This window comes from Zea mays, chromosome 2 (assembly GCF_902167145.1).
Source record: "Zea mays cultivar B73 chromosome 2, Zm-B73-REFERENCE-NAM-5.0, whole genome shotgun sequence".
In the NCBI taxonomy this organism is placed as follows: Eukaryota; Viridiplantae; Streptophyta; class Magnoliopsida; order Poales; family Poaceae; genus Zea; species Zea mays.
Genome location: NC_050097.1, coordinates 209,044,275 through 209,116,363, shown reverse-complemented (window position 1 = coordinate 209,116,363; position 72,089 = coordinate 209,044,275). Strand labels below are relative to the sequence as shown.

Below are 72,089 nucleotides of genomic sequence, written 5' to 3'. Positions count from 1 at the left end.
ATTTGTAGAAGCTCAGAAATCTCTTGCTCTAGAAATTAAGAGGAATGAAATGCTCTCTAGTGAATTATCTTCTTGTCATGAAACTATTGCTAAGTTAAAAAGTTTTAATGATGATTTAAAACTAGAAGTAGCTAGTAAATCAACATCTTGTGTGGAAATTGTTGAAACTTGTAATAGGTGTAAAGATTTTGACATTGATGCTTGTAGTGAACACCTAGTTTCAATTTCCAAACTTAATGATGAATTGGCTAGTCTTAATGCTCAACTTAAGACTAGCAAAAGTGATTTTGATAAACTAAAATTTGCTAGGGATGCCTACACAATTGGTAGACACCCCTCAATTAAGGATGGGCTTGGCTTCAAGAGGGAAGCCAAGAACTTAACAAGCCATAAGGCTCCCATCTCCGCAAAGGAGAAAGGGAAGGCCCCTATGACAAGTAGTGCTAAAAAGAACCATGCTTTTATGTACCATGATAGGAGACAATCTAGAAATGCTTATAGGAGTTATAATGATGATTTTGATTCTCATGCCATGTTTGCTTCTAGTTCTTCCTATATGCATGATAGAAATGTTGGTAGGAGAAATGTTGTTCATAATATGCATAGAAGAAAGGTTGCTAATGTTCCTAGGAAAGTTAATGAACCTTCTACAATATATCATGCTTTGAATGCTTCCTTTGCAATTTGTAGAAAGGATAGAAAGGTGATTGCTAGGAAATTAGGGGCAAAATGCAAGGGTGATAAAACTTGCATTTGGGTCCCTAAGACAATTATGACTAACCTTGTAGGACCCAACAAGAGTTGGGTACCTAAGTCCCAAGCCTAAATTTGCCTTGCAGGTTTATGCATCCGGGGGTTCAAGCTAGATTATTGACAGCGGATGCACAAACCATATGACGGGGGAGAAGAAGATGTTCACCTCCTACGTCAAGAATAAGGATTCCCAAGATTCAATTATATTCGGTGATGGGAATCAAGGCAAGGTAAAAGGGTTAGGTAAAATTGCAATTTCTAATGAGCACTCCATCTCTAATGTGTTTTTAGTTGAGTCTCTTGGTTACAATTTGCTATCCGTTAGTCAACTATGCAATATGGGATATAATTGCCTTTTTACAAATGTAGATGTGTCTGTCTTTAGAAGAAGTGATGGTTCACTAGCTTTTAAGGGTGTATTAGACGACAAACTTTATTTAGTTGATTTTGCAAAAGAGGAGGCCGGTCTAGATGCATGCTTAATAGCTAAGACTAGCATGGGCTGGCTGTGGCATCGCCGCTTAGCACATGTAGGGATGAAGAACCTTCACAAGCTTCTAAAGGGAGAACACGTGGTAGGTTTGTCTAACGTGCAATTCGAAAAAGATAGACCTTGTTGAAAGGGAAATGTGCCCTTGGACCATTTCTAAGTATTTTGGTGATTAAGTGTCAACACAAGTGCTTAAATGTGAATCAATGCCCATGGATGAACAAAGTGCAAATCTAGAGCAAAGGTATGTTTCTAAGCCTTAGTACATTGGTTTTGTGTACTAATATATTTGTCTAAGTATTAGAAACAGAAAGAAGAAGAGAATAGAAGACTTGGCTGTGTACAGCCAAGAGACTGTTTCGGTCTGGGGCACCGGACTGTCCGGTGGTGCACCGGACAGTGTCCGGTGCGCCAGGCTGCCTCGGCCGAAGAGGCCGCTCTCGGGAATTGGCTGACGGCGTACGGCTAAAATTCACCGGACTGTCCGGTGTGCACCGGACTGTCCGGTGAGCCAACGGTCGGCAGGGCCAACGGTCGGCCGCGCGATCTGCGCGAGACACGTGGCCAAGCCAACGGTCGGAAGGGGGCACCGGACGTGTCCGGTGCGCCAACGGCTCCCGCATCTGCAACGGTCGACTGCGCTGTTTAAGGAAAGAAATCGGGCACCGGACAGTGTCCGGTGTGCACCGGACTGTCCGGTGCGCCCGACGACAGAAGGCAAAGATGGCCTTCCAGATTTGTTTTCAACGGCTCCTAGCTGCCTTGGGGCTATAAAAGGGACCCCTAGGCGCATGGAGGAGAACACCAAGCAACCTTTGAGCATTCTTGATCATCCACACTCAGTCTTTGCGCATCCGTTTGTGATTCTAAGTGATTCGAGCTCTGTTCTTGTGAGAAACTGTGAGATAGTCTTTGAGCTCGATTCTTGGCCGTGTGTGTGCGCATTTTGCTGTGGATTTGTGTGTGTTGCTTCCCTCCCTTACTCCGTGCTTCTCTGTGAATCTTAAGTGTAAGGGCGAGAGACTCCAATTTGTGGAGATTCCTCGCGAGTGGGATAAAGATAAGCAAGGCAAAACACCGTGGTATTCAAGTGGGTCTTTGGACCGCTTGAGAGGGGTTGATTGCAACCCTCGTCCGTTGGGACGCCACAACGTGGAGTAGGCAAGTTTTGTACTTGGCCGAACCACGGGATAAATCACCGTGTCTCCTCTGTGTTGAATTCTCTGTGATTGTCGTATTGTGCAAGATCTCCTCTTTAGCCACTTGGCAATTATTGTGCTAACCCCTAACAAGTTTTTGTGGCTATAAGTTAAGTTTTTACAGGATCACCTATTCACCCCCCCCCCCCCCTCTAGGTGCTCTCAATTGGTATCAGAGCCGTTCTCTTCAAGAAAGGGACTAGCCGCCCGAAGAGATGGATCCTAAGGGGAAGGGAATCGTGATCAACGATAAGGAGAAGGAGTCCTTCGTCAATGAGCTCAAAGATGACAAGCCTACCGACTCCGGCTCGGGTCATAGACGAAAGGAAGGGAAGAAGAAGAAGACGAGGCGCATCAAGGAGATCGTCTACTACGACGACAGTGATGAGTCTACTTCTTCCCAAAAGGATGACGACCACAACGACTACGAGCAAAGGAAACCGGTTAATTCTAACTTTTCCTTTGACTACTCTCGTATTCCGCAAAGCTCAAATTCACATTTGCTTTCCATTCCACTCGGCAAGCCCCCACACTTTGATGGGGAGGACTACGGATTTTGGAGCCACAAAATGCGTAGTCACCTATTTTCTCTCCATCCTAGTATATGGGAGATTGTAGATAGTGGAATGCACTTTAATAGTTCAGATAGTCCTATATTCATTAATGAGCAAATCCATAAGAATGCACAAGCTACTACTGTTCTTCTAGCTTCATTGTGCAGGGATGAATATAACAAAGTGAGTGGCTTGGATAACGCCAAGCAAATCTGGGATACCCTCAAGATCTCTCATGAGGGAAATGACGCTACCTTGCTCACCAAAATGGAGTTGGTGGAGGGCGAGCTTGGACGGTTCGCGATGATAAGGGGCGAGGAGCCAACTCAAACATACAACCGGCTCAAGACCCTTATCAACAAAATAAGGAGCTACGGAAGCACGCGATGGACGGACCACGACGTCGTCCGACTAATGCTAAGGTCCTTTACCGTTCTTGATCCTCATTTGGTGAATAATATTCGTGAGAATCCCAGGTACACCAAAATGTCGCCCGAAGAAGTCTTAGGAAAATTCGTCAGCGGGCGAATGATGATCAAGGAGGCAAGATACGTGGACGACGCCTTGAATGGACCGATCAACGAACCACAACCTTTTGCTCTCAAAGCATCAAGAAGTAAGGAGGCGCTACCTAGCAAGGTGGCACAAATTGAGGCGGTCGGACTTAATGATGAAGAGATGGCTCTCATCATCAAACGCTTCAAGACGGTGCTAAAGGGTCACAAGGGGCAGCCAAGCAAGACCAAGACGAAGGGAAAGCGCTCATGCTTCAAGTGCGGTAAGATTGGTCATTTTATCGCTAACTGCCCCGATAATGATAGTGATCAGGAAAAGGGAAACAAGAGGGAAAAGAAGAAGCATTACAAGAAGGCAAAGGGCGAGGCGCATCTAGGCAAGGAGTGGGACTCGGATTGCTCCTCTTCCGACTCCGACAATGAAGGACTCGCCGCCACCGCCTTCAACAAATCAACCCTCTTCCCCAACGAGCGTCACACATGCCTTATGGCAAAGGAGAAGAAGGTATGTACTCGCAACTCTACCTATGCTTCTTCAAGTGAGGACGAATCTAGTGATGAGGATGAAGTAGATTATTCATGTTTGTTCAAGGGCTTAGATAGATCTAAGATAGACAAAATTAATGAATTAATTGATGCCTTGAATGAAAAGAATATACTTTTAGAAAAGCAAGAGGATTTGTTGTATGAAGAACATGATAAGTTTGTAGAGGCTCAAAAATCCCTTGCATTAGAAATTAAGAGGAATGAAATGTTTGCCTGTGAAGTGTCAACATGCCATGATTCTGTTTCTAACTTAAAGAGCATAAACGATGATTTAAATGCTAAACTAGTAAAAGCACAAAAATCCAACTCTTGTGTTGAACATGTTGAAATTTGCACTAGGTGTAAGGATGTTGATATTAATGCCTGTAGTGAACACTTAGTTTCCATTTCAAAATTGAGTGATGAAGTGGCTAGTCTTAATGCTCAACTTAAGACTAGCAAAAGTGATTTTGAAAAACTAAAATTTGCTAGGGATGCCTACACGGTTGGTAGACACCCCTCAATTAAGGATGGACTTGGCTTCAAGAGGGAAGCCAAGAACTTAACAAGCCATAAGGCTCCCATTCCCGCCAAGGAGAAAGGGAAGGCCCCTATGGCTACTAGTGCTAAAAGGAACCATGCCTTTTTGTATCATGATAAAAGACAAACTAGAAATAGAAGTTATGATGCTTTTGATTCATATGTTTATGATTCTCATGCCATGTTTGCTCCTAGTTCTTCTTATGTGTATGATAGAAATGTTACTAGGAGAAATGTTGTTCCTAAAAGAGATGTTGCAAATGTTCATAGAAAAGTAGTGAATGAACCCTCTACAATTTATTGTGCTTTGAATACTTCATTTGCAATTTGTAGAAAGGATAGAAAAGTAATTGCTAGGAAGTTAGGGGCAAAATGCAAAGGTGATAAAACTTGCATTTGGGTCCCTAAGGAAATTGTGACTAACCTTGTAGGACCCAACAAGAGTTGGGTACCTAAGTCCCAAGCCTAAATTTGCCTTGCAGGTTTATGCATCCGGGGGTTCAAGCTGGATTATTGATAGCGGATGCACAAACCATATGACGGGGGAGAAGAAGATGTTCACCTCCTACGTCAAGAATAAGGATTCCCAAGATTCAATTATATTCGCTGATGGGAATCAAGGCAAGGTAAAAGGGTTAGGTAAAATTGCGATTTCTAATGAGCATTCTATCTCTAATGTATTTTTAGTAGAGAGTCTTGGATATAATTTGCTATCTGTTAGTCAATTATGTCATATGGGGTATAACTGTCTATTTACAAATGTAGATGTGTCTGTCTTTAGAAGAAGTGATGGTTCACTAGCTTTTAAGGGTGTATTAGACGGCAAACTTTATTTAGTTGATTTTGCAAAAGAAGAGGCCGGTCTAGATGCATGCTTAATAGCTAAGACTAGCATGGGCTGGCTGTGGCATCGCCGCTTAGCACATGTGGGGATGAAGAACCTTCACAAGCTTCTAAAGGGAGAACACGTGATAGGTTTGACTAACGTGCATTTCGAAAAAGATAGACCTTGTGCAGCTTGTCAAGCAGGTAAACAAGTGGGAGGAGCACATCACAGCAAGAACGTGATGACCACTTCAAGACCCCTGGAGCTGCTGCATATGGACCTCTTCGGACCTGTCGCCTATCTGAGCATAGGAGGGAGTAAGTATGGTTTAGTTATTGTTGATGATTTTTCCCGCTTCACTTGGGTGTTCTTTTTGCAGGATAAGTCTGAAACCCAAGGGACCCTCAAGCGCTTCCTCAGGAGAGCTCAAAATGAGTTTGAGCTCAAGGTGAAGAAGATAAGGAGCGACAACGGGTCCGAATTCAAGAACCTTCAAGTGGAGGAATTCCTTGAGGAGGAAGGGATCAAGCACGAGTTCTCCGCTCCCTACACACCACAGCAAAATGGTGTGGTAGAGAGGAAGAACAGGACGCTAATCGATATGGCGAGGACAATGCTTGGAGAATTCAAGACCCCCGAGTGTTTCTGGTCGGAAGCCGTGAACACGGCTTGTCACGCCATCAACAGGGTCTACCTCCATCGCCTCCTCAAGAAGACTTCGTATGAGCTTCTAACCGGTAACAAAGCCAATGTATCTTACTTTCGTGTATTTGGGAGCAAGTGCTACATTCTAGTGAAGAAAGGTAGAAATTCTAAGTTTGCTCCCAAAGCTGTAGAAGGGTTTTTGTTAGGTTATGACTCAAATACAAAGGCGTATAGAGTCTTCAACAAATCATCGGGTTTGGTTGAAGTCTCTAGCGACGTTGTATTTGATGAGACTAATGGCTCTCCAAGAGAGCAAGTTGTTGATTGTGATGATGTAGATGAAGAAGATGTTCCGACGGCCGCTATACGGACCATGGCGATTGGAGAAGTACGGCCACAGGAACAAGATGAACGAGATCAACCTTCTTCCTCAACTATGGTGCATCCCCCAACCAAAGATGACGAACAGGTACCTCAAGTGGAGGCGCTTGATCAAGGGGGAGCACAAGATGATCAAGTGATGGAGGAAGAAGCGCAACCGGCACCTCCAACCCAAGTTCGAGCGATGATTCAAAGGGATCATCCCGTCGATCAAATTCTGGGTGACATTAGCAAGGGAGTAACTACTCGATCTCGATTAGTTAATTTTTGTGAGCATTACTCCTTTGTCTCTTCTATTGAGCCTTTCAGGGTAGAGGAGGCCTTGCTAGATCCGGATTGGGTATTGGCCATGCAGGAGGAGCTCAACAACTTCAAGCGCAATGAAGTTTGGACACTGGTGCCTCGTCCGAAGCAAAATGTTGTGGGAACCAAGTGGGTGTTCCGCAACAAACAGGACGAGCACGGGGTGGTGACGAGGAACAAGGCTCGACTTGTGGCAAAAGGTTATGCCCAAGTCGCAGGTTTGGACTTTGAGGAGACTTTCGCTCCTGTGGCTAGGCTAGAGTCCATTCGTATCTTGCTAGCATATGCCGCTCACCATTCTTTCAGGTTGTACCAAATGGATGTGAAGAGCGCCTTTCTCAACGGGCCAATCAAGGAGGAAGTGTACGTGGAGCAACCCCCTGGCTTCGAGGATGAACGGTACCCCGACCATGTGTGTAAGCTCTCTAAGGCGCTCTATGGACTTAAGCAAGCCCCAAGAGCATGGTATGAATGCCTTAGAGACTTTTTACTTGCTAATGCTTTCAAGGTTGGGAAGGCCGATCCTACTCTTTTTACAAAGACATGTGATGGTGATTTGTTTGTGTGCCAAATTTATGTCGATGACATAATATTTGGTTCTACTAACCAAAAGTCTTGTGAAGAGTTTAGCAGGGTGATGACGCAGAAATTCGAGATGTCGATGATGGGCGAGTTGAACTACTTCCTTGGGTTCCAAGTGAAGCAACTCAAGGACGGCACCTTCATCTCCCAAACGAAGTACACGCAAGATCTGCTAAAGCGGTTTGGGATGAAGGACGCCAAGCCCGCCAAGACTCCGATGGGGACCGACGGACACACCGACCTCAACAAAGGAGGTAAGTCCGTTGATCAAAAAGCATACCGGTCAATGATAGGTTCTTTGCTTTACTTATGTGCTAGTAGACCGGATATTATGCTTAGCGTATGCATGTGTGCTAGATTTCAATCCGATCCTAAGGAGTGTCACTTAGTGGCGGTGAAGCGAATTCTTAGATATTTGGTTGCTACGCCTTGCTTCGGGCTCTGGTATCCAAAGGGGTCTACCTTTGACTTAGTTGGATACTCAGACTCCGACTATGCTGGATGTAAGGTCGATAGGAAGAGTACATCGGGGACGTGCCAATTCTTAGGAAGGTCCCTGGTGTCATGGAACTCTAAGAAACAAACATCCGTTGCCCTATCCACCGCTGAGGCCGAGTACGTTGCCGCAGGTCAGTGTTGCGCGCAACTACTTTGGATGAGGCAAACCCTCCGGGACTTTGGCTACAATCTGAGCAAAGTCCCACTCCTATGTGACAATGAGAGTGCTATCCGCATGGCGGAGAATCCTGTTGAGCACAGCCGCACAAAGCACATAGACATCCGGCATCACTTTTTGAGAGACCACCAGCAAAAGGGAGATATCGAAGTGTTTCATGTTAGCACCGAGAACCAGCTAGCCGATATCTTCACTAAGCCTCTAGATGAGAAGACCTTTTGCAAGTTGCGTAGTGAGCTAAATGTCTTAGATTCGCGGAACCTGGATTGAATTGTAGCATACATGTATTTATGCTTTTGATCATGTTCCTTTTTGCATTTTGTTGCTTATTGTGGTGCTCAAGTTGTACAAACACTCCCTGGACCTCACAAGTCCGTTGCAAAGTGATGCACATGTTTAGGGGGAGATGTGTTACAACTTGACCCTTTGAGACTAACCATGTGCTTGAGTTTGATGATTTAGTCTCGAAGGAGGATTGAAAGGGATAAGGTGGACTTGGACCATGAAAGACTTCCACTGCACTCCGATGAGAGGGTAACTTATTCCAAGTTCATCTTTAGACTCTTATTGCCTTTGTATTCTTACTGAAGATTTTAGTGAGGCAATGGGGTTAAAGGGCCAAGATTGATCCCGTTTTGGTGCTTGATGCCAAAGGGGGAGAAAATAAAGGCCAAAGCGATAAATGGATCAGCTACCACTTGAGAGATTTTGAAAATAGTAGAATAGAGTTTTTGTTTTGTCAAAAGCTTTTATTGTCTCTTATTGTCTCTATTGTCAAAAGTTGGTTTCTTGTGGGGAGAAGTGTTGATTATGGGAAATAGGGGGAGTTTTTGAAATCTTTGATCAATCTCTTTTGGAATGACTCTCTTTATGCCTCAACATGTGTGTTTGACATAGAAATAGAGATTTGAGTTTGATTTGCAAAAACAAACCAAGTGGTGGCAAAGGATGATCCATATATGCCAAAATTGAGTCAAAATCAATTTGAATTTTATTTGAAGTGATTTTGCACTTGTTCTATCTGCTTTATGTTGTGTTGGCATAAATCACCAAAAAGGGGGAGATTGAAAGGGAAATGTGCCCTTGGACCATTTCTAAGTATTTTGGTGATTAAGTGTCAACACAAGTGCTTAAATGTGAATCAATGCCCATGGATGAACAAAGTGCAAATCTAGAGCAAAGGTATGTTTCTAAGCCTTAGTACATTGGTTTTGTGTACTAATATATTTGTCTAAGTATTAGAAACAGAAAGAAGAAGAGAATAGAAGACTTGGCTGTGTACAGCCAAGAGACTGTTTCGGTCTGGGGCACCGGACTGTCCGGTGGTGCACCGGACACTGTCCGGTGCGCCAGGCTGCCTCGGCCGAAGAGGCCGCTCTCGGGAATTGGCTGACGGCGTACGGCTAAAATTCACCGGACTGTCCGGTGTGCACCGGACTGTCCGGTGAGCCAACGGTCGGCAGGGCCAACGGTCGGCCGCGCGATCTGCGCGAGACACGTGGCCAAGCCAACGGTCGGAAGGGGGCACCGGACTGTCCGGTGTGCACCGGACGTGTCCGGTGCGCCAACGGCTCCCGCATCTGCAACGGTCGACTGCGCTGTTTAAGGAAAGAAATCGGGCACCGGACAGTGTCCGGTGTGCACCGGACTGTCCGGTGCGCCCGACGACAGAAGGCAAAGATGGCCTTCCAGATTTGTTTTCAACGGCTCCTAGCTGCCTTGGGGCTATAAAAGGGACCCCTAGGCGCATGGAGGAGAACACCAAGCAACCTTTGAGCATTCTTGATCATCCACACTCAGTCTTTGCGCATCCGTTTGTGATTCTAAGTGATTCGAGCTCTGTTCTTGTGAGAAACTGTGAGATAGTCTTTGAGCTCGATTCTTGGCCGTGTGTGTGCGCATTTTGCTGTGGATTTGTGTGTGTTGCTTCCCTCCCTTACTCCGTGCTTCTCTGTGAATCTTAAGTGTAAGGGCGAGAGACTCCAATTTGTGGAGATTCCTCGCGAGTGGGATAAAGATAAGCAAGGCAAAACACCGTGGTATTCAAGTGGGTCTTTGGACCGCTTGAGAGGGGTTGATTGCAACCCTCGTCCGTTGGGACGCCACAACGTGGAGTAGGCAAGTTTTGTACTTGGCCGAACCACGGGATAAATCACCGTGTCTCCTCTGTGTTGAATTCTCTGTGATTGTCGTATTGTGCAAGATCTCCTCTTTAGCCACTTGGCAATTATTGTGCTAACCCCTTACAAGTTTTTGTGGCTATAAGTTAAGTTTTTACAGGATCACCTATTCACCCCCCCCCTCTAGGTGCTCTCACTTGTGCAGCTTGTCAAACAGGTAAACAAGTGGGAGGAGCGCATCACAGCAAGAATGTGATGACCACTTCAAGACCTCTGGAGCTGCTGCACATGGACCTCTTCGGACCCGTCGCCTATCTGAGCATTGGAGGAAGTAAGTATGGTCTAGTTATTGTTGATGACTTTTCCCGCTTCACTTGGGTGTTCTTTTTGCAGGATAAGTCTGAAACCCAAGGGACCCTCAAGCGCTTCCTAAGGAGAGCTCAAAATGAGTTTGAGCTCAAGGTAAAGAAGATAAGGAGCGACAACGGGTCCGAGTTCAAGAACCTTCAAGTGGAGGAGTTCCTTGAGGAGGAAGGGATCAAGCACGAGTTCTCCGCTCCCTACACACCACAGCAAAATGGTGTGGTAGAGAGGAAGAACAGGACGTTAATCGATATGGCGAGGACGATGCTTGGAGAATTCAAGACCCCCGAGCGTTTTTGGTCGGAAGCCGTGAACACGGCTTGCCACGCCATCAACCGGGTCTACCTTCATCGTCTCCTCAAGAAGACTTCGTATGAGCTACTAACCGGTAACAAACCCAATGTATCTTACTTTCGTGTATTTGGGAGCAGGTGCTACATTCTAGTGAAGAAGGGTAGAAATTCTAAATTTGCTCCCAAAGCTGTAGAAGGGTTTTTGTTAGGTTATGACTCAAATACAAAGGCGTATAGAGTCTTCAACAAATCATCGGGTTTGGTTGAAGTCTCTAGCGACGTTGTATTTGATGAGACTAATGGCTCTCCAAGAGAGCAAGTTGTTGATTGTGATGATGTAGATGAAGAAGATGTTCCGACGGCCGCTATACGAACCATGGCGATTGGAGAAGTGCGGCCACAGGAACAAGATGAACGAGATCAACCTTCTTCCTCAACAATGGTGCATCCCCCACCTCAAGACAATGAACAGGTTCATCAAAAGGAGGCGTGTGATCAAGGGGGAGCACAAGATGATCACGTGATGGAGGACGAAGCGCAACTGGCACCTCCAACCCAAGTTCGAGCGGTGATTCAAAGGGATCATCCCGTCGACCAAATTTTGGGTGACATTAGCAAGGGAGTAACTACTCGATCTCGATTAGTTAATTTTTGTGAGCATTACTCCTTTGTCTCTTCTATTGAGCCTTTCAGGGTAGAGGAGGCCTTGCTAGATCCGGATTGGGTATTGGCCATGCAGGAGGAACTCAACAACTTCAAGCGCAATGAAGTTTGGACACTGGTGCCTCGTCCCAAGCAAAATGTTGTGGGAACCAAGTGGGTGTTCCGCAACAAACAGGACGAGCACGGGGTGGTGACGAGGAACAAGGCTCGACTTGTGGCAAAAGGTTATGCCCAAGTCGCAGGTTTGGACTTTGAGGAGACGTTTGCTCCTGTGGCTAGGCTAGAATCAATTCATATCTTGCTAGCATATGCCGCTCACCATTCTTTCAGGTTGTTCCAAATGGATGTGAAGAGCGCTTTCCTCAACGGGCCAATCAAGGAGGAGGTGTACGTGGAGCAACCCCCTGGCTTCGAGGATGAACGGTACCCCGACCACGTGTGTAAGCTCTCTAAGGCGCTCTATGGACTTAAGCAAGCCCCAAGAGCATGGTATGAATGTCTTAGAGACTTTCTAATTGTTAATGCTTTCAAGGTTGGGAAAGCCGATCCAACTCTTTTTACTAAGACATGTGATGGTGATTTGTTTGTGTGCCAAATTTATGTCGATGACATAATATTTGGTTCTACTAACCAAAAGTCTTGTGAAGAGTTTAGCAGGGTGATGACGCAGAAATTCGAGATGTCAATGATGGGCGAGTTGAACTACTTCCTTGGGTTCCAAGTGAAGCAACTCAAGGACGGCACCTTCATCTCCCAAACGAAGTACACGCAAGATCTGCTAAAGCGGTTTGGGATGAAGGACGCCAAGCCCGCAAAGACTCCGATGGGGACCGACGGACACACCGACCTCAACAAAGGAGGTAAGTCCGTTGATCAAAAAGCATACCGGTCAATGATAGGGTCTTTACTTTATTTATGTGCTAGTAGACCGGATATTATGCTTAGCGTATGCATGTGTGCTAGATTTCAATCCGATCCTAAGGAGTGTCACTTAGTGGCGGTGAAGCGAATTCTTAGATATTTGGTTGCTACGCCTTGCTTCGGGCTCTGGTATCCAAAGGGGTCTACCTTTGACTTGGTTGGATACTCAGACTCCGACTATGCTGGATGTAAGGTCGATAGGAAGAGTACATCAGGGACGTGCCAATTCTTAGGAAGGTCCCTGGTGTCATGGAACTCTAAGAAACAAACCTCCGTTGCCCTATCCACCGCTGAGGCCGAGTACGTTGCCGCAGGACAGTGTTGCGCGCAACTGCTTTGGATGAGGCAAACCCTCCGGGACTTTGGCTACAATCTGAGCAAAATCCCACTCCTATGTGATAATGAGAGTGCTATCCGCATGGCGGAAAATCCTGTTGAGCACAGCCGCACAAAGCACATAGACATCCGGCATCACTTTTTGAGAGACCACCAGCAAAAGGGAGATATCGAAGTGTTCCATGTTAGCACCGAGAACCAGCTAGCCGATATCTTTACCAAGCCTCTAGATGAGAAGACCTTTTGCAGGTTGCGTAGTGAGCTAAATGTCTTAGATTCGCGGAACTTGGATTGAATTGTAGCATACATGTATTTATGCTTTTGATCATGTTCCTTTTTGCATTTTGTTGCTTATTATGGTGCTCAAGTTGTACAAACACTCCCTGGACCTCACAAGTCCGTTGCAAAGTGATGCACATGTTTAGGGGGAGATGTGTTACAACTTGACCCTTTGAGACTAACCATGTGCTTGAGTTTGATGATTTAGTCTCAAAGGAGGATTGAAAGGGAAAAGGTGGACTTGGACCATGCAAGACTTCCACTGCACTCCGATGAAGAGAGTAACTTTTCCAAGTTCATCTTTAAACACTTATTGCCTATTTTGCTCTTAATTGAAGAATTTGGTGAGGCAATGGGGTTAAAGGGCCAAGATTAATCCCGTTTTGGTGCTTGATGCCAAAGGGGGAGAAAATAAAGGCCAAAGCGATAAATGGATCAGCTACCACTTGAGAAATTTTGAAAATATAGAATAGAGCTCTTTGTTTTATTAGAACTCTTTTATTGTCTCTCTTGTCAAAAGTTGGCTTCTTGTGGGGAGAAGTGTTGAGTATGGGAAATAGGGGGAGTTTTTGAAATCTTTGATCAATCTCTTTTGGAATGACTCTCTTTATGCTTCAACATGTGTGTTTGACTTAGAGATAGAGATTTGAGTTTTATTTGCAAAAGCAAACCAAGTGGTGGCAAAGGATGATCCATATATGCCAAAAATGAATCAAAATAAATTTGAGTTTTATTTGAAGTGATATTGCACTTGTTCTAGTTGCTTTATGTTGTGTTGGCATAAATCACCAAAAAGGGGGAGATTGAAAGGGAAATGTGCCCTTGGGCCATTTCTAAGTATTTTGGTGATTGAGTGCCAACACAAGTGCTTAAATGTGAATCTATGCTAATGGATGGACAAAGTGCAAATCAAGAGTAAAGGTATGTTTCTAAGCCTTAGTACATTGGTTTTGTGTACTAATCTACTTGTCTAAGTGTTAGAAACAGAAAGAAGAAGAAAAGAAAAGAGGTGAAAAAGGCTTGGCTGTGTACAGCCAAGACTTAGCTCAGTCTGGCACACCGGACTGTTCGGTGGTGCACCGGACAGTGTCCGGTGGTGCACCGGACAGTGTCCGGTGCGCCAGGCTAACTCGGCGCGAAGTGGTCGCTCTCGGGAATTCGCCGACGGCGTACGGCTAAAATTCACCGGACTGTCCGGTGTGCACCGGACTGTCCGGTGAGCCAACGGTCGGCAGCGCGATCTGCGCGGGACACGTGGCCGAGCCAACGGCTAGAAGGGGGCACCGGACTGTCCGGTGTGCACCGGACATGTCCGGTGTGCCAACGGCTCCAAGTCTGCCAACGGTCGGCTTCGCTATTTAAGGAAGGAAATCGGGCACCGGACAGTGTCCGGTGTGCACCGGACTGTCCGGTGCGCCCGACGACAGAAGGCAAGGATGGCCTTCCAGATTTGTTCTCAACGGCTCCTAGCTGCCTTGGGGCTATAAAAGGGACCCCTAGGCGCATGGAGGAGGACACCAAGCAACCTTAGAGCATTCTTGATCATCCACACTCAGTCTTTGCGCATTCGTTTGTCATTCTCAGTGATTCGAGCTCCGTTCTAGTGAGAACTTTGAGATAGTCTTTTGAGCTCGATTCTTGGCCGTGTGTGTGCGCATTTTGCTGTGGATTTGTGTGTGTTGCTTCCCTTCCTTACTCTGTGATTCTTTGTGAACATCAAAAGTGTAAGGGCGAGAGGCTCCAAGTTGTGGAGATTCCTCGCGAACGGGATAAGAAAAGAAAAGCATAACACTGTGGTATTCAAGTTGATCATTGGATCACTTGAGAGGAGTTGAGTGCAACTCTCGTCCGTTGGGACGCCACAACGTGGAGTAGGCAAGTTTTGTACTTGGCCGAACCACGGGATAAATCACTGTGTCTTCTCTGTGTTGAATTCTTTGTGATTATCGTATTGTGCAAGACCTTCTCTCTAGCCACTTGGTGATTATTGTGCTAACACTTAATAAGTTTTTGTGGCTATAAGTTTAAGTTTCACAGGATCACCTATTCACCCCCCCCCTCTAGGTGCTCTCAGCGCCTCCTGTTGACGTGGTCGGTCCGTGCCCTAGGTTGGGCGAGGTGGAGGCTCCTCCGAGGTCGAGGTCGAGTCTGTCTTCCAAGGTCGAGGTCGAGTCCGAGCCCCCAGGTCGGACGAGGCGGAGACCGTCGGCTAATGCCAGGGCTGAGTCCGAGCCCTGGGGTCGGGCGAAGCGGAGTTCGTCGTCCTTCGGGGCTGAGCCCGAGTCCGAGCTCTGGGGTCGGGCGGAGCGGAGTTCGTCGTCTTCCGGGGCTGAGCCCAAGTCCGAGCCCTAGGGTCGGGCGGAGCGGAGTTCGCCGTCTTCCGGGACCGAGCCCGAGTCCGAGCCCTGGGGTCGGGCGGAGCGGAGTTCGCCGTCTTCCAGGGCTGAGCCCGAGTCCGAGCCCTGGGGTCGGGCGAAGCGGAGTCCGTCGTCTTCCGGGGCCGAGCCCGAGTCCGAGCCCTGGTGTCGGGCGGAGCGGAGTTCGTCGTCTTCCGGGGCTGAGCCCGAATCCGAGCCCTGGGGTCGGGCGAAGCGGAGTTTCCTATGGCGCCTGAGGCCGGACTTGGCTGCTGCCAGCCTCACTCTATCGAGTGGCACAGCAGTCGGAGCGGCGCAGGCGGCATTGTCCTCTTGACAGACCGGTTAGTGGAGCGGTGAAGTGACTGCGGTCACTTCGGCTCTGTCGACTGGAGGGCGTGCGTCAAGATAAAGGTGGCAGGCCACCTTTGCATTAAATGCCCCTGCGATTTGGTCGGTTGGCGTGGCGAGTTGGCCAAGGTTGCTTCTCGGTGAAGACTGGGTCTCGGGCGAGCCGAGGGTATGCCCGTTGCTGGAGGGGGTCTTCGGGCGAGACGTAGATCCTCCGGGGTCGGCTGCCCTTGCCCGAGGCTGGGCTCGGGCGAGGCGTGATCGCGTCCCTCGAATGGACCGACCTTTGACTTAATCGCACCCATCAGGCCTTTGCAGCTTTGTGCTGATGGGGGTTACCAGCTGAAATTTAGGAGTCTTGAGGGTACCCCTAATTATGGTCCCCGACAATTCTTGATTCTAGGAATTTCTTTTGATGTTTTGCACACATAGCGCTTTAATATACCTTCGATCATATCCCTCTCATGTGCTATGACTAATGAGTTTTCAAGTGTATTCAAACCAAGTCATAGATTGAAAGGGAATTGGAGTCTTCGGCGAAGACAAAGGCTTCCACTCCACTCCATCAAATTACTCATCCTTCGCCGTCGCTCTGAGCAACTCTCCAACTTTGGTATAATCTTCACTCATATATTGTTCACCAAAGGGGGAGAAAATAGTTATAAGGGCTTATATTTCACTCAAGTATCCGTTTTTGGCGATTCATGCCAAAGGGGGAGAAAAATATTAGCCCAAAGCAAAAGGACTGCACCACCACCACCACTAATTTTCAAAAGTTTAAAAGAAAAGGTTTTCAAAATGATGATTTTTCAAATTGGTATCTTAAAAACTTCTTGAACACTAAGAGGAGGATTTTATTAAGGGGGAGTTTTGTTTAGTCAAAGGAAAAGCATTTGAAACAGGGGGAGAAAATTTCAAATCTTGAAAATGCTTCTCAAAATATTATTCATTTACCTTTGACTATTTGCAAAAGGACTTTGAAAAGAATTTACAAAAGAATTTGCAAAAACAAAACATGTGGTGCAAGCGTGGTCCAAAATATTAAAAATAAAAAGAAACAATCCATGCATATCTTGTGAGCATTAATATTGGCTCAATTCTAAGCAACCTTTGCACTCACAATTATGCAAACTAGTTCAATTATGCACTTCTATTTTTGCTTTGGTTTGTGTTGGCATCAATCATCAAAAAGGGGGAGATTGAAAGGGAAATAGACTTACACCTTTTTCCTAAATTGATTTTGGTGGTTGAATTGCCCAACACAAATAATTGGACTAACTAGTTTGCTCTAGTCTATAAGTTTTACAGGTGCCAAAGGTTCACAACAAGCCAATAAAAAGATCAAAGATGGGTTCAAATAAAGAGAGCTAAAGACATCACAAAAGGCACCCTGGTCTGGCGCACCAGACTGTCCGGTGCACCAGGGAACTCGAAGTTGAACTTGCCACCTTCGGGAAAATGGGAGACCGCTCAGCTATAATTCACCGGACTGTCCAATGAAGCATCGGACAGTGTTCGGTGTCACACCAGACTGTCCGGTGTGCCAGCGCAGCAACGACTACTTCGCGCACAACGGTCGACTGCAACGCATTTAATGCGCGCCTGCGCGCGCAGAGGACAGAGCACGCGCAGAAGGCGCACCGGACAGTCTACATGACCTTTCCGGTGCACCACCGGACAGCCCAGAGGCCCCACCTATCAGAGCTCCAACTGCCAGAACCCAACGGCCGGCTGACGTGGCTGGCGCACCGGACAGTGTCCGATGCGCCATGCGACAGCAGCCTTCCAACGACCACTTTTGGTGGTTGGGGCTATAAATACCCAACCACCCCACATTCAATAGCATCCAAGTTTTCCACCTTCAACACATTACAAGAGCTATAACATTCAATTCTAGACACAACCAAAGAGATCAAATCCTCTCCTAAGTCCGGAATTACTCCAAATCAAATAGTGACTAGAGAGAGAGAGTGGCATTTGTGTTCATTTGAGCTCTTGCGTTTGGATTGCTTCTTTTCTTTCTCATTCTTCTTGTGATCAACTCAATTATAACCGAGGCAAGAGACACCAATTGTGTGGTGGTCCTTGCGGGAACTTTGTGTTCCGTTTGATTGAGAAGAGAAGCTCACTCGGTCTAAGTGACCGTTTGAGAGAGGGAAAGGGTTGAAAGAGACTCGGTCTTTGTGATCACCTCAACGGGGAGTAGGTTTGCAAGAACCGAACCTCGGTAAAATAAATCATCGTGTCTCACTCTTTATTTGCCCACGATTTGTTTTCCGCCCTCTCTCGGACTCGTTCATATTTCTAACGCTAACCCGGCTTGTAGTTGTGCTTAAGTTCATAAATTTTAGATTCGCCCTATTCATCCCCCTCTAGGTGATTTTCACAACTCGAAATAAAAACAAAAGTGGCCTGGTTTGAAGTTTCCCCTTCCTCCACGGCCCGGTAGAAATCCCGATCCCTTACCATCTAGACCAAATCTTGGACTGAATTGAGTGGTCCACTGTTTCCTTGGCCGGAACCAACCGAATTATTTTTTTGGAACTGTTCGAGCTGAAATAGTAGGTTTATCTGTAATTTCTGTATTAGCATGGAGAAGGTGAATAGTTCCGGCTCTCCTTCCGATCTAAATGAACGGCCCCTAACGCGCATCCAATAGGTGGATAAACCCCCACGTGGCCTTCTTGACGCCATCATATTAACCCCGTTACGGCCTTGCGTGCCCGACGCCCTCTTCTTCCCAGCCTCAAATTACCCAGCAAAATCCATTCCCACCCACAAATTAAACATTACCAATACCGGCAAAGTCAGAATGCTTCGCCGGCCCTGGTAATTACCTATCAGAACGGCAAAAGCTGCCTGAAAGCCAAGCGAACATTTCCTGCCTAGGCCGCGGGGGAAGCGAGGAAAAAGATCCCATCCAATTCCAATGGCTATCCTCCCCCAAATCCTCCACTCTCCTCACCCCCGCCTCACCGCCGCCGCCGCCTCCCCCTCTCGCGCATTCTGCCGAGCACCACGCCACCTCCATGCCTCCGCCTCCCGTACCCGGGGGCAGGGACGGGGCCGCCTCGCCACGGCGGCGGGCGCGTCCGGGCCCGGGCCGTCGTCGCCGGAGCCGTACCCCTCTGAGTCCGACGACGGGCTGGTGGAGCTCCCGCTGTTCCCGCTCCCGCTCGTGCTCTTCCCGGACGCTACGCACGCGCTGCACATCTTCGAGTTGCGCTACCGCATCATGATGCACACGGTGCTGCAGACGGACCTCCGCTTCGGGATCGTCTTCGCCGGCAACTCCGGGTCCGCCGCCGAGGTGGGCTGCGTGGGGGAGGTCGTCAAGCACGAGCGCCTCGCCGATGACCGGTTCTTCCTCATCTGCAAGGGCCAGCAGAGGTTCCGCGTCGCCCGCGTCGTGCGCACCAAGCCCTACCTCGTCGCCGCCGTGCACTGGCTCGAGGACCGCCCGCCCGCCGAGCCCCCGGCACACGGGGAGGACGCCGAGGCGCTGGCCACCGACGTCGAGGCCCTCATGCGGGACGTCATACGCATCGCCAACCGCCTCAACGGCAAGCCCGAGAAGGAGGTCGGGGACTTGCGCAGGGGCCTGTTCCCCACCCCCTTCTCCTTCTACGTCGGCAACACCTTCGAGGGCGCGCCCCGCGAGCAGCAGGCGCTCCTCGAGCTCGAGGACACCGCCGCTAGGCTGCGCAGGGAGCGGGACACGCTGCGCAACACGCTCAACTACCTCACCGCCGCCTCCGCCGTCAAGGACGCATTCCCATCCTCGCCGTCTTCGGGGTGAGGTGAGGTCGTCACTTGTCAGCTAGGAATGGATGACGATAAGGGGTCTGTGGTCGAGGCTATAGGATAAAACTTTGTTATCATTCTTCGAAGCCCTTTTTTTCTTGGCATTTTTTCTTATTATATTTTCTATGGCTAGGTTCTATCTGCATATGGTTAGCATTCTAGCGTGTAAAATTGTATAACATGGTGTGTGTCAACTCAAGAAAATTTGGAGCTGTGATATATAGGTCCTTGATAAGGACGAGAATTTTGCTCTCAGAGAATGACTCATGCTTCTGCCCCTAAATTGGAGCTGAATCGAAATTAGTACTTTTAACTCGGTGGTCAACTGTTGACTCTTGGTTTAAACAATTTCCAGTAATCCAGTACTTGTAGAATGTTCTAATGGAGTTTTATTGTTTAAGAAAGTTTGTATGTGAACTGAAGTAGTGATAGTTGCTACTGACCTGCCTTCATCATAATACCTGCAAATGGTGCAAATGGTTCGGGGATAACAATTCATCTGGCTTTATATTGAGGAGGCATGAAACGATATGAAAGCATTCTGAGGTTCTGAAAGTTTGCTTTCTGTCTGAACCTTTGCTTTCAACCTTTTTCAGATGCTTTTTAGAACTGTATGTTTTCCCCTAACACCGTCAAAGTAAAGTTATGCTTTGCTCCAGTGAAGAAGTTGTAGCTAAGAAATCCTTGATGTTATGACTTGGCATCAATCTATCCACCCATCATCTACTACTAGTTGTGTGCCCGTGCGTTGCCACGGAAGTTCATAGAGGACTAATATGTATCAGTGGACTAATATGTATCAGTAAAAATAGGTTTATGTACAAAATGATGATCCCAATATGTTTTAATTAGCAAATTCATAGAGGACTCCCATTCTGCTTATCTAACTTTTCAAAGCAGTGAAACCCCATCTTCAATGGTATGTTGGAGGTGACAGCAATTAGAGCATATTATTATACATTCAAAATATATCAAAAGGATGCTAAACTGTAAAGGTTGGAGTGAAGAAGGGATGAGAGACCTGAAATCTGTAGATGAAGCTTTCCGTTGCCATCTCATCTACTTCCAATGGTCTGATACTAATCCTAGAAGTTCAGTTCCAGGAAAAGAAGCACGCCAAAGGGCTTTCCGGTGCTTTCTAATAGATATATGTGTCAGTAAATAACCCAACATAGATAGAACTCAAGAAAGGGAGATGGAAACACATGCTCTAGATTCCCATACGAAGCTTAAATTATTCACATATTTTTAGTGTTTAGCGCCCAGCAGCACCAGACCATATTACTACTTTTTAAAAAATAGATCTCTGGATTTACCCACAATGTGACATCAGATACACAATAAAAATCATCATAAGAACTTTACGGAATACAAAAATATTCGATAAAATGTTAGTGCACAACGATTAAAAAACAAACACCACCTATATTATCAACTTAAATATCTCACAAATTATGGTCTCACTGATCGAGAAGCAAACTCAGGCATTGTTTGGACGACCAAACATCAAAGTATTAGACGATGGTTCAGTCAATGGAAAAGATGATAGAATTGTAAAAATCACATTTACGGAGCTGAATCACATCTGGTCTTGGAGGCATTTTCTTTTGGTTCCTTACCAAACTTCATCACATGACAAAGAAAATACATCAATCAAAATTTTAATCCTCTAACGGTGTCTTTGGAAAACAAATGAACTATGCTGGCTCTAGCAAGAAGATGAACAAGTCTTCCTGAGAAAAGCCCCTTTCAATCTTCCACTTTGCATTCTTGTAGACATTCCCAGTTTTCATATTCTCAACATGAAGCCCAAGAAAGCAAATTAGTAAGAAAACACTTTAGCAGTTCATATATGATATGAGTATGCACAATCTGGACACACATTTGAGATGATTCCCTGCTTAGCACTTCATTATTTCTTTGACATGGATAACATGAACACGATATAGGCTTCTTGTTAATTTTATCTCTGCATAATACAAACACCGATATGCCAAAAGAAACCCTTCACCATACCATGATTCTGCTATCTCACTGAAAATGCTCATGTGTGTCCAACAATCATCTAAGGAAGGTATGGAGGTCAGATACCCAATCAATTTGAAAATATACAATGTGCAAATGAAACAAAAAGTAAATGACAATGACAATGGACCAATATATATTGTTTGCATAATTGCAGGAGCAAATCATCAATCTTGCAAATGAAAAAAATATGAAACAAGAGATCCAACATGAGTAGCAGACATACACAAGCAGTAGACAGACAGACACACCATTATTAACATTTAGGTCTTCAAACAAGAGCTGCAACATGATTATAATGTCCCAGAGAAAGTTACGACTTATTACATTCAACAAGCAATGAGGTCAGTTACCTGAGCTGAGGCCTTGGTGGCCAATCTCCAAGCACAAATCCTACAATCCTCATGACAATAACAAAGTAAGAACATGCTGCTAGTTGAAAACAAACTATGACATACGACACACCCTGCATAATCGAAACTGATATGCACAAAAAATAGGATCGTATCTCGCACAACAGGATTGAAACAATTTTGGGACAATCAACGACGGCTCAGATCTCTCACCGGTCGACCGCTTCCTCGAATGGCAGGGCTACAGATGACCCCCACGGTCCCCAGTCCCAGCCCTCGTCGACGCAGCACTGTAACCGGCGCAAGTGTACTTGCTCCAATGCGGTGGGGCGGCAAGGGTTAGGGTGGCACCATCGAGGTGTGGATCCAAGAATGGCCACCGCTCAGGAGGCAGCCCGACGTGAACCACAGTGGTGTTCCTCATTGTCGTTGTCTCTCGAGGGTCGTGGATTCAAGTGGGGTCGAGAGGGGTGGGGAGGAGCCCTACAGCCACACGCAAGGTGAGGATGATCCCGGCGGCGGTGCCACTGGCTCTCTAGCGACCGGAGCGCGGTGGTGTTCCCACTGGCTGTGTACTGACCAGAGGGGTGAGTCACTTGACCAAGCTCGGCGATACGCACGGGCACTCACATATACCCACCCTACTATAAAAAAGCAATATAAATAAACGCAATACATTGCTAGCATGGATAACATGAAGATCAGCTATGAGTTCAGCCTAAAACAAACCTTTAGATCTTTATTGTTCAACTTCTGGATGGCTTTTGAAGCTAGCTCTTTAGTTCTAAAATTGACAAAAGCATACATGCATTTGCACCTATAGAAAAGAAAAGAAAAATCTCTGAATTTAGAAGAAAGAAAAAACAAAAGCTAGCACAAAGAAATCTAGGAGTAGTCACTTCCACTACTTGTCCAAAAGACTGGCAGAGTTTTTGAGATCACCATAAGAGACATCAGAGGAGATGCCCCAACATAAACTTCGGATCCATGAGGAGGAAGAGCAAGAAGTTAACCATGACTATCTTTTCCATCCTCATCCCTGTCATGTTTAGCATCAACTTGGCATACACTTCAGTTTTTTCATACTTGCCATCTAGCTCTTTATACTCAACTTCCTCTTTCTCATACTCAACTTGTTCCTCTTCGTCTACCTCATCAGGATCATCAAACTCCAAACAGCCTTGTTGTTTCACCAATTCAGTTGATTTGGTGGAAGCAACATTCTCTGTCCACCTCAGCATCTTTCTCAAAGTACCAAGGAAACTTTGGAAAGAGCACAGGAACCAGCAATACTGTGGGAGCAAATTGATGATGTATGGACAGGAAGAAAAACAACAGAAACAGCTAGAAAAAATGATACGTAATGTTCTGAAATTGGGTTCAACCATTGACATCCAAGTAAGAAATGGGACGTCAAAGTATGCGACTGTTAAAGATTTAGCCGTAGTTTCTAAATAGATTTAGCATAAGTCTTAACTCTTAAGATACTTTGTCTCTTGCTTGAAGCAAGAGGGCTGTTTGAAAAAGTACGCCAGGATATCCCAACCTAACATGTCATCCTGAAAAGGAAACCAAGCATAAAGTTAGGATAGTAAACATAGATTAAAGAACTCATTATAAGTTTCCAATGTTACGTTCCATGGACAAATAAACAACAAGATATAAAAATACAATGTTTTGAAAGATCTAATTTCATGGGGTGCTCAATAAAACATATGCATTTCAGTTTTAAAAATGATGCTTGCTCCAGTGAGAATTATTTAAAAACGATGCAATATTACTATGTTACCTGACAACACAAATTTTCAGTTTTGTCAACATGCAGCTTAATCTTCTCACCACGATTAAGAACCTAAACATAAAAATAGTAATAAGGAATAATGTTTGAGGTGCATTGTCTATTTCATGCATTTGTTTGTTATAATTTCCTTCAGCCTGATTGTTTGTGTTGTCCGCAACTGCATAATGCACCTCTAGATAGGTATATGCACGTGCGTTGCTACGGAATCAATATGATAAAATATATTGATATATAAAAACACTAAATGTTATTTCATACTTTTGTTAGCATCACTAAAAGATGAGAACGATGTACTTTCATCTGCACTAAAATCTGAAATGGATTTCTAATGCAAGTCTGATGCTATCCTCAGTTCCCGTTATCGATCTTGCCAATTTTAGCTTATTTTAGATTTTCAGTAAATAAACCAATAAATATTTAGAATTTAGAAAAGATGAGAATTGCTTCAGTATAATGGTTAAACCCGTCACTTATAGATGAATGCTCTACCAAGGGAATATTCATGCCACTTTAGCAAATTATCTAGTAATGACTATACTACTGCAGCATTATGAAGCATTCCAATAGCAGTACACTTAAGCATCTTTTCTATCAATAAAACTATGTTTTAAAGCATGCTTGCACAATCCAACCAACCATTTCTTTACCTATTGCGTCAATCAGCTTTATAAAGCATTATTCAAGTAGTACAGTGACATGCGTTCATAGCAGTTATTAAAAAACTACTAAAAATTACGCTCTAGACAAAAAAATGGGTCATTGAAAATTCTAGATAAATACAGATGCAAATAAATCAGCTGCAATGTCATCATACTATTAATCACAATCAGTGAAAATTCTAGATAAATACATATGCAAAATAACCACCAACAAAAGAGAAGAATGAACCTGGTGTCTAACCTGACAGCTACACCACAAACTCATCCATCTAAAACTCTTATCTCCTATAATATAGATAAGGCCCTTGAAATGACATCCGAAAATAAGTATTCCCCATAAATTTTATCTTCTTGGACCAACAAAGTTTGTATTAGGGTCATTTTTGGATCATTTTAATGAAAGAAAGAAGCATCGAATGAGATGTAAAAGAATTCAAAGAATGTACATTGTAGATGATGAAACACATCATCCATGTTTCCAAAAGATAAATGAACTGATGGTCACAATATCAGATACCAGACTACATTTTCAACCAAATATACAAAAGATGTAATCTTCCCTCCTTTTATTAGCATAAGATTTTTATAACATCAGACACCATTGACGTTTGGCTATAACATAAGTACTTTACCAGTGAGGTATTAAAACAATAAATAAGCAAACCGTTACCTAAACATTAAACTGTAAGCTAGTAATACACTACAACAACTACTGTAGCGCAGATGGCCCATGAAGAATGTAAGTATGACTTAGCTGAAGAAATGCTCTAGGAACCAAATCTGGCACCGTTTTTTTTTGGAACTGGACAATAAAGTGAAGCACATGATCAAACAACGAAGCACAAATGACATCAATATCATGCAGAAGCCTCCCAAAGCAGGCTCTTACTAACATCAACTGTGATGATAGTAGTGACCGGAAACTCCTGGTGATGTCAGACCTAGGGAACTAAATCTTTGGGCCTCCAATCTGGCCATGAGAGTGCTGGTTGCAACTTGGTTCAGCCAAAGTTGTTCCTTGTAAACAACATGCCTGCATTTCATATATCGAGATATCAACAAATAATATTAGCATCACTAAATTTTGGAACAACACATGTTAGTTTTCTTTTTTATTAAATAATCATGCTTACTGGTCCACGACATCTCATCAACGTAGTAGTACTACACAGACACGGCTACAAAGTAGCTCTGAGGGAGTCCCTCACATAAATATATGCTGCTGCTAAATGAACTGTTACTTACAAAATAATTTTGTTTCCAATACTGACTGATTTGCATGTACTAAGCCAAGTTTTATTTTGCACCAATTTTGCACCGACTGATATTGAGCATAAAGAAAATAGAATTTGGAAGCACAAGCAGATATTCAGATATCAGAGCCTAATAAACAAGAAAAAGAAACAAGAGATCGTCCTATACTTCGACACAGTTAACTGTGATACGAGCTATATTTTTATGTTGTTGGAATGAACAACCAATACGATATGCAGACCAAATGTTTAGCGATATTTATTGATGGATAATACTGGCCTTATTGCACAAATGGCTTAAATTTTGAGTAGTGCATCAATGACAGTAGTAGAGAATAAATTGATATAATCTTAGAAACGTTTGATAAAGTAAGGGCTTCAAGCTCATGTCCATTCGTAAATTCAGAGGAAGATGCCTTGTACCATTGAACCCTGCTAGACCCTTTAGTTCCACTTGTAACAGTAAGGCAAGTTTTATTTTGCACCATCAGCATCAAGCATGAATAATAGTTCACCATGTGAATAAGCATTCCCTATTAGATCATGCTTCAACAAAAAAGTATAAAGCACCAATTAGTTTTTGTTTGAAACCTAAGCGCGATGGAATATATTTGTTTTCAATACTCACTTTTCGGATGCGCGGTGGGCAGCATGAGCAATCTGGGATGTGTGACTATGGGCTCCTTGTGCATCCCGTTTGCACGTCCTTGGCGAGCCCATTCATCGTCAACACCCCCCTTCGTCAGTAAAATGTAAATAAAACTCTGAGAATTAGGGGCAGCTATCTATCAAACTTGCCTAGTTGATGTGTGATAAAATTTTATGTGCTTCTATTACTTAGTCGATAATGCTAGCTTTTCTTACCTTTTTCTTGTAGGTTTTAGTGTGTGTGGCATGGTATTGAAAAATCAAATGAGAGAAGGGTCAACAACAGAGGTGGGGAAGATTTATAAAACATGAACATAAGATGAAATTATTCAAGATTCTAAAAATTACTATCAACGGTTCTCTATCCACATGACAAATAAATAAATAAATCCAATAAGAAAGGAGGAAGCACATGAAGAAGAAAGTGGTGATTCATTCGTGTTGTTGACCTAACCTCTGTGCGCAGGTTGCGATTGATGTACTTGAATGGCTCAGCGTGCGTTGCATATTATTCTGCAGAGGTACATATATAGTGATATTTAACCCAATAAAGCATGGAAATTATTTAGACATCTAGATCACATCATCATCTCATGGACATGTGGATAAAGCAGCGCGAGCGAAACAAAAGAGATGAGAGATTTTTATTTAACATCAAGTGATTTTTATTGCATGCAAACCTTCCTCACATTTTCTAAGTCCATAACAATCAGACCTTTGAATTACATCAGGCCATCCGAAAACTGATATTTATTGAAGCAAGAGGGCTGTTTGAAAAAGTACGCCAGGATATCCCAACCTAACATGTCATCCTGAAAAGGAAACCAAGCATAAAGTTAGGATAGTAAACATAGATTAAAGAACTCATTATAAGTTTCCAATGTTACGTTCCATGGACAAATAAACAACAAGATATAAAAATACAATGTTTTGAAAGATCTAATTTCATGGGGTGCTCAATAAAACATATGCATTTCAGTTTTAAAAATGATGCTTGCTCCAGTGAGAATTATTTAAAAACGATGCAATATTACTATGTTACCTGACAACACAAATTTTCAGTTTTGTCAACATGCAGCTTAATCTTCTCACCACGATTAAGAACCTAAACATAAAAATAGTAATAAGGAATAATGTTTGAGGTGCATTGTCTATTTCATGCATTTGTTTGTTATAATTTCCTTCAGCCTGATTGTTTGTGTTGTCCGCAACTGCATAATGCACCTCTAGATAGGTATATGCACGTGCGTTGCTACGGAATCAATATGATAAAATATATTGATATATAAAAACACTAAATGTTATTTCATACTTTTGTTAGCATCACTAAAAGATGAGAACGATGTACTTTCATCTGCACTAAAATCTGAAATGGATTTCTAATGCAAGTCTGATGCTATCCTCAGTTCCCGTTATCGATCTTGCCAATTTTAGCTTATTTTAGATTTTCAGTAAATAAACCAATAAATATTTAGAATTTAGAAAAGATGAGAATTGCTTCAGTATAATGGTTAAACCCGTCACTTATAGATGAATGCTCTACCAAGGGAATATTCATGCCACTTTAGCAAATTATCTAGTAATGACTATACTACTGCAGCATTATGAAGCATTCCAATAGCAGTACACTTAAGCATCTTTTCTATCAATAAAACTATGTTTTAAAGCATGCTTGCACAATCCAACCAACCATTTCTTTACCTATTGCGTCAATCAGCTTTATAAAGCATTATTCAAGTAGTACAGTGACATGCGTTCATAGCAGTTATTAAAAAACTACTAAAAATTACGCTCTAGACAAAAAAATGGGTCATTGAAAATTCTAGATAAATACAGATGCAAATAAATCAGCTGCAATGTCATCATACTATTAATCACAATCAGTGAAAATTCTAGATAAATACATATGCAAAATAACCACCAACAAAAGAGAAGAATGAACCTGGTGTCTAACCTGACAGCTACACCACAAACTCATCCATCTAAAACTCTTATCTCCTATAATATAGATAAGGCCCTTGAAATGACATCCGAAAATAAGTATTCCCCATAAATTTTATCTTCTTGGACCAACAAAGTTTGTATTAGGGTCATTTTTGGATCATTTTAATGAAAGAAAGAAGCATCGAATGAGATGTAAAAGAATTCAAAGAATGTACATTGTAGATGATGAAACACATCATCCATGTTTCCAAAAGATAAATGAACTGATGGTCACAATATCAGATACCAGACTACATTTTCAACCAAATATACAAAAGATGTAATCTTCCCTCCTTTTATTAGCATAAGATTTTTATAACATCAGACACCATTGACGTTTGGCTATAACATAAGTACTTTACCAGTGAGGTATTAAAACAATAAATAAGCAAACCGTTACCTAAACATTAAACTGTAAGCTAGTAATACACTACAACAACTACTGTAGCGCAGATGGCCCATGAAGAATGTAAGTATGACTTAGCTGAAGAAATGCTCTAGGAACCAAATCTGGCACCGTTTTTTTTGGAACTGGACAATAAAGTGAAGCACATGATCAAACAACGAAGCACAAATGACATCAATATCATGCAGAAGCCTCCCAAAGCAGGCTCTTACTAACATCAACTGTGATGATAGTAGTGACCGGAAACTCCTGGTGATGTCAGACCTAGGGAACTAAATCTTTGGGCCTCCAATCTGGCCATGAGAGTGCTGGTTGCAACTTGGTTCAGCCAAAGTTGTTCCTTGTAAACAACATGCCTGCATTTCATATATCGAGATATCAACAAATAATATTAGCATCACTAAATTTTGGAACAACACATGTTAGTTTTCTTTTTTATTAAATAATCATGCTTACTGGTCCACGACATCTCATCAACGTAGTAGTACTACACAGACACGGCTACAAAGTAGCTCTGAGGGAGTCCCTCACATAAATATATGCTGCTGCTAAATGAACTGTTACTTACAAAATAATTTTGTTTCCAATACTGACTGATTTGCATGTACTAAGCCAAGTTTTATTTTGCACCAATTTTGCACCGACTGATATTGAGCATAAAGAAAATAGAATTTGGAAGCACAAGCAGATATTCAGATATCAGAGCCTAATAAACAAGAAAAAGAAACAAGAGATCGTCCTATACTTCGACACAGTTAACTGTGATACGAGCTATATTTTTATGTTGTTGGAATGAACAACCAATACGATATGCAGACCAAATGTTTAGCGATATTTATTGATGGATAATACTGGCCTTATTGCACAAATGGCTTAAATTTTGAGTAGTGCATCAATGACAGTAGTAGAGAATAAATTGATATAATCTTAGAAACGTTTGATAAAGTAAGGGCTTCAAGCTCATGTCCATTCGTAAATTCAGAGGAAGATGCCTTGTACCATTGAACCCTGCTAGACCCTTTAGTTCCACTTGTAACAGTAAGGCAAGTTTTATTTTGCACCATCAGCATCAAGCATGAATAATAGTTCACCATGTGAATAAGCATTCCCTATTAGATCATGCTTCAACAAAAAAGTATAAAGCACCAATTAGTTTTTGTTTGAAACCTAAGCGCGATGGAATATATTTGTTTTCAATACTCACTTTTCGGATGCGCGGTGGGCAGCATGAGCAATCTGGGATGTGTGACTATGGGCTCCTTGTGCATCCCGTTTGCACGTCCTTGGCGAGCCCATTCATCGTCAACACCCCCCTTCGTCAGTAAAATGTAAATAAAACTCTGAGAATTAGGGGCAGCTATCTATCAAACTTGCCTAGTTGATGTGTGATAAAATTTTATGTGCTTCTATTACTTAGTCGATAATGCTAGCTTTTCTTACCTTTTTCTTGTAGGTTTTAGTGTGTGTGGCATGGTATTGAAAAATCAAATGAGAGAAGGGTCAACAACAGAGGTGGGGAAGATTTATAAAACATGAACATAAGATGAAATTATTCAAGATTCTAAAAATTACTATCAACGGTTCTCTATCCACATGACAAATAAATAAATAAATCCAATAAGAAAGGAGGAAGCACATGAAGAAGAAAGTGGTGATTCATTCGTGTTGTTGACCTAACCTCTGTGCGCAGGTTGCGATTGATGTACTTGAATGGCTCAGCGTGCGTTGCATATTATTCTGCAGAGGTACATATATAGTGATATTTAACCCAATAAAGCATGGAAATTATTTAGACATCTAGATCACATCATCATCTCATGGACATGTGGATAAAGCAGCGCGAGCGAAACAAAAGAGATGAGAGATTTTTATTTAACATCAAGTGATTTTTATTGCATGCAAACCTTCCTCACATTTTCTAAGTCCATAACAATCAGACCTTTGAATTACATCAGGCCATCCGAAAACTGATATTTATTGAAGCAAGAGGGCTGTTTGAAAAAGTACGCCAGGATATCCCAACCTAACATGTCATCCTGAAAAGGAAACCAAGCATAAAGTTAGGATAGTAAACATAGATTAAAAAACATAACTATAGACGATATGATGACTGAACAATTTAAAATAGATTCAGAAAGAACAATTACTTAAGCGAGAAGAGCCATCAATCCTGAAGCTCCTAAATTTAGCTGGCGCCTTAATTAAAAGTATGGCCTCATTGCGGTAAGCAGTTTTGTGGTCAATTAAAAATACAAGTAGCAACTCACAACACTAAAGAAGTCATAGTTAAAAAATCCATAATGAATCAAAAGAAATAGGAAATAAGCAAACTGACCAACACAACAACTAATCCATGGATGCAGGACACCAGATCCTCAAACGAAACATCAAGAAGAGATGCCACCCAAAAAGCATATACTCAGGAGTATTAGTCGACAATTTGGGCTCCTGGTCAGTAGTTACACCTGAGAATACTTCATTATATGCTTTGTGGTAGAACCTGACATTTCGTGAGAACGTCAATGAGAGTTATCATATGAAAGTATGAACCAATAGATAAACTTGTTGAAGTGTATAAGTAGATCGTCTATGAAGTTGAACCGGAGATTCAGCCCCTCCAAGGATGAAGACATGCTGCCAAAGAAAGCTACGCTCTTCTGGGTGACCTTCATACAGCCACACCCACACAGCATGAGGACATGCAGCCTGAGCTGCTTCGCCACTTCCAAGACCGCGACGTCGTAGTCACTGACCATGCAGTTCGAAAGGTCAAGCTCGATGAGTTGGCTGTAGCTCTCACAGATGGCGTACAAGCTTGCATCAGTGATCTTGCTGCATCCCTCGAGACTGAGGTGGGAGGTGGCAAGGGAAGCGTCATGGGCCTTAACCAAGGTAGAAACAGCCACATCCGTGAGATTCTCGCAACTGTTCAAATCAATGTCAACCAGCCCACTGTCCGAGCTCTTCATCAGTGGAAGGAAGCCATTGTCGATGACTGCACTAAGGCCACTCAAATTGATGTTCTACAGCTGAGGGCAGATCATGCCCACCATAGCAAGGCTAGTGTCGGTGAAGCCTGAGCAATCCTTGATGGCCAGGGACCGAAGCGATTTGCATACTGGAAGCTGTGCAGGTGCGGAGCATATGTCCTTGATCTCGATGCACTTGGACAGAGAGAGGGACTTGAACTTTGGGCTGCAGTTGAGGAAGAAAGCAATAATGCCCGTAAGAGTAACCTTGCTACATTCCTCGATTTGCAAACTCTCCAGGACCTTAGATGATTATGTAAATTTCTTAAGACATCCGTCTGAGACCTTGCTGCACTTCTTGAGGTTAACAAGCCTCAAACTTGGGCTGAACTTGGCGACAGATGCAAGAGCAAGATCCGTGAGTCCTGGGCAGGAAGCAATAGTCATATGCCTAAGCTTCTACACGACCAGGGCATTAGCCATCACCCAGAATCCCCTCTCACTGACAGCAGGGAGGCGAGTGAGGGCCAGATCTTTGATTGACTTCCCTTAGTACCCAATCACGGCAAGAGAAGCATAAGTAACGTTCAAACCCTGAAACTGCATCTCCTTTGTATCTCTGGAACGAAGACTGATAGTCGCCTAGAGGGGGGGTGAATAGGGCGAAACTGAAATTTACAAAAATAATCACAACTACAAGCCGGGTTAGCGTTAGAAATATCAACGAGTCCGCGAGAGAGGGCGCAAAACAAATCGCAAGCAAATAAGGAGAGTGACACGCGGATTTGTTTTACCGAGGTTCGGTTCTCGCAAACCTACTCCCCGTTGAGGAGGCCACAAAGGCCGGGTCTCTTTCAACCCTTCCCTCTCTCAAACGGTCCCTCGGACCGAGTGAGCTTTCCTTCTTCTCAATCAACCGGGAACAAAACTTCCCCGCAAGGGCCACCACACAATTGGTGCCTCTTGCCTCGGTTACAGTCGAGTGTTGATCACAAGAGCACAAGAGAAAGAAAGAATGCGATCCAAGCGCAAGAGCTCAAAAGAACACGGCAAATCTCTCTCGCTAGTCACTAAAGGCTTGAGTGGAATTGGAGAGGATTTGATCTCTTTGTATGTGTCTAGAATTGAATGCCTAGCTCTTGTAAGTGGTTAGAAGTTGGAAAACTTGGATGCAATGAATGGTGGGGTGGTTGGGGTATTTATAGCCCCAACCACCAAACATGACCGTTGGCTGGAGGCGTCTGCTCGATGGCGCACCGGACAGTCCGGTGCACACCGGACAGTCCGGTGCCCCCTGCCACGTCATCGTTGCCGTTGGATTCTGACCGTTAAAGCTTCTGACTTGTGGGCCCGCCTGGGTGTCCGGTGCACACCGGACATGTACTGTTTGATGTCCGGTGCACCGGTATGGGCGATTCTGACTTCTGCGCGCGCTGCGCGCGCATTTAATGCACCGCAGGGAGCCGTTGGCGCCGCAGGGAGCCGTTGCTCCGCTGGCACACCGGACAGTCCGGTGCACACCGGACAGTCCGGTGAATTATAGCGGAGCGGCTGCCGCGCGAACCCGAGGCTGGCGAGTTCAGGAGGCCGAGCTTCCTTGGAGCACCGGACATGTCCGGTGCACACCGGACAGTCCGGTGAATTATAGCGCGCCGGCTTCCGAGAATTCCCGAGAGTGAAGAGTTGGAGTCTGAGTCCCCTGGTGCACCGGACAGGTACTGTTCATTGTCTGGTGGCACACCGGACAGTCCGGTGCGCCAGACCAGGGGTGCCCTCGGTTGCCCCTTTGCTCCTTTATTGAATCCAAAACTTGGTCTTTTTATTGGCTGAGTGTGAACCTTTTACACCTGTATAATCTATACACTTGGGCAAACTAGTTAGTCCAAAGATTTGTGTTGGGCAATTCAACCACCAAAATTATATAGGAACTAGGTGTAAGCCTAATTCCCTTTCAATCTCCCCCTTTTTGGTGATTGATGCCAACACAAACCAAAGCAAATATAGAAGTGCATAATTGAACTAGTTTGCATAATGTAAGTGTAAAGGTTGCTGGGAATTGAGCCAATAAAACTACTTACAAGATATGCATGGAATGTTTCTTTCTTATTTAACATTTTGGACCACGTTTGCACCACTTGTTTTGTTTTTGCAAAACCTTTTGTAAATCCTTTTCATAGATCTTTTGCAAATAGTCAAAGGTAAATAAATAAGAGTTTGCAAAAGCATTTTCAAGATTTGAAATTTCCTCCCCCTGTTTCAAATGCTTTTCCTTTGACTAAACAAAACTCCCCCTAAAAGAGATCCACCTCTTAGTGTTCAAGAGGGTTTTGATATACCATTTTTGAAATACTACTTTCTCCCCCTTTTGAACACAATAGGATACCAAATGATAAAGACTTTTGGAAAGCACTAAGTTTTTGAATTTGGTGGTGGTGGTGCGGTCCTTTTGCTTTGGGCTCATTTCTCCCCCTTTTTGGCATGAATCGCCAAAAACGGAATCAATAGAGCCCTTGAAGTGCAATCTTCCCCTTTGGTCATAAATAAGTGAGTTAAGATTATACCAAAGACGAAGTCCTTTTGCGTTTGAGCTTTTACTCTCTCCCCCAAGGATGAAGTCCTTTTCCTTGATGCTCATTTCTCCCCCAAAGAAGAGAGAGTTGCTCGGAGTGGTGGCGAAGTATGAGTTACGGAGTGGAAGCCTTTGTCTTCGCCGAAGACTCCAATTCCCTTTCAATATACCTATGACTTGGTTTGAAATAAACTTGAAAACACATTAGTCATAGCATATAAAAGAGATATGATCAAAGGTATTCAAAAGAGCTATGTGTGCAAGCTTAGCAAAAGAAATTTCTAGAATCAAGAATATTGAGCTCATGCCTAAGTCTGGTAAAAGATTGTTCATCAAGTGGCTTGGTAAAGATATCGGCTAATTGATCTTTAGTATTAATGTAAGAAATCTCGATATCCCCCTTTTGTTGGTGATCCCTAAGAAAATGATACCGAATGGCTATGTGCTTAGTGCGGCTATGCTCGACGGGATTGTCGGCCATTTTGATTGCACTCTCATTATCACATAGCAAAGGGACTTCGGTTAATTTGTAACCGTAGTCCCGCAGGGTTTGCCTCATCCAAAGCAATTGCGCGCAACAATGTCCTGCGGCAATGTACTCGGCTTCGGCGGTGGAAAGAGCGACCGAATTTTGCTTCTTTGAAGCCCAAGACACCAAGGATCTTCCCAAGAACTGGCAAGTCCCTGATGTGCTCTTCCTATTAATTTTGCACCCCGCCCAATCGGCATCCGAATAACCAATTAAATCAAATGTGGATCCCCGAGGGTACCAAAGCCCAAACTTAGGAGTATAAGCCAAATATCTCAAGATTCGTTTTACGGCCGTAAGGTGTGATTCCTTAGGGTCGGCTTGAAATCTTGCACACATGCAAACGGAAAGCATAATGTCCGGTCGAGATGCACATAAATAAAGCAATGAACCAATCATCGACCGGTATACCTTTTGATCCACGGACTTACCTCCCGTGTCGAGGTCGAGATGCCCATTAGTTCCCATGGGTGTCTTGATGGGTTTGGCATCCTTCATCCCAAACTTAGCAAGAATGTCTTGAGTGTACTTCGTTTGGCTAATGAAGGTGCCCTCTTGGAGTTGCTTGACTTGGAATCCTAGAAAATACTTCAACTCCCCCATCATCGACATCTCGAATTTCTGTGTCATGATCCTACTAAACTCTTCACATGTAGACTCGTCAGTAGACCCAAATATAATATCATCAACATAAATTTGGCATACAAACAAGTCATTTTCAAGAGTTTTAGTAAAGAGTGTAGGATCGGCCTTGCCGACTTTGAAGCCATTAGTAATAAGGAAATCTCTAAGGCATTCATACCATGCTCTTGGGGCTTGCTTGAGCCCATAAAGCGCCTTAGAGAGCCTATAGACATGATTAGGATACTCACTGTCTTCAAAGCCGGGAGGTTGCTCAACATAGACCTCTTCCTTGATCGGTCCATTGAGGAAGGCACTTTTCACGTCCATTTGATAGAGCTTAAAGCCATGGTAAGTAGCATAGGCCAATAATATGCGAATTGACTCAAGCCTAGCTACGGGTGCATAGGTTTCACCGAAATCCAAACCTTCGACTTGTGAATACCCTTTGGCTACGAGTCGAGCTTTGTTCCTTGTCACCACACCATGCTCATCTTGCTTGTTGCGGAAGACCCATTTGGTTCCTACAACATTTTGGTTAGGACGTGGAACTAAATGCCAGACCTCATTCCTCGTGAAATTGTTGAGCTCCTCTTGCATCGCCACCACCCAATCCGAATCTTGGAGAGCTTCCTCTACCCTGTGTGGCTCAATAGAGGAAACAAAAGAGTAATGTTCACAAAAATGAGCAACCCGAGATCGAGTAGTTACCCCCTTATGAATGTCGCCGAGGATGGTGTCGACGGGGTGATCTCGTTGGATTGCTTGGTGGACTCTTGGGTGTGGCGGTCTTGGTTCTTCTTCATCCTCCTTTTCTTGATCATTTGCATCTCCCCCTTGATCATTGTCGTCATCTTGAGGTGGCTCATCTTCTTGATTTTGCCCTTCATCGACTTGAGCCTCATCCTCATTTTGAGTTGGTGGAGATGCTTGCGTGGAGAAGGATGGTTGATCTTGTGTACTTGGAGGCTCTTCGGATTCCTTAGGACACACATCCCCGATGGACATGTTCCTTAGCGCGATGCATGGAGCCTGTTCTTCACCTATCTCATCAAGATCAACTTGCTCTACTTGAGAGCCGTTAGTTTCATCAAACACAACGTCACAAGAGACTTCAACTAGTCCAGTGGACTTGTTAAAGACCCTATATGCCCTTGTGTTTGAGTCATAACCAAGTAAAAAGCCTTCTACAGTTTTAGGAGCAAATTTAGATTTTCTACCTCTTTTAATAAGAATGAAGCATTTGCTACCAAAAACTCTAAAATATGAAATGTTGGGCTTTTTACCGGTTAGGAGTTCATATGATGTCTTCTTGAGGATTCGGTGAAGATATAACCGGTTGATGGCGTAGCAGGCGGTGTTGACCGCTTCGGCCCAAAACCGGTCCGGTGTCTTGTACTCATTAAGCATGGTTCTTGCCATGTCCAAAAGAGTTCGATTCTTCCTCTCCACTACACCATTTTGTTGTGGCGTGTAGGGAGAAGAGAACTCATGCTTGATGCCCTCCTCCTCAAGGAAGCCTTCAATTTGAGAGTTCTTGAACTCCGTCCCGTTGTCGCTTCTTATTTTCTTGATCCTTAAGCCGAACTCATTTTGAGCTCGTCTCAAGAATCCCTTTAAGGTCTCTTGGGTTTGAGATTTTTCCTGTAAAAAGAATACCCAAGTGAAGCGAGAATAATCATCCACAATAACAAGACAATACTTACTCCCGCCGATGCTTATGTAAGCAATCGGGCCGAATAGATCCATGTGGAGTAGCTCAAGCGGCCTGTCGGTAGTCATGATGTTCTTGTGTGGATGATTGACTCCAACTTGCTTCCCTGCCTGGCATGCGCTACAAATCCTGTCTTTCTCAAAATGAACATTTGTTAATCCTAAAATGTGCTCTCCCTTTAGAAGCTTATGAAGATTCTTCATCCCAACATGGGCTAGTCGACGATGCCAGAGCCAACCCATGTTAGTCTTAGCAATTAAGCAAGTGTCGAGTTCAGCTTTATCAAAATCTACCAAGTATAGCTGACCCTCTAACACTCCCTTAAATGCTATTGAATCATCACTTCTTCTAAAGACAGTGACACCAACATCAGTAAAAAGACAGTTGTAGCCCATTTGACATAATTGGGAAACAGAAAGCAAGTTGTAATCTAATGAATCAACAAGAAAAACATTGGAAATGGAATGGTCAGGTGAAATAGCAATTTTACCCAAACCTTTGACCAACCCTTGATTTCCATCCCCGAATGTGATAGCTCGTTGGGGATCTTTGTTTTTCTCATATGAGGAGAACATCTTCTTCTCCCCTGTCATGTGGTTTGTGCACCCGCTGTCGAGTATCCAACTTGAGCCCCCGGATGCATAAACCTACAAAACAATTTTAGTTCTTGACTTTAGGTACCCAAATGGTTTTGGGTCCTTTGGCATTAGACACAAGAACTTTGGGTACCCAAACACAAGTCTTTGAACCCTTGTGCTTGCCCCCAACGTATTTGGCAACTACCTTGCCGGATTTGCTAGTAAGCACATAAGATGCATCAAAAGTTTTAAATGAAATGGCATGATCATTTGATGCATTAGGAATTTTCTTCTTAGGCAACTTAGCATGGGTTGGTTGCCTAGAACTAGATGTCTCACCCTTATACATAAAAGCATGATTAGGGCCAGAGTGAGACTTCCTAGAATGAATCTTCCTAATTTTGCTCTCAGGATAGCCGGCAGGGTATAAAATGTAACCCTCGTTATCCTGAGGCATGGGAGCTTTGCCCTTAACAAAGTTAGACAAGTTCTTAGGAGGGGCATTAAGATTGACATTGTCTCCCCTTTGGAAGCCAATGCCATCCTTAATGCCAGGGCGTCTCCCATTATAAAGCATGCTACGAGCAAATTTAAATTTCTCATTTTCTAGATTGTGCTCGGCAATTTTAGCATCTAATTTTGCTATATGATCATTTTGTTGTTTAATTAAAGCCATATGATCAAGAATAGCATTAACATCAATATCTCTACATCTAGTGCAAATAGAAACATGCTCAAGATTAGATGTAGAGGGTTTGCAAGATTTAAGTTCTACAACCTTAGCATGCAACATTTCATTCTTAGTTCTAAGGTCGGAAATAGTAGCATTGCAAACATTAAAATCTTTAGCCTTAGCAATTAAATTTTCATTCTCTAATCTAAGGCTAGCAAGAGATGCATTCAATTCATCAATCTTAGCAAGCAAGTCAATGTTATCATCTCTAAGATTGGGAATTGAAACATTACAAACATGTGAATCAACCTTAGCATTTAAAATAGCATTTTCATTTCTAAGGTTGTTAATAGTGTCATGGCACATGCTTAGCTCACTAGATAATTTGTTACATTTTTCTACTTCTAGAGCATAAGCATTTTTAACCTTAACATGTTTCTTATTCTCCTTGATTAGGAAGTCCTCTTGGGAGTCCAAGAGATCATCCTTTTCATGGATGGCACTAATTAGTTCATTTAATTTTTCCTTTTGTTCCATGTTAAGGTTAGCAAAAAGAATGCGCAAGTTATCCTCCTCATTTTTATCATCATCCTCATCACTAGATGTTTCATATTTAGTGGAGGACCTTGATTTTACCTTCTTTTTGCCGTCCTTGGCCATGAGACACTTGTGGCCGACGTTGGGGAAGAGAAGGCCCTTGGTGACGGCGATGTTGGCGGCGTCCTCGTCGTCGGAGGAGTCGCTTGAGCTTTCGTCGGAGTCCCACTCCCGACAAACATGGGCATCGCCGCCCTTCTTCTTGTAATACTTCTTCTTCTCCTTTCTTCTTCCCTTCTTGTCGTCGCCCCTGTCACTGTCACTAGACATAGGACATTTTGCAATAAAGTGACCGGGCTTACCACACTTGTAGCAAACCTTCTTGGAACGGGGTTTGTAGTCCTTCCCCTTCCGTTGCTTGAGAATTTGCCGAAAGCTTTTGATGATTAGGGCCATCTCCTCGTTGTCGAGCTTGGAGGCGTCAATTGGTTGTCTATTTGGTGTAGACTCCTCCTTCTTCTCCTCCGTTGCCTTGAAGGCCACCGGTTGCGCCTCGGAGGTGGAAGGCTCGTCAAGCTCGTTGATCTTCTTGGAGCCCTTAATCATGCATTCAAAACTCACAAAATTCCCGATAACTTCCTCGGGGGTCATTAGTGGATATCTAGGATTCCCACGAATTAATTGTACTTGAGTGGGGTTAAGGAAAATAAGAGCTCTTAGAATAACCTTAACCACTTCGTGGTCATCCCATTTTGTGCTCCCGAGGTTGCGCACTTGGTTCACCAAGGTCTTGAGCCGGTTGTACATGTCTTGTGGCTCCTCCCCCTGGCGAAGGCGGAAGCGACCGAGCTCCCCCTCGATCGTTTCCCGCTTGGTGATCTTGGTGAGTTCATCACCCTCGTGTGCCGTCTTGAGTAGGTCCCAAATCTCCTTGGCGTTCTTCAATCCTTGTACTTTGTTGTATTCCTCCTTGCTTAGGGAGGCAAGGAGGATGGTTGCGGCTTGGGAGTTGAAGTGCTCGATTTGGGCCACTTCGTCCGTGTCATAGTCCTCATCCCCTATTGATGGTACCTGTACACCATACTCAACAACATCCCATATTCTTTTGTGGAGAGAGGTTAGATGAAATCGCATCAAATTACTCCACATAGCATAATCTTCACCATTAAAAGTTGGTGGTTTGCCTAATGGGACGGAAAGTAAAGGTGTATGTTTAGGAATGCGAGGGTAGCGTAGGGGGATCTTACTATACTTCTTGCGCTCTTGGCGCTTAGAAGTGACGGAGGGCGCATCGGAGTCGGAGGTCGATGTTGATGAAGTGTCGGTCTCGTAGTAGACCACCTTCCTCATCCTCTTGTGCTTGTCTCCTTTCCGATGCGGCTTGTGGGAAGAAGATTTTTCCTTCTTCTCTTTGTGGTGAGAAGAAGATTTCTTCTCCTTCCCTTTGTTGGAGGAGCTCTTCTTCTTCTCCCTCCTTTTGGTGCGGGACTCTTCCGATGAAGTGCTCCCGTAGCTTGTAGTGGGCTTTTCGCCGGTCTCCATCTCCTTCTTGGCGTGATCTCCCAACATCACTTCGAGCGGTTAGGCTCTAATGAAGCACCGGGCTCTGATACCAATTGATAGTCGCCTAGAGGGGGGGTGAATAGGGCGAAACTGAAATTTACAAAAATAATCACAACTACAAGCTGGGTTAGCGTTAGAAATATCAACGAGTCCGCGAGAGAGGGCGCAAAACAAATCGCAAGCAAATAAGGAGAGTGACACGCGGATTTGTTTTACCGAGGTTCGGTTCTCGCAAACCTACTCCCCGTTGAGGAGGCCACAAAGGCCGGGTCTCTTTCAACCCTTCCCTCTCTCAAACGGTCCCTCGGACCGAGTGAGCTTTCCTTCTTCTCAATCAACCGGGAACAAAACTTCCCCGCAAGGGCCACCACACAATTGGTGCCTCTTGCCTCGGTTACAGTCGAGTGTTGATCACAAGAGCACAAGAGAAAGAAAGAATGCGATCCAAGCGCAAGAGCTCAAAAGAACACGGCAAATCTCTCTCGCTAGTCACTAAAGGCTTGAGTGGAATTGGAGAGGATTTGATCTCTTTGTATGTGTCTAGAATTGAATGCCTAGCTCTTGTAAGTGGTTAGAAGTTGGAAAACTTGGATGCAATGAATGGTGGGGTGGTTGGGGTATTTATAGCCCCAACCACCAAACATGACCGTTGGCTGGAGGCGTCTGCTCGATGGCGCACCGGATAGTCCGGTGCACACCGGACAGTCCGGTGCCCCCTGCCACGTCATCGTTGCCGTTGGATTCTGACCGTTGGAGCTTCTGACTTGTGGGCCCGCCTGGGTGTCCGGTGCACACCGGACATGTACTGTTTGATGTCCGGTGCACCGGTATGGGCGATTCTGACTTCTGCGCGCGCTGCGCGCGCATTTAATGCACCGCAGGGAGCCGTTGGCGCCGCAGGGAGCCGTTGCTCCGCTGGCACACCGGACAGTCCGGTGCACACCGGACAGTCCGGTGAATTATAGCGGAGCGGCTGCCGCGCGAACCCGAGGCTGGCGAGTTCAGGAGGCCGAGCTTCCTTGGAGCACCGGACATGTCCGGTGCACACCGGACAGTCCGGTGAATTATAGCGCGCCGGCTTCCGAGAATTCCCGAGAGTGAAGAGTTGGAGTCTGAGTCCCCTGGTGCACCGGACAGGTACTGTTCATTGTCTGGTGGCACACCGGACAGTCCGGTGCGCCAGACCAGGGGTGCCCTCGGTTGCCCCTTTGCTCCTTTATTGAATCCAAAACTTGGTCTTTTTATTGGCTGAGTGTGAACCTTTTACACCTGTATAATCTATACACTTGGGCAAACTAGTTAGTCCAAAGATTTGTGTTGGGCAATTCAACCACCAAAATTTTATAGGAACTAGGTGTAAGCCTAATTCCCTTTCAAAGACATGCCGAGCCGCAAAAGACCAAGAACGCATAATCCTGAAGCAAGCATCAGACTTCCTCAACAATTTAATCCCAAGTTCAATAGCACATCTATAAGAGATAATTTCACAAAAAGGCAATATATTAAAAAAACATGCACATAATTCGACATCTAAACAACTGAATAGAAGCAAAACCTAGACTCGGTTCCTGTCGAGCATAAGAAATCATAGACGAAAACCAAATCAAGAGAACCAGCACGCCTTCAATCACATAACATACGCCAAAGAGAACCAGACAAATCATTCAGGAAGGGCTAGGGTTTGATGTGTTACATACGGACGTAGGGGTTGTCGCCGAGGCATGACTCACAGATGATGGGGAAGTTCAATCGCTCCCACCCGTTCGCCTGCACGTCCCACAGCAACCGGTGCGCCATCCCCCTCCTCTTCTCCGCCGAGAAGCCGGATGGAAATAAGCGAAGTGGCTGCGGGATGAGGAGTGAGGAGCTCGCACAGCAAGGACGCGGCGAGCAGTAATGGCGGCGAGGAGGGGGCGACAGTGGTAGAGGAGAGGAGGTGCGCGACTGCCTGCGGGATGAGGAGCGACCGACGGCGGGTGAGGAGTGACCGACGGCGGGTGAGGAGCCGCCGCGCGAGAGCTGCCGCGCGACCGACGGAGAGGCTGCGGGCGCGGGCATCTCTAGGGTTTTTCCTAGATGGGCCGTTTACGATTGAATGGATAGATGGGCCTCATACAAGCTAGTCAAATAAATTATATGTTCTCTACCGCGGCGCAAATAAATGGTACCATATCGCCTAGCAAAAGCGTGCAGTAGCAACTTATAAACGTGGCTGCTATAGAGAAAGCAATTAGCTCTTGTAATCAATTAGTGGTATATTGTAAACATGTATAAAAATTTTTGTGCGCGCGGATGGACGATCTGGGACGATCCAGATTGAACAACAGGATACGGATGGACGATCCAGATTGAACAACAGAGATGGACGATCCAGATTGAGCGAAGGCAGAACGGCAGGCTACCCTTAGAGCCTTAATAAGTAGTAGAGATTAGGGAAGCATGTACTACCACAGTTGATGGCATCGGAGCAGCTGGAAAAACACACACACCAATATTTATAAGGGAGTATGTTTTCTGCATATCAGGTTCTCAGTGTTCCTCTCGGATTTACTGAGGACAGAAAAACTTCAGCTTTGCACCACTTCTCTTCGTTTTGATGCTCTAGATGAGTCTGCTGCTCTAGACATGGCGACAAATGCTGAATTTGAACTTTGTAGTCTCGCCGTGCTTGTAGTTTTATTTAGAGGGTGTTTAAATGCACTAGATCTAATAGATAGTTAGTTGGCTAAAAATTATTAGTAAAATTAGCTAGTTAATAAATAGCAAGCTAACTATTAGCTAATTTGCTAAAAGTAACTAATAGCTGAACTATTAGGTAGACCGTTTGGATGTCTTCAATTAATTTTAGCAGCTAACACCCCTTAGATACTTTTACATAAAGTTAGTTGTGTAAAAACTACTTCTTTTGTGTTTTGACTCTCCTCGAAACTGATACAAACCTACTGTGGATCATGTATTCATATAACTGGAACTGCCAATTCCAGAGTAGGGAATAATGGTAAACACGTCCATATGTTAGGAACAGTCCATGTCAACTGATATGGCAAGGTCAGTGTCTCCCAGCAAAAGCTACTCCCTGTTTTTTTTTCCAAAATACATTCTGTTCTTTATCTTTAAACATTTTATTTAACTGTTTATTCAAAAAAATTATATAAATATTATTTATTTTGTTATAACTTGTTTTATTTTTAGAGATACTTTAATAATAACTTGTTTATATTATTATTTGTGTAAAAAATAAATAAGACAAATGGTTAAATATAATATCTAGAAGTCAAAAGTGTCAATTATATTGGGGAGGAGACGTGGGCAACTTTCAGTCTTTCAGATATCATCAAACCTCACTGTTTTAACTCAGCAAAATGCGTGCCCTCGAGTTCAACATTAACTCAGCAGAATGGAAGATTGGACATACTATTGAACATGGTATGGATAAGGCTGACGCCATTAACTCAGAACAAGACAGGCAAGTAGCGCTTACGTCTACAATGACTTCCAGCGTGCTGGGAACCTGCCATTGCATCAGGCGTGGTGCGACCTTGGCGACACAAACCTCACCGTGCGCTACCTCTACTGGAACCGCACCCCGCGATCGTTGAACAGCCGGAGCAATCGTTTCAGCTCGTCGTTGGACACCTTCGATGGCCTCTTGCCGGCGAGCTCGGCGGTGTCCAACGCTCCAGCAACCTTCTCCTTGAACGCCGCGACCTCTTCCTCGCTGAAACCAACCACTCTGTTGCTGCCATCGTCGTTTCCCCCACAGTCATCTTCTCCACTGTCGTCGACCTCAAGCGGACCTAGGCTGACACCACCGGCACATCTCTCCGTTCTCAGCGACCGGCGCAACAGCTCAACGACCATCCTCTTCTGCTTGAAGATGGCGGCGAGGGTCTTGTTCTTCTGCCCGAAACACACGCGCGTGAACGCCAGCCACTCGCTGACGTCGACCCCTGGCACGGTGCCCCGCGGCCGGATCTCGACGAGGGACGAGTCCACCCGGGGCATGGGCACGAAGTCCCTCTTGCTCACGTCCATGAGCAGCCTGACGTCGGCGACCAGGCGCACGTTGGCCGCCAACCGGTTGTACTCCCCGTCGCCCGGCGCGGCCACGAGCCGCCGCGCGAACTCCTTCTGGAGCAGCAGCGTCGCCGTCCGGAACCGGTAGGGGCCGAACAGCAGCTTGGCGATCAGCGGCGAGGAGATGCCGTAGGGGATGTTGGCCACGCAGACGTCGAACTCCGGGAACTCTACCTCCACGGCGTCGCCCGCAATCACCTGCCGAACACGAGGGAGGGGGAACCGTCGTTCTCAGTCAGCAAGCTTTTCCTTTTAGACATTCTGTCGAGCGAGTGGCGGGCGGGCGGGCGGACCTTGAACTTGTGCGCGAGGCCGAGAGCAGCGGCGCGCGCGGTGACGGCCTCGACCATGCGCGGGTCGATCTCGACGGCGGTGACGCGCGCCGCCTGGGACGCGAGGAGGCGCGCGGTGAGGTTGCCCGTGCCGGGCCCGACCTCGAGGACGGCGTCGCCTGGACTGATGGCGGCGTGGCGCGCGATGGCGTCGAGGACGCGCGGGTTGGTGAGCAGGTGCTGCCCGCGCGGCTTGTGGAGCCGGAAACGCCCGTCCCACGCCTCTGATGTGGACGCCCCAAACTCAGGCGACGACGAGGTGGCGGTGGCGGCGGTGGGGGTGTAGAGGTAGGCTTGGCGGACGGCGCGGCGCGCCCAGAGAGCGGAGACGGCTCGCTTCATGTCTCGACTGCAGAGCTGCTTGGTTGGCCTGCTTGTACGACTGCAGAGGCGCTCGATGTCCCCGGCGTGTATCGGCAGCACCAGGTCCGCGCGCCACGGTCGACCCACTCTCAGTTTCGTGGTGTTTGCCTGTGTCAGGCTTCGCCCCTGCGCTTTCCCCGTTGATTGCTTCCTGGCCGACGCGCGATCCTAAAATGTTTGTGTCAGGCGACTCTGCCCGCATCGGTTTTTTTTTTTTTGGAGTAGTACAGGATGGATAATGTTTGAGATTGCTTACTGTGGCCGGCCTGCAGGTTCGTAGTGCTTACCCTGAGTGAATGGTTTGAGGGTGACTACTGTGGTGTCTGGTGTATGTATGCAAAATCGTTTGCCGCACTGGTCTGATGGTTCTGTTATACACGACTACACGCTACTGCTATTTAGGCCATATTTATTGGGAGCATATCGAATGCAAATACGTTTTTGGTACAAATCATGTGTAAATCTACTATTTTTTTTTTTGAAAATATCTGAAAAAAATAATATACATCTCAGCTAAGTTCATCTATACATAAAATTTTATTTTATGGTAAAATTTATCTTACTCTATCAGCTAAAAAAGATAAAATTTCTGACAAACATTAACCCTTCAAATGCACCAAAATCCGTGGGCTGACTGACGAGGCACTTGTACCTGTACTACTACTTCATATACATCCACTACCACTAGTGGGAGGCCATGCTCTGTCGATCATGCGGTGGCAGCAGCAGAAGCAGCGGCTGTGGATGGATGGGTGAGGCGCTAGTGACCCGAGAATCTCCGGGGAATACGAGGCCTGACTGCCTGAGCTGAGCGCGACCGCTTCTAGTGGGCGGGGCCGATGAGTAAGGCGCCGGGCGGAGGGGATTGTGTGACATGTCGCCATGTCGGCTCCGCCCTGGGACGACATGTCAGTTTCAGTGTCATCGTCGCCCGGTAATTGATGCTGGCGCTGTGCCTTTGTTTTGTTCAGTCGCCGACTCGCCGTGGGCGTCTTGGGACGCTAGTCAAGAGTGACTGTCTAGCAGGAGAGCAGGGGAGGGGGCGCCGGCGGCGCGCATCGCATGCATGCTGACCGGTACGGTGCATGCAGGGGCCCAGGCGGAAGCTGCTGCGACTGCGACCCACCTTCTGAGGCGGTGGCCCGGTTGGGCCGCGTCTCCTCCACCCCCATCATTCGCGGCGATGAAAAAGCCGCGGCAGGCCCACGATCGTGTTCGTGTTGGTGGTGGGTGCGCAGAGAACCGGCCGGGTTTTGGCAGTGACTGACGAGGCACACTGTGGCGTCCCTCACTCCTCAGGCCTCAGCTACTAGGCATGGCAGCAAGGCCACCCAACATCCGCTGTGTGTGCCTGTGTGTGTGTAATGCATGCGTGCCCAAAATGACTCTCGTGCCTAGCTCCCACCCTGTTTTCTCGTTTTTTTATGTGTTTGTTTTCGGCGGCAAACTTGTTTTTATCTAGCTACGACTACTGTTTTATTTGCTGTTAATTTCTTCTAAGCTGCTTTCCTTTCCGAAGCATCCAAACAGGAGGATGCTGTGCACGCGCGCGGTGATGAGTTCCAAGACCCCGGGCCGCGCCGGTGCCCCGTACGTGGCGTGGTAACAGTATTCGCCACGGCGGCCGTACCACCCACGCCTGGCCTGAGCCTGAACCTGACACGGCTGGATGTTAGCCGGTGTCATGTGTCCAGTGAGTCACGCATCAAATTCAGAGCTCCAATTATTCATTCGGCCGCACCGCACCGCACACCCAACTACTCTACTCTACACCAGAAAGAATGTGTTGATACCTGATTCCAATTTCCATGTGTAGGTATCCAAAATTAAGACAGTACAACTCCTTTCTTTTTTATTTGCCGTGTTTTAATTCAAAGATGAACTAGCAGAGACAACAAATATTTAAGAACTGGAGGAGCTATGTTGGAGATGGCAGTGACGGAATTAGGAGAAATCAAACTTCGTCCACACCATCCTTCCAGATATCTGCACGCATGCCAACTGCCCGCAAAGAGACGAGTGAAACTAGCAAAAGGCATTTCTGACAGAAAAGATTTCTATTTAATACCACTCCAGCTCCAAACTGAACGAATCAGCACACAAATTAAACTATCTACATCAAACACTTCGCTCAACGGAGGATTGATCGATGAATGGAAAACGTAGCATTATCTATACAATCATGTAGCGGAAAATTAAAGGGCATGGTTGTTCTTCACAACTAGTTTCGGCCGGGTTACTTTTCATGTAGTTCGTTTCCAACGGGCCGGGGAGGGAACGACGACATGCCAGCATCAAACTGCATGCCAAGCATGCATTGGGTGTTAAAAATGGCTGCTACGTACACTACACTAGAACCAAAATGCAGCTCGAAGTTGCTGCAAGACACGCAGGTAGAGGAACAAGCGCGCAGCAGCCATATTTTTGAGCCTGCAATTAACATGAAACGAGCTGAAGGCCGCCGGCGGGCACAGAAGATTCTGCATCACACAACCATGATAGCTCTAACTCGAGTGCCACTACCGCTGGAATCCTATGATCATGTAACTAAGAAAGAAAGGCACTGCTACTCCTATGGCTATACGGATAGCTAGAGAGAGAGAGAGAGAGAGAGAGAGAGAGAGAGAGATAACTACCAGCGATAGCAAGGAGCACAGAATTCAAAGGTCAGATCATGCACTCACGCTCGCGCATGAAAAAGAGAGCGAAGACGATAAAGCTGCCGCGCATCACCAAAAGTGAGACACCCATCCATCCATGCACTAAAAGTGATGGAGTAACGAGAGCACAGCATGCAGCAGCAGTAGCACTGTGGTACTACTACTGCTGAGAGAGAGGAGCATATCTATGTACCATCAAGAAGCGCCAGATGTTTATAAATTTCTCATAACTCACGAAACCATCATAATTCGTACAAGCCGAGTTTGAACAAACCCCCCAGCCCCAGAAAGAAGGAGAAGTTAATTCCACTCTAGAAGAAACAAAGAAACAAAGAAAGAAAGAAAGAAAGAAAGAAAGAAACTGGATATGAACCTTTGACAACGCTAATGCGTGAGAACTCAAAAACAGTTCTCTAACTCAGCTGCAAAAGGTGTAGAAAGTACTAGTATTAACTTGTACATCTAAAGGGTGTTCTTCTCAAATCCATTGAAGGGAGCGAGAGGGAGAGTAACCAATTAAACACACTGATTTAGGGGGTGTTTGGTTTTAGAGACTAATTTTTAGTCCCTCCAATTTATTCCACTTTAGTCACTAAATTGTCAAATATGAAAAATAAAATAGAGTTATAGTTTCCATATTTTGCAATTTATAGACTAAAGTGGAATAAAATGGAGGGACTAAAAATTAGTCCCTAGTAACCAAACACTACCTTAAAATGCCGAGATGAGAGATCGAGCGAGAGAGAGAGAGAGAGAGAGGCTCATGACTTGCACCATGATCTCACATGGGCCACCGCCTTATATATATTGTATTACCCCCCACACCATATGCCCTATGTACAAAACACCCAAGGATCGGAGAAGCTAGCCAAGAAAGTAGCAAATCAAGGAGTAGTGTCAGGGCAGCACGGCACTTACAACTTCTTGCCTTCTTTGCTCTCGAGTCTCGATCGATCTCTAGCTCGCCATGGTCTCAGGATCTCCTCCTCCTCCTCCTAAATCCATGCATGCCAGTTGTGGACGGCCGGCCTTGATCATCGCTTGACGGCCAAGACCGTAGATCCCATGAAGATCATAGTCGCGGCGAAGGAATTCTCTTGAAATATTGGATTGGATCATTTGTTTGATTTGTCTAAGTTTCTGCCCTATGAGGTGGTGAGATGGTCTAGCTCTCTTCTTTCACAGCGTTCTCTCTCTCTCATCTCAGTTTTCTTTTCCCCGCAAATTTACATGTTATTTCAGTCAAGAAAAAAATTAACCAGAAATTAAGGTACAAAAAAACCAAGTTAACGAGGCCAGCAGGACAGCCAGGCGCGGCTTGGCTAGAAGAGCGTGGCAATGGAGGATCCGCAGTTGGCGAGGTCTGGCCAGGCCGCGGCAGCGCCGCCAATGCCGCTGTTGCCCCAGTATAAGAACGAGGAGGGGGCGGTTGGTGCCGTGGAGGGCGTGGAGCTAACACTAACAGCGGGGTTCATGGACGCGGCGGCGGCGGCGGCCATGAGCGCGTCAGACGCGGTGACGACGTTGGCGTCGACGTTGGACGACGACGGCGTCGGCAGCTCCCAGTCCCAGCTGGCGCTCTGCTGGTCCCTTGATGACGGCTTCTGCTGGTGATCCCCGGCTCCGGCGGCCTCCGCCTTGACGTGCAGCTCCTCCAGCCCCGGCACGAGGGAGCTGGACAGCAGCGGCGCGTAGAAGCTGTCCATGATCCCGGGCGCGCCGCCTGCCCCGGCGGCCTCCTGCATCCACGGCTTGAGCTGGATCTGCGCGCCGGCGCCTCCTCCGTATCCGAGGCCCAGCAGGTGGTCCAGCTGCGTCTGCTGTTGCTGCTGCATCTCGTCGTAGGCGGTCGCGTCGGAGGAGACCACCGACTGCATGGCCGCCTGGAAAAGGCCGAGGTGGTGGTGGTCACCGGCACCGCCAGGGAGCGCGGACCCGAGGAGGAGCGACGCGCCCCCGGGCAGCCCCAGCGACGACGGCAGGGACCCCATCGTCGTCGGAGGCGGCGGGAGGGGCAGCGCCGTCGAGTCCGCCGAGGAGGAGGAGAAGGAGGAGGAGGACCCATTCCTCCCGCCGCCGCCGCTCCTGGAGGAGCGCTTGTTCTTGCGGCAGCCCCCGCCGACGGGGACGTTGCGGAGCGTGCCCCCGCGCGTCCAGTAGCGCTTGCACGCCTTGCAGAAGTGGCGCGGCTGCGACAGCGAGTAGTTGTTGTAGTAGCAGAACTTGGTGTTGGCCGAGTCGCAGCGCGGGCACCGCAGCGCCTCCGCGCGCGGGTCGGCGACCGCGCCGCCTGCCCCGACCGCGGTCCTTGCCACAGCAGCCGGCGCCCCCGCCGCCGCCGGCCGCTGCACGGCTGTCGCACACCCCGCGCCAGCCATCTTAGTAATCTGTCGATCGCGCTCACAGGACGGCGGGTCGGTGGACGACGTGCGGCAGCTGATCGAGCTGAAAGCGGCGGCGCGCGAGCTAGATCGGCCGGTCGAGCTAGCCTCCGGAGGCAGATCGGCACGCGGGAGGGGAAAGGCCGGCGGGGAGATGGGTATTGGGTAGTGGAATGGAATGGAATGGAATGAAGCAAGTGAGGCGCTAGGAGGATCGGAGAGGAAGAGTGGGTGGGGTTTTCAGGGCGAAGGTTCGCTGACAAAAGCTAGAAAACAAATTAAGCGAGCGCGCAGTATTATTTTGAGCGCTGCTGATGGCGATACTACGCCTACGCTACGCACTAGAAATACCGCAACCACTTGGCTGCTGCTCCAAGTGTCCAAGCACCACGAAAACTGATCGAGTGAAGGGGCCGCACGCTGTCTAATAACCTAGTTTTATAGCCGACCGTACCGACGACTACGAAGACGAAGACGTGACCAAGGAAGGCTGCACGCGCTTCCGCGTGCTCCGTCTTAGATACGTATATACGCATGTACGTACACATCTGTCAACGGAATGGAATGTCGGGGTGGTTAGTGTATGTATATATGCGTGACGGGTAGGTCTGGTGTCGCGTGCGTGTGGTTTCTTATTTAAACTTTTTTTAATACACGTGTTTCGGGTGTATTTGACTAGAGCACTAGCTGGATTTAGGAGCAAATTAAGGAAGAAGCTTTGCTTATGTCTGGTATGTATTAGGAGTAAGTGTGCCGTGTGCGTGTCGGGTGGGGGTCTGGGAATAATGCATGACAACAATGCACCATTCTTGTGGTTAAATTTGTCTTCAGCTTTATTTTCACGAAACACATTGAATCTCACGTACACCTAAAACGATCTATGAACACATACATTATCCCCAGCAGAAGGGAGGTGGGGTCAGGTAAAACTGACTGGACAGATCGAGTTGTATTTGACTGATGATCAGATTATATATATAGTTTTTACCATGCAGGGATTCAACGAGAGACGACGTGTGATGGCGAATCTCAGAATATATATGGCAGTAGCGCGTCTAGCGACGCATCGAATAATCGGTGATAAGAGGCACGTACGTGCGTACACTGTACACTGATCGAATCGAGCGGGTCAAAAAGCAAAGGGAAAAGGAATTGATGCGCCGGCCTGTCGCTATATAGGAGCCTTTGAATCAGTTTTTCAAACACAAACACAAGAGATGGCTACGAAACTGCTTGATACAATCCTAATTTCTTAGATCAAAACTACAATCAATAAACAAAATGTATATATAGTAAGTTAAGAACTCGTCTCTTGATTTTTTTTTTTACCTAGCTTTCTAGAGCCTGCTGAAGAGACCCCTTATTTTATTGTAGATACAATCCTAATTTCTTAGATCAAAACTACAATCAATAAACAAAATGTATATATAGTTGGTTTACACGGAGTTTGTGCAGAAACTTGGTTTGCTCCTGATATATTGCCCACTTTAGCGAAGATTACAACACTTGTAGCATTCTATTACTCAGACATATTTATGTTTTACACACTAAAAAGAAAAAAAATATTGATTCACTTAAATACCTTAATTAGTATAATAGCTAGAGAGGATATTAAAGGAAAACTACAATCATATGATATGGGGTACGGTGTCCCTACCCCTTTTTCTCTTCGCCTCTGTATATATACACTCCCATACCAAGCATAGAGACAGAGGGACCAGGGAATGATAGTAAAATATACTTTTCATAACATATTTGTTTGGAGATATGAAATTAACATTATCTTCTACATACTTGATCAAAATTAAAAGAGGCTGACTCATCTATCGAGAAGTGAGTTGTTCACTTATTTTGAGATGAATGGAGTACATGCATTTCACGAGCTTTTGTAATTATATCTAGGGAGTACGTTTTTTGCGCTCAAACTTGCGTGGTAGTTTGATTTTCAGCCTTAAATACGAAACTAGATAACAGACACACTTCAATTATCAAACCCGACAAATTTGGTAGTTGTGCTAGTTTTAAAGATCTAGCACAAGTACCAATATAGATAATTTCTTATTAAAACTATTACATTTATTATTAATACATCTAGCACAATATAGATTAATTTCTTTAGTTTAAAATTAATTATTTTTGTAGATATTATTGTCGTTACCTTAAGACAGGGAAGAGAGGGAGTATTTTGCAATACTTATACTCCATAGTCGTTGGAAGTCTCGTGCATATGGATTATAACATTAAGATGCAATAAATTACAAAAGTATCACATAGAAACGTAGTTGCAAAATCGAACTTAGTACAATATATAGGAACCTTGTGTCTACATGAATTGCAAGTACAAGTTATGCCTTGAACTCAACATTACTTCTTCAGTTGTTGTGTTCCTCTTTTAAACTCACGCTACGAAAATTCATGTAGTTACGAGAACTTATGTGACACAAATGCAGTTCTATATAAGAACAAGTTACAAACATATCATCATTTATCGTAGTATATATCACTGCTTCTGCTATCGAGCTGATTTTAGTCGATATATATTCGTCTGATTGGTTGTCCACACCATCTTATCATGAACCATTACATGCGTTGACTTTATCTGAGCTTCTGTTTAGCTGTTTTTGCACGTGGGAGACGTAAGTTGCATATATAAGTGGATGCAAAAACAAGTTATTTTTTGTTGCACCCACAGAAACGATCAAATCTGGCGTTTCGAGCCGGCCAGGTTGGTGCGCACCCACTACTACAGCACACCTCTGTACAGGCGGTCTGGTTCGCCACTACACAGGCGGTTCCAGGAACCGCTTGTGGTGCACCGCCTGTGATGTAAAACAACATCACAGCCGGTCAATCAAAAACCGCCTGTGAAAAACACAGATTACAGGCGGTCCAGTTCAACGGAACCGCCTGTGATAGACACACATCACAGGCGGTCCAGTTCAAAGGAACCGACTCCATTCACTATAAATCACAGACGGTTTTCATTATACAGATTCATATATATACAGAATTTTCAAACAGGTATAATACACAGAATTTTCAAACAGGTATAAACAGATTCATATATACAGATTATACACAGATTCACACAGATTGCATAATACACAGATTGTACACAGATTCATCCACATACACAGATTTACACATATTACAAGTTCCATAACAGGTATAATACACAGATTACAAGTTCCATAACAGGGATAATACACAGATTCATCCACATATCAAGTTCCATCGTCATACACAGAATTATACAACTAAACATCTCAAAGTTCCATAGACAACTAAACATCTAAAGTTCCTAACTAAAGACCTAAACACTGTGTGATATTGTGTACAAACTTAGTTCTGGGAATTTTTGCAAATTTCCATTTACATTGTAGAATAGCCCTTGTTGATGAAGAACTTCACGGCGCATAAAGTAAAGCAAGTCTCTTACAACCTTAGCAACGCCGACGGAAACCATATCTCTTTCTAACCATTCAGCATTGATCTTGGATTTAGGAACCTGTAATGAAAGCAAAAAGCAATCGGTGCTAAGAGTAATGTGATGAGCAACAATATAACATAAAAATTGCAACATAGACAATGATAGCGAACTTACATCCTCACGATTGACCATGTAATGGGAGGTGACACGACACCATTCGCATACATAATAACCGCACAGGACAGTACCCGGAGGTTGTTTGTCACCATATGGAAATAATGATATTGACAAATTAGGCTTGTCCTCTGGATGTTCGCCGCCAAGATCTTTCCAATAAAAACGGTATGCACTGCATATAAGAATAGCATTGTGAGATTAAGAATATATTTGTTAAGTTGTAATAAGTACAAGTGTGCAATAATAATCATACTTCTCTAAAATCTTCAAGAAGTCATTATACGTAGTCTTTTCCATTCTCAGTGAGTCGAAGACCACGACTTTACCATCCTTTGGCCAGATCATGATACAAATGTAGTGGTCACTATATAGACATAGACGAAAACACATGTTAATATCACGATTGCCATAATTTATAGTTCAAAATTAAACCATGTCGATAACTTACTTAAAGTGGTGCGGAGCTATTATTAAGTCCTTGCCATCTTGTACATGATTATACATGGCTCGTCCAATGTATGCCGCCATTACCTTCATTTTCTTTCTCTGATTCCGTTTGACGGCTTTCTCAAATTCAGCATCGTTCAAGTCGTTATATTCTTCTCCATGCCTCCGAGCAACTACTTTGTAGCGAGCTTGGGATATCATCAACGGGTCAAGAAACCCTGTCTTAAGTTGTTTCTTCTTATCATCCATGTATTGCATCCTACGTGTAATAGTGTTAATCGTTAGACTCTCGTTTATGTGTGCGTGTACAAAACTAACAAATATGAAAGTTTAGAGGTACTTACAAGCAAAAGAGGGTTAAGTAGTTGGTTTCCATCCTTTGTCGGTGGTACAACGACCAGAGATCGTCAAAGAATAAATGCCGCACAGAATCTATATGATCATTGCTCCAAAATGCATCTTCTGGCACAACAAATGTGAATTCCTCGAGTTTGTATTTGTTGCTAGCCACCATGTACCACTCATGCATTCTAATCTCCGGAGTCGACAACTTAGAAAGTTGCACCGTCGTTAAGAACGGCCTCCCATTCACAAATTTAGGAGGAACATCCTCCTTCTTGTATACCGAGATATTGGTTTTAAGACGTAATGATTCTCGAGTATGAATCATTCCATCTTCTTCCCATACTTCGAAATTGTCTATTTGGGTCGACCGTGTGCCTACTCCATGAGATGTTGATTCCGCTTTTGATTGATTTGTCATAACTCTCTGCAATTTATGCAGGTAGCGTGCCACTGATTCTGACGGTTTCTTGACATCGTCAGTGGCGATTCGCTTATGAATTTTCTTTGAAATAGTTGGCCCTTCAACATTGGTGCCAACCTTTGGTTCCTTTTTGATGTTGACGTCGACATTCTGAGGAACAATTTTGTCTATGTCCCCCTCGTCGAGTTCCTTCGCAAGAGGCGATATGATTGATTCAACGATTTTTTTGGAGGTCGGTGTCATATTTTCCTGCACCATGGGGTGTGGAATGATCGAACTAGTTTTTTGTTGCATTGGTGTTGAATTCGGCTCATCACCAGACTTGATGTCGCGTCGATGCCAAAGGACCAACTCGTTCATTGCCTCCTGCAAAGTTATGATCCCCTCAACTGGAAAATCTATCTCCCAATCTTCACAACCATTGTCTGTGATTTCTAGAACTTGGACCACAGCATAGTGTGGCGGGACAGGATTATCCTTGTAGTTAACAAGTCCTGGTTTTACCAAACCAGTAGCAGCTTGCTTTGTTTTTGTCCCAGATCGATTGATTGGAATATGAAGAAAGCAAGGCTTGTCCTCAACAATATCGTCTACAGGGTACTTGGTCAAGTCTTGCACAGATCCAACGCTGCTAGGGACTATAGGTGGACTCATGTGGCTTGGCTTGAGTTCAAATGATATGCATTCTGTTTTCTTCATTTTGTTCATCACGTCATTAATAGCCTTTTGTACCCTTTCATCAATAGTCTCTTCAAGGGTCCTTTTCGACTTCTCGTGTTTCCTATATGACGACGCATACTCTGGAAACGCCTCTCTCCAGGAAATCTTAGAAGAGATTCCCCGAGCCCGTCCAGTGTGTTCAGGATTGCCTAGTGCTGCAGTTAGTATGTCATTCTCCCTCCGAGGCTTAAATTCTCCTTTTTTTCTCTTATCTGCATATTCTTGAATTTTTGTCGAAACTTCGCCTACCAATTTTGGATGCAAAAGTTTGCCGTCCTCACTCAAACCTGCCCGACCTAAGATCCAACGAATAGCTCTCTCATCGATATCTTTTAATATTGGGTCCAAAGTGCCGTTAGTTATAGCTTCCTCGATTATCCTGTTCCACTGCACAACTTTATGGTGATATCCGCTTGACCCCAGGCGATGGGGGTGTTTGTTCATCTTCGCTCTCTGAGAATTAGTTTCGCCCAGTTCTTTGGCCTTCAGTTCGGTCTTCTGACGAACAAATTCCTCCCACTGAGCTTGAGTGATTTTCCCCATTTTCTTGGGCGGAGGAACCTTATTCTTCTAACAAAGTCCCTATTCATCTCGGCCTTCCACCCACGAAACATCTTGGCCGTAGCAGAGAGCATCGACTTCCTTACTGCATCCTCTGTGCCTTTTGGGAACTTGAATGACTCAGACAACTTTGCCCATAGCTTGTTGCGGGTGTCTTCATCTAAATCCTTCCATTTTTGAAGTGTGATTGGCACTATATCTCTAACAGTAGACCCGCAGGAATTTCGAAACTTTGTAACCACGTCAAGTGGTTCTTCAGGAAACCCCTTTGCATTTAGTTTTGTTACGTACATAACTGCACCTTCTTTCATCTGATTTGGACCTCGTCGCCCTCGTTTCCGCTTATGTGAAACGGATGATTCAGGCATCGGAGCATCCTCCGTGTTTCGTGTAGAAGATGCATCCTCTTTCTTCTCTTCATTTGAAATCTATATAGTGAAAAAATTAATGGCCTTTCATATATGAACATTATTTTAGAATATAGTCGGCATATTTCTATTTACCTCTTCATCGTTGGGAATATAGTCGGCATCAAGCTCATCTGATGTTTTTTTCTTCCTTGGAGGTATAGGAGTACAAGGATTGTCGTCACTAGAACTATCCTCCCCGCTCCCTTCATCGGAGCTGCTCGTTGTCTGCCATTCAAGTTTGGTCGCGTCTTCATCAACTTTGTTAGACACACCGGTGCAGACCACATCCATACTAGGCTGCTCGTTGTCTGCCATTCAAGCTGGTTCCATCGATAAAGGGATATACTATTAGTCTGATATACTGGTTCCATCAATAAGGGAACTTGGAGAAAAGGTGATTCAAAAGAAATCGAGCCCAAACCCCCCTCCGGGGCAGGATCGGGTCGGGAAGCAAGCTCGCAGATAGAAGGGCACTTTCCAATGCAGTTAGACAGAGAAGGCATGGCTGTGATGTTATAATGCTGAAGGACCCCAAGAAGAGATTATGCCCTATAGTCTACCACCTCTTGTTATTTGTGGGCTTCACCGAGGGCGGGAAACATTTGGTGACATCAAACGACCTTCGGGCTAGGGACGTCTGCGAGCTTGTTAAGGGGCCAGACGATGGTGAGCCGGTGTACTCTGTCCGGATGTGTGGTCACAAAATTTAAAGCCGCCCCGGCTTCATCTGTGCGCTTCTCTTCTCTTATGTTGGCTACTAAGATCACTTAGCACCCCACCTAAGAGAAGAGAAGCACACACATGTAGCCGGGGCGGCTTTTAATTTTGTGACCACACATCCGGACATAGTACACCGGCTCAACATCGTCTGGCCCCTTAACAAGCTCGTAGACGTCTTCAGCCCGAAGGTCGTTTGCTATCACCAAATGTTTCCAGCCATCGGTGAAGCCCACAAATAACGGGAGGTGGTAGACTACAGGGCTTAATCTCTTCTTGGGGTCCTTCAACATTATAACATCACAGTCATGCCTTCTCTGTCTAACTGCATTGGAAAGTGCACTTCTATCTGCGAGCTTGCTTCCCGACCCGATTCAGGCATTCTGCCGATGCCATTCTCCATATAAGTCCCAAACAGAGAATAGGGATGAGGTAGTCAAGATTGTAGGTTCCATCAATAAGGGAACTTGGAGAAAAGGTGATTCAAAAGAAATCGAGCCCAAACCCGCCTCCGGGGCAGTATCGGGTCGGGAAGCAAGCTCGCAGATAGAAGTGCACTTTCCAATGCAGTTAGACAGAGAAGGCATGGCTGTGATGTTATAATGCTGAAGGACCCCAAGAAGAGATTAAGCCCTGTAGTCTACCACCTCCCGTTATTTGTGGGCTTCACCGAGGGCGGGAAACATTTGGTGACATCAAACGACCTTCGGGCTGGGGACGTCTGCGAGCTTGTTAAGGGGCCAGACGATGGTGAGCCGGTGTACTCTGTCCGGATGTGTGGTCACAAAATTTAAAGCCTCCCTGGCTTCATCTGTGCGCTTCTCTTCTCTTATGTCGGCTACTAAGATCACTTAGCACCCCACCTAAGAGAAGAGAAGCACACACATGCAGCCGGGGCAGCTTTCAATTTTGTGACCACACATCCGGACATAGTACACCGGCTCACCATCGTCTGGCCCCTTAACAAGCTCGCAGACGTCTTCAGCCCGAAGGTCGTTTGCTATCACTAAATGTTTCCAGCCATCGGTGAAGCCCACAAATGATGGGAGGTGGTAGACTACAGGACTTAATCTCTTCTTGGGGTCCTTCAGCATTATAACATCACAACCATGCCTTCTCTGTCTAACTGCATTGGAAAGTGCACTTCTATCTGCGAGCTTGCTTCTCGACCCGATTCAGGCATTCCGCCGATGCCATTCTCCAAATAAGTCCCAAACAGAGAATAGGGATGAGGTAGTCAAGATTGTAGGCGCTAGTGCTCAACTACTAGCATCTATAGATATGGACACAAGTCCAAATTTGGTGCTACTCGGCACCATCGATATCACTAGAAAAAAAATACATCAAAGAGATCCACTTCCCAATAGTACTCGAAGATAGTTCATTGACTTGACACTCTCTAAGAGGATCATACAAAATACATTATCTCTAAGAGTGAAACCTACGATACTCATATCGTGTTGTTTAGGACTAAACATCAACAACCCCTTGACTGGTCGCTATCATACTCAATTCCAAAATATTTTTCCAATATGTCGGCTTGAGTAAGGAGATCTGGGCTTGGGAGTTCCTCCAAATCATCTGCAGCTTCATCATCTTGAATAATTTTAGCCCTCTTGGAGTCAGCATACTTTTTGATGGACAGAGCACACTTCTCAAGCATGTCACATACATCTCCAATTTGAAACAAAGTGGTCTTAAGTGTGTACACTGATTCCGGTTCACTAGTATCCACAACCCCATCAGTCACTAGACTGCGAATGATGTCAACATGTGTCTCGATGACTCGAACTGAGCTCTCAACCATGTCAAGTGGCTCTTTTTCCATCTCTAAAACTGAAAATGGCCAAGTTTCACAATCAAAATTGAGATCACAACAAAGGCAGGGAAAAAAAAGGGAAAACAAGGATGTGGCTTATAGGGCAAAAAGAGGGGTCCAAATAACATTGTCATGGCTATGAACAAGTCAAAGATGGGAGATAAGAACAAGTCTTATAACATAGGGTTGGGAAGCAAAGATAGGTAGTCAAAAAACTAAGAAGGGAGATAAGAACAAGTCTTATAACATAGGGAGATAATAACATTGTCATGGCTATGTACTTCCATGATTTTCTTATAACTGAATATGTAAGTGAAGAAACATTTAATCAGAAGGGATAAAAATAGATCCCAATCGATGGAGGGACACAAAATTCAGGGATAGCCAAACAAGTAATTGACAACCAAGCAATAAGCAATAAGCATATTGACAACCAAACAAAATATGTAAGTGAAAACAACAACAATAATTAATCTAAGAACTGATAATCAGGGATAGCCATTGATTAACACCTTAATGTGTTTGAACCATTGATTAACCTAAGCATTCGATTAACCTAACCATTTGATTAACCTAAGCTATGATTCAAACACATATATATCCAGCTGTGTATTCAAACACATATATGATTCAAACACAAGTAATCTGCCATCAATTAACATATATGATTCAAACACATATATGATTCAAACACATATAGGAAATTCGAGCTATGAACTTAGAAGAAATGAACCTGAACTTTGACCTTACTACGAGAGGAAGAAGTTTAAGAGCTTGGGGACGGCGACGCTTCGGGCTCGGGAACCGTGACGGCGGCCCTTGGGCTCGGGGACGAGGACGGCGGGGCTCGAGCTCGGGCTCGGGGACGGCGGGCGCTCGGGCTCGGTGAAGGGGACGGCGGTGCTCGGGCTCGGCCTCGGGGACGGCGTTGCTCGGGCGCTCGGGGACGACGGCGCTCGGCTCGGGGACGAGGACGGCGGGGCTCGAGCTCGGTGAAGGGGACGGCGGCGCTCGGACTCGGTGAAGGGGACGGCGTTGCTCGGGCGCTCGGGGACGGCGGCGCTCGGGCTCGGGGACGGGGACGGCGGCGCTCGAGCTCGGGGACTAGGACGGCGACGCTCGGGTTCGTGCTCGGGGACGGGGACACGACGGCAGCCTGGCGGCGCTCGGGTTCTTGCTCGGGCGGGAAGAGTTAGGGTTCCTGGCGACGCTCAGCTTTTTATATTATAAAGCATCACAGGCGGATATTTAGCCAAACCGCCTGTGATAGACAACATCACAGGCGGTTGTTAATTCCGACCGCCTGTGATAAATTAACTTCACAGGCGGTCGACAACAAATTCATGCATGTCCGAACCATTGTATTCTGTATCGTGGCGATTTTGAGAACGCATCAAGATGCCCAGTTTGCAATGTCAGTCGATACAAGAAGAGCTACAATCAAGACTGTGTAAAAAAATTCCCGAAGAAAAATAAAAACAAGAAATCCACTATTGGACCTGAAAGTGACGATGACACTTTTGATGACATGGATGGGAAAAAGAAGTCAAAGAACCCAGCTTTGGTGATGTGGTATCTTCCAGTAATTGATCGCTTAAAACGTTTGTTCTCAAATCCTAGGGAGGCTGAGCTTATGCGTTGGCATGCTGAAAATCGCAAGCAGAATAACAAACAGATTCGACACCCTGCTGATGCATCACAATGGAAAAATTTCGATCTTATGTATCCTGAGTTTGCCAAAGAAACCAGAAATGTAAGATTTGCTTTGGGTACAGACGGAATGAATCCATTTGGTGAAAAAAGAAGTGTACATAGCACCTGGCCCGTGACTTTAACGATGTACAACCTTCCATCATGGCTGTGTCACAAAAGAAAGTACATTATGTTGACTATTCTTATTCAAGGTCCGAAATTAGCTGGTGTTGATATTGATGTGTTCCTAGAACCTCTTATGGAAGATATGACAAAGCTCTGGAATGAAGGAGTTAGAATGTGGGATGAGTATTGCCATGAGTATTTCAACTTAAGAGCAATTATATTTGTTACCATCCATGATTCTCCCGGTGGCGCCACACTATCAGGGCAAAAGACTAAAGGAAAGAATGGTTGTGTAGTGTGTGTCGATGGAACTGCTTCCATGTACCTTAAATCATCCAAGAAGTTGGTGTTCATGGGACACAGACGGTTCTTGATGAAGCAACATAAGTATCGAAAGATGAAAGCGGAATTTAACAATCAACTGGAAAGTGAAGGTGCACCAAAGCCTTATAGTGGGAAACTTGTTTTTGAAATTGTAAAGAACATTCATGTTGTATTCGGAAAGGGAAAAAACAAAGGAGAAAAGAGAAAGAGAACTGACCCTTCAACTTACACAACTTTCAAGAAGCAATCAATTTTTTTCAAGTACCTCCCGTACTGGAAGGATATGGAAATTTGCCACAGCATTGATTTGATGCATGTAACAAAAAATGTTTTTGACAACATCATTGGAACCTTGCTGGGCATGCCGAGTAAGACAAAAGACGGACTCAAATCACGCAATGATCTAGTAGATCTTCAAATCAGACCGGAACTTCATCCAGTGGATAGTGGCAAAGGGAAGCCTTACCTCCCCCCAGCTAGCTACAACTTGTCAGTTGAGGAGAGAACAAAGATTTGCAAATGTTTGCGTGGGGTCAAAGTGCCCACATGTTTCTCATCCAATATCAGCAGACTAGTCAGGATGAAGGACTTGTCTCTATTTGGCTACAACTCTCATGACTGTCATGTGATGATGACGGTGTTCCTCCCAATTGCGGTAAGAGCCCTCGAAACAGAGCATGTCAAAGTTGTCATCACACGCTTGTGTTACTTTTTCAATGCGGTTTCACAAAAAGTAATAGCTTTAGAAGACTTGGACTATCTAAAGGCATACATCGTCGAGACTATGTGCAAGCTTGAAATGTGTTTTCCTCCATCATTTTTTGATATGCAAGTACACCTAATCATACATCTCGTGGATCAGATAAAAATATTAGGGCCACTATATTTACATCATATGTTTCAGTTGGAGCGATACCTGGGAGTATTAAAAGGTTATGTGCGAAATCGCGCTCACCCAGAGGGTTCAATCATGGAGGGATACACTACAGAAGAAGTGATTGAGAGCTGTATAGATTACATCAGTGACGGAACAATGATAGGTGTGCCTGTACCTAAACATGAGGGTAAACTATGTGGGAGAGGGAGAATGGGCAAGAAAACTTTTCGCGTTGAGGATTACAAGCTAGTACATTATGCTCATGGTAGTGTACTACAACATCTCACGATAGCCGAGTCTTACATAGAGGAACACCTGAATGAGCTTCGTAAAGAAAATCAGAACCGCACAGAGGACTGGATCATGAGGGAGCACAAACATCGTTTCAGCGAATGGTTAATGGACAAAAACATTCCATTCGGAGACTCTTCGGAAGAGAAAACAATGAAGAATTTGGCTTCTGGGCCATCGTGTTTTGTGACATCATGGCAAGCATATGACATCAATGGGTACACATTCTACACTAAATCAAAAGACATGAAAAGTGTTGCACAAAATAGCGGTGTTCGTATCGATGCTTTTGACCTACATGGACAGAAGACCACATATTTTGGATTCATAGAGGAAATATGGGAACTTGATTATGGCCCAAGCATGAAAATACCCTTATTTAAGTGCCAATGGGTACAACATCCCGTGGGAGTGATAGTGGATAACTACGGACTTACACTGGTAGACTTAAAGAAAGTAGGATATAAAGATGACCCGTGGGTTCTCGCCGAATGTGTTGCACAAGTGTTCTATGTACTCGATCCAGCAGATGAGAAGATGCATGTAGTTATTTCTGGAAAGCAAAAAATTGTTGGAGTTGAGAATGTGGGAGACCAAGATGAGGAATACAATAAGTATGAAGAGATATTCGTCTTTAACGGTGCAGAGAGAATCAAGCGTGTGGAAAAGAAAATTGATAAGAACTTAAAGCCATACATGCGGAAAAATGGTAGTTCATGAAAAATTGTATGAATCAAATTGTATTTGTTATCATGTATGATCGATTATGAATTGTGGTTGCCAATTAATTTAAAATCTCTCTAGTTATCTATGTGTGCTATTATAATTCATTTAAATTGTATTTGCATATTATTGTTAAAAATTAAATATTAATTCATTTAAATTGTATTTGCATATTTCTGTTAAAAATAAATTATTTTCATATTTAAATTGTATTTTCATATTTTTACAATCACAGTCGGTTTTGTCTTAGGGTCCGCTTGTGAAAAGGATAGAGCACCACAGGCGGTCCTAAACAAAAACCGCTTGTGATACTATTACATCACAGGCGTACTGAACCGCCTGGGACATCACAGGCGGTTTTCTAATCGAACCGCCTGTGATGTAAAAAACCTACCGCTTGTATAGAGCCAAATTGTACTAGTGATCTGACCGCGCATACCCAGCCATCCAATCATGTTGTATATATAACCAATAATGCAACTATCATCAGCTAGCTGGACTCACACAGCATATATATCAGTAGTACCAGGGGCGAATTTAGGGGGGTTTATCGGGGTCAGCCGACCCTGATAAATTTTATAAATCCTTTAGAAAAACTCTATTAAAGTTCATAAAAATTTGTATAATATAGCAAAGCTGCTCTTGATGACCCCGACAATATTTTCGGCTAGATTCGCCACTGAGTAGTACGACGTATAGGTACTAATAATCCATCGTGGATATAAGCTAGACAAACACATATACACTAGGTTGGTATGCAATGTCGTTGAGTGAAACAAAATTTTGGTACGTACAAGTGGGCTCGCAGTGCATCATTTGGGAGTCCCGGGCGAGACCCCGTCCGAAGTTTTTTTTCGCGGCTCCCGAGAAGAACAACTTGTCGCAGTCGCAGTCATTTCCCTCTCACACTCTGTCCGTTTTCTCTCCGGCCTGCGCGCATGTCATCGTCCTTGCTTGTCCTGCAGCCTGCAAGGTAGTAGATGGAGCCCAGCTGTGCCGGGGCGGCGGTGGTTATATTAGTTTTCTATCGCCTGGTTTTTTTGCCGCGAGCGAGCTAGCTAGCTAGCTAGGGCCCGGACGGCCGGTGCCAAGCAGCTAGGGACGATGACCGGCGGGCGAGGCATGCATGCTGAATTGGAGTGGCCGGCTGCGGAGGGGAAACGCGACAAGAGTCGGTGTCGGCGTCGGCGGCGGATGGACACGTACGTACGAACGTGGCGGCGGGGCCGGCCGGGCTGGCGCTGGTGCTGCGAGCGCGACCGATTGAGGCGCACACACTGTTGCGTCGTCGATCTGGGGCGGCAAAGCAGGGCCACCGCATACCATCATATCCAACTGCTGGAGAGAGCCGTCGTCCGATCCATCATTATTGCTGGTTCGTTCGTCCCGGCCGGCCGGAGAGGGAGTTGTTACTACACACGTGAGAGCGAGATCATCGTGGACGTACGCACGCGAACGAACGGGTCCTCGATCGCGCGCCTCTCGGCGTGGAATGACGGATGGACCGGTGAGGCGGTGATCAACGTAGTATCATCGACCTCACGTACGCATGCATGCAGCAGGCGACGACAGGGCGTCGTCGTCTCCGGCCGTACATCGATCGCGTGGGGGTTCGTTCGCGTTGGTTGGTTCCAGCGGGCGAGCTAGTGAGGTGGTCGCTCGCCATCGAGAGCGACTGAGCGATAGGGGCCGGCCGGCCGTTAGGCCTACTACGCCCCGCCTACGCGGTGGTGGCCGGTGGTGGTGGTGTACACACAGCAGGCGTGTGCGGCGTGCGTCGGCCGTCGGCCTGGCGCGCACACTGCACGCACCACACGTACAGACAGCGCATGCATGTGGAGTTGTGGACAGCCTAGCGTAGCTTGCTAGCTCGACCGCCAGTTTCTGTCTCGCTCCGACGCCGCGCGCGCCACGGCATGCATGCATGGTAGCTAGCCGGTAGCCGCCTAGCCCCCCCTGCTCCCTATAGCTAGTGAGTTATTCTGGCACTAGAGCTGGGAATCTGGGCCGGGCTTTTCGAGCTAGCACGAGCACGGCCCGAAAAAAGAGCCCAAAGCACGGACCAGCACGAAATAATATGGACCGGGCTAGCACGGTCCAAAGGCGGGCCTGAGCCGGGCCTCAAATTCCGACCCGTCGGGCCCCAAGCACGGCCCGCATAGATGGGCCGGGCTTGGGCCGGCACGGCCCAATTAAGTACAATCTGTTTAATTTCTTTAATTTAGTAAGATATCGACTTTATATTGTTGTTATATTTGAAGTTTATGTGGTTAAACGATGTTAGAATTGTTTAATGTTTTTAATTTAGTAAGCTATAAACTTTATATGGTTATAATATTTTAATTTTATGTGGTCAAATATACGGGCCGGGCTTGGGCCGGCACGGCCCAACGAAGGCACGACGTAGTTTAGGGCCAGGCTGGGCCACTGTTTTTACACTTCGGGCTGGCACGGCACGGTCCAAAAATTGTTTGGGCTTTCCTGGCCCAAACCCGTTTAGCACGAAGCACGATGGACTGGCCCGGCCCGGCCCAATTCCCAGCACTAGCTGGCACGCAGCACCTCGGTGCATGCTGCGCTGCACCTGCATCTGCGTGCACATGGCGCATGCCGCCCAGCGGTCATCGTAGCGTACGCATATATATTGTGCGTGCGATCGATCGAGAGCCGAAAGGTAGCTGCGAGCTATATATCTCGATACCAGATGATGAATGAGTGGGACTCGATCAGGAAGAGACACAGAGAGAGAGAGATGGATTATATTATATATATACTCCATTGTGATCGATAAGCATGCAGGAGCTAGCTGGAGGAGCGAGGCAGCAGAGCTGCAGGTCACTAGTCGCCACTGGAGGCACAGTGCGAGTTTGGTATCTACCAGTTTTGTCGCTGACACGCTGCATGCAAGCACGCAACAAGGGCCTCCGGGGACCAACGACGACGTCTCTCTCAGCTCCTGTTGTCCTCCTGTTTACGCACCAGATGCGTGGAAGTCTTGCTGAGTACCAGGCCATGGAGAGAGAGAGAGAGAACGAGACAGAGAGGACGACGGACGCTGTGTACTGCGGCCGTCACTGTGCGTGTGTGGCAGATGGAGTACCTGGCGCACTGTGGGCCTGCAGTGCGCGGTGGTTGGTGCCGTCGATATGATCGGGTACGGCCGGGGTACGCGCGCGCGCCAATGCCAGGGACGACGTCGCCGCTTACACACAGTAGTAAGATTTCGATCACCGTCGACGATCGCCTTTCTCGGGCTGGCGCGAGAGACGACCCCGGTCGGCCGGCCGGAGCCGGACCCCGCCGGCCTACGGGTGTAGCGAGAGCTACCACCGCGCGCTGTCCGATTCCTTCTCCTGTGCTCTCTGCGCGCATGACAATCCTACGATTATCAGAGCCCCCTGCCACCGTATCTCATCCCAACCGTCGCCGGTAGTGAATGGTGAACAAACTGGGCATTTACCATTCACCCTAGATATCGCCTGGATCCTTCTCGTCTCCCTTTTTATTTGGTTTAGGGTTTATATTTTGCAAAACATATACGTGTGGGTTTATATTTTTTTATAGTCGGATTCGATTATCATGCGTTAGTGTTATTTTTACTGACAGTTTCTATAAAAAAACCGTCTGTAGAAAACCATGATTTATACATGCGGTTTTCTTAAAGAAAACTTCCATTAGAAATCATTTTTACTCTTAATTTTTGGGTTTTTTCAAATGACATCGTATGAAACAATCATCACCAATATAAAAGTTGTAGATCTCTAGAAGTTATGAAACTTTCTAGATGACAGTTTTTTTCATTTGAAATTATTTCTGCTCTCAAAAACTACATCTAAATTTGTAAGATTTAAAATTCAAATTTCGCAAATGAGCTCGGATGAAATAAGTGTCTGAAAGGGAAATGTGCCCTTGGGCCATTTCTAAGTATTTTGGTGATTGAGTGCCAACACAAGTGCTTTTGTGTTAATCTATGCAAAGTGGTGGACAAAGTGCAAATCATGTCAAAAGGTATGTTTCTAGACTTAGTACATTGTTTTATGGACTAATGTATTGTGTCTAAGTGCTGGAAACAGGAAAAATCGAGTTGGAGAAGAGATGGCTAAGTTCAGCCAAGGTCAGCGCAGTCTGGGTGCACCGGACTGTCCGGTGGTGCACCGAACAGTGTCCGGTGCGCCAGGCTGACTCTGGCGAACTTGCTGCTCTCGGGAGTTCGACGGCGGTGTACGGCTATAATTCACCGGACTGTCCGGTGTGCACCGGACTGTCCGGTGAGCCAACGGTCGACCGGGCCAAAGGTCGGCCGCGCGATCTGCGCGGGACACGTGGCCGAGCCAACGGCTAGAAAGGAGGCACCGGACTGTCCGGTGTGCACCGGGTACTGTCCGGTGCGGCAACGGCTCTCAAACCCCAACGGTCGGCTTCGCCAAATAAGGAAGGATATCCGCACCGGACTGTGTCCGGTGGTGCACCGGACTGTCCGGTGCGCCAGGCGACAGAAGGCAAGATCAGCCTTCCTGGAATGTTCTCAACGGCTCGTAGCTGCCTTGGGGCTATAAAAGGGACCCCTAGGCGCATGGAGGAGAACACCAAGCATACTCAAAGCATTCCTAAGCACCAAGACTTCGATTCCACGCATTTGGTTCTTCGTGATAGCATCTAGAGCTCTTGTTGAGTTGTGAACTCGTCGGGTTGTGTTGCGAGCTCTTGTTGCGACTTGTGTGCGTGTTGACATTCTGATCTCGTGTCTTGTGTGCGTTGCTCATCCCTCCCTTACTCCGTGCTTCTTTGTGAACTTCAAGTGTAAGGGCGAGAGGCTCCAAGTTGTGGAGATTCCTCGCGAACGGGATTAAGAAAAGCAAAGCAAAACACCGTGGTATTCAAGTGGGTCTTTGGACTGCTTGAGAGGGGTTGATTGCAACCCTCGTCCGTTGGGACGCCACAACATGGAGTAGGCAAGCGTTGGTCTTGGCCGAACCACGGGATAACCACCGTGCCATCTCTGTGATTGATCTCTTGTGGTTATTGTGTTTTGTTGAGACTCCTCTCTAGCCACTTGGTGATTATTGTGCTAACGCTTAACCAAGTTTTTGTGGCTTAAGTTTCAAGTTTTACAGGATCACCTATTCACCCCCCCTCTAGGTGCTCTCAATTGGTATCAGAGCCATTCTCTTCACGAAGGGACTAATCGCCCGAAGAGATGGATCCTAAGGGGAAGGGAATCGTGATCAACGATAAGGAGAAGGAGTCCTTTGTCAACGAGCCGAAGGATGATAAGCCTACCGACTCGGGCTCGGGCCACAGACGCAAAGATGGGAAGAAGAAGAAGACGAGACGCATCAAGGAGATCGTCTACTACGACGACAGCGATGAGTCCACTTCTTCCCAAAAGGACAACGACGATAACGACTACGACAAACGAAAGACGGTTAACTCAAACTTTTCTTTCGATTATTCGCGTATCCCGCATAGCTCAAATGCACATTTGCTTTCCATCCCTCTTGGCAAACCTCCACACTTTGATGGGGAGGACTACGGATTTTGGAGTCACAAAATGCGTAGTCACTTGTTCTCTCTCCATCCAAGCATATGGGAGATTGTTGAGAATGGAATGAAATTTGATAGCTCGGATAGTCCTATATTTATTAATGAACGGATTCATAAAAATGCACAAGCTACTACTGTGTTGTTAGCCTCTTTGTGCAGGGACGAGTACCATAAGGTGAGCGGCTTGGACAATGCCAAGCAGATCTGGGACACCCTCAAGATCTCTCATGAGGGGAACGACGTCACCTTACTCACCAAGATGGAGTTGGTGGAGGGCGAGCTAGGAAGATTCGCGATGATAAGGGACGAGGAGCCAACCCAAACATACAACCGGCTCAAGACCCTCATCAACAAAATAAGGAGCTACAGAAGCACGCGATGGACGGACCACGACGTCGTCCGCCTAATGCTAAGGTCCTTTACTGTACTTGATCCACATTTGGTGAACAATATTCGTGAAAATCCTAGGTACACCAAGATGTCGCCCGAAGAAGTCCTTGGGAAGTTCGTAAGCGGGCGAATGATGATCAAGGAGGCGAGATACGTGGACGACGCGTTGAATGGTCCAATTCATGAGCCTCAACCCATTGCTCTCAAGGCAACGATGAGCAAGGAGGCGCTACCTAGCAAGGTGGCACAAGTTGAGGCAGCCGGACTCAATGATGAAGAGATGGCCCTCATCATCAAACGCTTCAAGACGGCGCTAAAGGGTCGCAAGGGACAGCCTAGCAAGACCAAGACAAAGGGAAAGCGCTCATTGTCGGCGTTTCGAGACCGGGGGGTCCCTAAGCCGACGAGTGAAATATCGACCGCGAAGGGGGGAAGTGAGGTGGCCGGAGATGGGCGAGAGAGAGGTAGAAATCCCGCGGCCTTCGTGTTCGTCCCGCGCCCAGGTCGGGTGCGCTTGCAGTAGGGGGTTACAAGCGTCCACACGGGAGAGGGAGCGAGCGGCCTTGCGCGAGCGCCTGTCTCGTCCTCATCCCCGTGCGGCCAACCCTCTCTAAGAGGGCCCTGGTCCTTCCTTTTATAGGCGTAAGGAGATGATCCAGGTGTACAATGGGGGTGTAGCAGAGTGCTACGTGTCTAGCGGGGGAGAGCTAGCGCCCTAAGTACACGCCATCGTGGCGGCCGGAGAGATTTTGGCGCCCGGTTTGTGTGATGTCGTGGCCGTCGGAGGAGCGCTGGAGCCTGGCGGAGGGACAGCTGTCGGGGTTGTCGAGTCCTTGCTGACGTCCTCTTGCTTTCGTAAGGGGGCCGAGAGCCGCCATCGTCAGGGAGCGTGCGGGGCGCCATCATTGCCCATCTGGCGGAGCGAGCCAGATGGGACGCCGGTCTTGTTCCCTGTAGCCTAAGTCAGCTTGGAGTAGGGTAATGATGGCGCCTCCCGTTGACGTGGTCGGCCCGCGCCCTAGGTTGGGCGATGCGAAGGCTCCTCCGAGGTCGAGGTCGAGTCCGTCTTCCGTGGCCGAGGTCGAGTCCGAGCCCCTAGGTCGGGCGAGGCGGAGGCCGTTGGCTGAGGCCAGGGCGGAGTTCGAGTCCTGGGGTCGGGCGAAGCGGAGTTCGTCGTCTTCTGGGGCTGAGCCCAAGTCCGAGCCCCTGGGTCGGGCGGAGCGGAATTCGTCGTCTTCTGGGGCTGAGCCCAAGTCCGAGCCCTGGGTCGGGCGGAACGGAGTTTGCCGTCTTCCGGGGCTTAGCCCGAGTCCGAGCCCTGGGTCGGGCGGAGCAGAGTTCGCCATCTTCCGGGGCCTAGCCCGAGTTCGAGCCCTGGGTCGAGCGGAGCGGAGTTCGTCGTCTTCTGGGGTTGAGCCCAAGTCCGAGCCCTGGGTCGGGCAGAGCGGAATTCGTCGTCTTCTGGGGCTGAGCCCAAGTCCGAGCCCTGGGTCGGGTGGAACGGAGTTCGCCGTCTTCCGGGGCTTAGCCCGAGTCCGAGCCCTGGGTCGGGCGGAGCGGAGTTCGCCGTCTTCTGGGGCCTAGCCCGAGTCCGAGCCCTGGGTCGGGCGGAGCGGAGTTCGCCGTCTTCCGGGGCCTAGCCCGAGTCCGAGCCCTGGGGCGGGCGGAGCGGAGTTCGCCGTCTTCCGGGGCTTAGCCCGAGTCCGAGCCCTAGGTCGGGCGGAGCGGAGTTCGCCGTCTTCCGGGGCCTAGCCCGAGTCCGAGCCCTGGGTCGGGCGGAGCGGAGTTCGCCGTCTTCCGGGGCTTAGCCCGAGTCCGAGCCCTGGGTCGGGCGAAGCGGAGCTTCCTATGGTGCCTGCGGCCGGGCCTGACTGCCTGTCAGCCTCACTCTGTCAAGTGGCACCGCAGTCGGAGCGGCGCAGGCGGCGCTGTCTTTCTATCAGACCGGTCAGTGGAGCGGCAAAGTGACGGCGGTCACTTCGGCTCTGTCGGCTGAGGGGCGCTCGTCAGGATAAAGGTGTCAGGCCACCTTTGCATTAAATGCTCCTGTGATTTGGTCGGTCGGTGCGGCGATTTGGTCAGGGTTGCTTCTTGGCGAAGACAGGGCCTCAGGCGAGCCGGAAATATGTTCGCCGCTGGAGGGGGGCCTCGGGCGAGGCGGAGATCCTCCGGGGTCGGTTGTCCTTGTCCGAGGCTAGGCTCGGGCGAGGCGTGATCGAGTCCCTCGAATGGACTGATCCCTGACTTAATCGCACCCATCAGGCCTTTGCAGCTTTATGCTGATGGGGGTTACCAGCTGAGAATTAGGAGCCTTGAGGGTACCCCTAATTATGGTCCCCAACAGTAGCCCCCGAGCCTCGAAGAGAGTGTTAGCACTCGCTTGGAGGCTTTCGTCGCACTTTTTTGCAAGGGGACCAGCCTTTCTCGGTTGCGTTTTGTTCCGGTGGGTGCGCGCGGGCGCACCCGCCGGGTGTAGCCCCCGAGGCCTTGGAGGAGTGGTTTGACTCCTCCGAGGTCTTAATGCCTCGCACAATGCTTCAGCTGGTCTGGTCGTTCCCTCATGCGAGCTGGCCGTAGCCCGGGTGTACGGTCGGGTCCCAAGTTCTCGGGCTGGTATGTTGACGCTGTCAATGGTTTGGCCGGAGCCGGGTTTGCGAGAGCAGCCCCCGAGCCTCTGCACAGGGCGAGAGGGCGATCAGGGACAGATTCGACTTTTTTACATACGCCCCTGTGTCGCATTTCCGCAAGGAGGAGGGGGGAGAGCGCCATGTTGCCCTTGGTGGGCGCCGAACATGGTGTCTCCGGTGAGCTGCAGGCGGGTGATCCGAGCGGACGTCCGTGCCCCATTCGTTAGGGGTCGGCTAGAGGCCTAGAGGCGCACCCAAAAGTACCTGCGGGTGATCTG

The 72,089-nt window shown here is 46.2% G+C and overlaps 3 protein-coding genes and 1 pseudogene across 3 annotated transcripts; 1 reads left to right on the top strand and 3 right to left on the bottom strand.

Annotated features, from left to right (window-relative positions):
- Nucleotides 1–18,591: 18,591 nt before the first annotated feature.
- On the top strand, nt 18,592–19,730 carry LOC100193623 (ATP-dependent protease La (LON) domain protein). The gene has a single exon (NM_001138723.1). The coding sequence runs from the start codon at nt 18,602–18,604 to the stop codon at nt 19,469–19,471; it is 870 nt and encodes a 289-aa protein (NP_001132195.1). The 5' UTR covers nt 18,592–18,601; the 3' UTR covers nt 19,472–19,730.
- Nucleotides 19,731–31,123: 11,393 nt separating this feature from the next.
- Nucleotides 31,124–42,415, bottom strand: LOC103649248 (EIN3-binding F-box protein 1-like; annotated as a pseudogene).
- A 1,293-nt stretch (nt 42,416–43,708) lies between these two features.
- On the bottom strand, nt 43,709–45,311 carry LOC100192593 (uncharacterized). Its single transcript, NM_001350133.1, has 2 exons — nt 44,728–45,311; nt 43,709–44,632 (listed from the first exon to the last, which is right to left on the bottom strand). Exons 1-2 carry the CDS (start codon nt 45,106–45,108, stop codon nt 43,928–43,930), a joined length of 1,086 nt encoding a protein of 361 aa, NP_001337062.1. The 5' UTR covers nt 45,109–45,311; the 3' UTR covers nt 43,709–43,927.
- Nucleotides 45,312–49,057: 3,746 nt separating this feature from the next.
- LOC100276996 (uncharacterized) lies at nt 49,058–50,557 on the bottom strand. The gene has a single exon (NM_001150672.2). The coding sequence runs from the start codon at nt 50,165–50,167 to the stop codon at nt 49,112–49,114; it is 1,056 nt and encodes a 351-aa protein (NP_001144144.2). The 5' UTR covers nt 50,168–50,557; the 3' UTR covers nt 49,058–49,111.
- Between the last annotated feature and the right edge of the window lie 21,532 nt (nt 50,558–72,089).

What these genes read in the sequence shown, in the direction of transcription:
- LOC100192593 (NM_001350133.1), bottom strand. Translation starts at nt 45,108, where the DNA reads ATGAAGCGAGCCGTCTCCGCTCTCTGGGCGCGCCGCGCCGTCCGCCAA. An exon ending in GCCTCGCGCACAAGTTCAAG is followed by an intron (nt 44,633 to 44,727) that starts GTCCGCCCGCCC and finishes CGTGTTCGGCAG; the next exon opens with GTGATTGCGGGCGACGCCGT.
- LOC100276996 (NM_001150672.2), bottom strand. Translation starts at nt 50,167, where the DNA reads ATGGCTGGCGCGGGGTGTGCGACAGCCGTGCAGCGGCCGGCGGCGGCG.
- LOC100193623 (NM_001138723.1), top strand. Translation starts at nt 18,602, where the DNA reads ATGGCTATCCTCCCCCAAATCCTCCACTCTCCTCACCCCCGCCTCACC.